This window comes from Primulina eburnea, chromosome 1 (assembly GCF_022965805.1).
Source record: "Primulina eburnea isolate SZY01 chromosome 1, ASM2296580v1, whole genome shotgun sequence".
NCBI lineage: Eukaryota > Viridiplantae > Streptophyta > Magnoliopsida > Lamiales > Gesneriaceae > Primulina > Primulina eburnea.
In genome coordinates this window covers 54,345,531-54,417,619 of record NC_133101.1, presented here as the reverse complement: position 1 = coordinate 54,417,619, position 72,089 = coordinate 54,345,531, and the positions used below count along the sequence as shown (strand labels likewise).

Sequence of the window (72,089 nt, the reverse complement as noted above, 5' to 3'; positions counted from 1 at the left end):
TTGACATGATAGTTCATGGATTCTAATTTAAATGATGTTGATCATCAACATAAAAGAATGAATAAGAATCTCAATTGTGTTTTTATTTATGTGCCCTTAATATTTCTAATTTTCCGAAATTGTCATTAGCTCTTGATCTTCCATCCTTTGGTTTTCCCTATTTTAATTTTTAATAATTAATTAAGTATATTTATTAATATTAATTGTTTGTTTTTATATTTATTTTGTATATGTTAATCATTAATTGATTCTTTATCATATGCATGATGATCGATTGACACAGCGCATGAACCATTATTCATTATCATTAAATTACATTATTAAATAAAATTCAATCCAATTAATTATAAATATTATTTAACCCATAAGTGTTCTATGCAATTGCCATCTTTTGTGGCTTCTTTCTTTTCCTTTGTCGAATAAATAATGAATATAATTCTTTAGTTCAAATGAGAGATAGGAGATCGTCGACGGGATCTTCCAAGAGGTTTTGTGAAATCCTGTTAAGATATGTATTATATTTATGTTTCTTAGTTTTCCAAATTATATTTGCTTGCGATTATTATGTTTCATTTTTTTTTTTTGCATGTCTTATGTCATCATTATGGAGTTGAATATAGTTTTCTTGAACCTATACTTTAGCATAAACATTCTATTAAAAGATACATGAGAATTTAACCAACTATTCGATGATTTTTTTTTATCTCTAGTTACTTGAAACAATTTCAATTTCAATTTTATTGATTTTTCTCATCATTGAGTTCAATGCCTTTGCTAACAATGTGAAGGTTACAGTATCATTATAAAATTTTTCTTCTCTATGCTATTATGATTCTGTAGGACCGAGCGCTTGCCGCTTTACCAAAAGCTATAGCTGGTGGTAATGGTGCAACTCAAGCACCACGATTCGATCGCTCTACCAAGCAATTACTACAAGAAATTTTACATTTCGCGACGTTGACCAACGTAGTAAAATGTAATGAAAACACGTCGAAGAATATTTGGCGACGCCAAAACTCGTCGCTGAGTTACGTCACAAAAAGTTCGTAGGCAAATGTCAATCGGGACTTTGGCGACGCAGAAAGTAAAACGCCACTAATGGTGTACGCATTTCCCGACACTGATCCTACGCGTCGCCAAAAAGTATTATCATGTGGCGACGCTTTCCTGGCGTCGCGAAATGTATTTTTAAATTCAATTTTCCTATATTATTGTAATTATTTGGCGACGAAAAAAAACTCATCACCAAAGATATTAGACATTTGGCGACGCCTTTAACGTTACCGATTTTTCTATTTTTTATTCATCCTATAAAAACATTGTTAAAATGTGTCATTAATATTATATTTGTCTATTAAATATGAATATCAAATAAAATAATTATATATAAAAAAAATTAATAGATGTGCAATTTACTATTGAACAATCAAATATTTTTAAAAAAGATAAACTGATAGACATGAATTTAATTGTGGCGATGTAAATAAAAATCAGCAGACCAGCAGCACTCTTTAAGAAAACAGTAGACTAACTAGAGATCAGAAGCTACTGGTCTTGCAAAACCAAAGCAGTAGAAAGGATAGAAAAACAGAACCAGTAGAAGATGTTGCCTAACGTGACTACTTTAAATATTACCCTTAAAGCTCCAAGTACTAGTATTAGTTGCAGCATTAAATACGGAGTCATTTAATGCACTTTACCAAGTTTAGTATAAAACAGAACTGATTGTTTTATAGCTTTTATGCAGGAACCATTTTTGGTAATAAAGCTGATTCTATCAGTTATCTATAGACATCTTCTGATTATGAACGTTGAACTCAGTCGCTTATATATTCGTGGAACAAATCCTTACACGACACAACACTTCGCATAATATCTTTTCAAGGATCAAAGCTTTTACTCAACAGACAACCTCGAAATTCCTTGATCACTTAGAGTTCAACACAAAGAAAAGCAGCACACGCTTCAAAGCAAAATATCTGATCTTTTGAAGATCATCTTGTGCTACTGATTCTTACATTCTTCACAATCTTTTAAAATACATGATTTATCAGAAAGAGATTGTAATCTGAAAAGAGTCTTTTCAGAACTTTGTGTATCACATTATTTGTGAGTTGAGTAACTAAGAGTTTCAGTAGGCTGAGGTGTAAGTCCTTCTGAAGTGGGTGTGTACAAGATTTGTACTGTAATATCCAAAGTCTTTTAGTTATACCTTCTGGAAACAGAAGAAGGGGAGACGTAGAAGATTTCATATTCGAACTTCCATAAACAACTGCTGCCTACTGTTATTATTGTTTTTCTACTACTTCATCAGATTGTTTCCGCACGTATTTTTGTAATCTAGGTGAAGGTATACGCACAAGATAAACTACTATCTCTAACGTGATTTTAGTGCCTCATCGAAGGAGAAAGAAAAACGAGTAGAGTTTATTCACCCCCCTCTAAACTCAACTTCGATCCTCAACAATTGGTATCAGAGCAGATTATTCTTGTTCGTGAAAATCTACAACAGATGGCACACTTTAGCAAGATCTCTATGTTTTCTAAGGAAGATATTGATGATTGGAATATTAGAATGCAAGCTCATCTTGCAGCACAAGATGATGACATGTGGTATGTCATCACAGATGGTCCATTAAAAATATTAAAGCCTAACACAGCTGTTGCTGTTACTGGAGGCGGACCACAGATGGTTGAAAAGTCAAGAAGTGAATGGACCAACGAAGATAAGAAGAAGGCTAACCTTGATAATGTTGCAAAGGATATATTGTATAAAACTTTCGACAAGAACACTTTCAGCAAGACCAAAATGTGTTCTACTGCAAAAGATATTTGGGAAAAGCTCAACCAGATATGTGAAGGAAAGGAGCACACAAAAGAAAACAAACTGTCTGTAGCAATGCAGAAGTTCGAAAATCTAAAAATGAGAGCTGGTGAAACTCTAAATGAGTTCGATGAAAGATTCAGTAGCTTGGTAAATGAGCTAACAGCTCTGGGTAAAGAGCATAGCAACAGAGAAATAGCTCTCGAGGTGATGAGAGCCTTACCCAGAGAATGGGATGTTAAAACAATGGATATGAGAGTGTCCAAAGACTTGAACAAGTTGGAACTGCACGACTTGTTTGCAGACCTGAAAGCTTACGAGTTCGAATTAGAAGTAAGAAGTGGAGAAGAGCCTTCAAGCCTACCTACCAAGGCTCTTGCTGCTACTGCTACTGCTTTTACTGCTACTGCCACCACCTCCTCTACTGCTGCTACAGTTGTACCTCAAGCATTACCTACTGTGATCATTGACAGTACAATGGAGAAGACTGCTGAACAAATCAGTGGTGATGCTATGTCCTTATTTGTAAAGAAATTCTCCAGGTTCATGAAGAAGAACCATCGAACTTATCAGGGTCCCAATCGCAACTTCAAGAAAGATTCACCATCTAGTGATATGGGATGCTTTAACTGTGGAAAAATAGGTCACTTCATTGCTGATTGTCCTAAACCAAAGAAGGATGACCAGAAGAGAAAGGATCACAAGAGGAATGACAAAAAGTCCAGAAGAGATCGAAAAACAATGATTGTTGAAGAAAGCAAATTCAAATGGGTAGACTCCAGTTCTGAGTCATCTGATTCAGAAAGTCATTCCAGTGACAGTGATGCAGAAGAAGTTAAATGTCTCATGGCAGATACTGATTCAACCTCGACATCTGAAGAGGTATTTGATTTTGATTCTAAAGAATTTACACGAACTGATCTGGTTAATGCATTACATGACATGGTAGAAGAGTATTCTAGACTTTCTCAATCATTCAAAGAAGTTAAGATCGAAAATCAGAACTTAAAGGATCAGAACAGTAAGTTAACTTGCTTGCAAGTAGACAGCTGTAATGATTTACAAGTTGAGATGAGTAAATTAAAAACGGAGAATGAAAGAGCAAAAGCAGATTACCAGAAGATGCTTTCTGAAAACCAGAAGTTATCACTACTGGTAAATGCTTGGACAAGTTTTCTATTTCACTAGAAAAGATGCAAGAGTTACAAAAACAATCTGGAGACAGGAGTGGTCTCGGTTTTTGTAATAATGAAGGCACTTCTGAAACGAATACTAAGCCAAAACTGGATATGTGCAAAGGGAAGTATATTCACTTTGTGAAATCTAGTATGGTACAGAAACCAGAAGTACCTACTGTTTCAGTAGAAAGGAATGTAAATCAGATGAACAAAAGAACGCATTATGGTCTGGGTTATGTTAAACCTAAGGAAAAAGTTGACCAGAGTTCTAGAATCATGAGAGGATTCAACTCAGGAAGACAACCTCCTATGAAGGTTAAAAACTACCAATACTATAACTATAAACCTGTTCAGAAGAGATACAGGCTGGAAAACAGAAACAGAAGGGAGGAACAACATTTTAATATGCATACTGTTAGAAGTAACAGACCTTCTATTGCACACACATCTTTGGATACCAGAAGTACAAGGTCACCAAAAATTGTACAAATGTGGGTGCCCAAAGGACTGATAAGGCTTGGACCCAAATAGATTTGGGTACCAGATACTAGAATTTGTGTTTGCAGGAACAGCAGAAGAAAGCAGAAATCAGTAACTCTACATGGTATCTGGACAGTGGATGTTCCAGACACATGACTGGACAGAAAAACCTACTTTCCGAAATAGTAAGTTGCACTGGACCAAAGATAACCTTTGGAGACAACTCAAAAGGTAAAACCATGGGTAAAGGTAAGATTATCCATGGTAACATAACTATTAATGATGTGTTATTAGTTGACAATCTTTGTTACAATCTAATCAGCATTAGTCAACTATGTGATAATGGTTATTCTGTAGCTTTTCAGAAGCATTCATGTATAGTCAGAGATTCTGCTGAAACTACTGTGTTAACTGGAAAGAGAGAAGGCAACACTTACAGAGTCTCTTGGAACTCAAATCAAGTCAATACTCCTACATGCTTAGTTGCCTCTCTTAGCAATAAACACTGGCTATGGCACAAGAAACTGGATCATCTGAATTTCAAGTCAATCAATTATCTCAAAAAGCAGAATATAGTTGATGGATTACCTGATATTAATTTTGTTAAAAATCATGTTTGTTCTGCTTGTCAGCTTGGGAAACATATAAGATCTAGCTTCTAGAACAAAGATAGCAAATCAATTTCAAGATGTCTGGAATTACTGCATATGGATCTATTTGGTCCAATCCTTATCATGAGCTTAGGGGGAATGAAATATACTCTTGTTGTTATTGATAATTTTTCTAGATTCACTTGGGTAATATTTCTCGCAGGAAAAGATCAAACCAGTAGCCTCCTGATCAAGCTTCTGAAAAGGATTCAAAATGATAAATCTACTTGCATCATTAAAGTCAGAAGTGATCGGGGTACTGAGTTCACTAACAAGTATCTTGAGTTATATTTGGATGAACATGGGATTCATCATGAATATTCAGCTGCCAGAACTCCTCAACAACACGGAGTAGCTGAGAGGAGAAATAGAACTCTAAAAGAAGCAGCTAGAACAATGCAAGCAGATGCAGACATTTCTCAGCGCTTCTGGGCTGAGGCTATTAACACTGTTTGTTACACGCAAAACAGATCTATGGTCAACAAAAGGCACAATCAGACCCCTTATGAAATATGGAAAGGGAAAAAGCCTAACGTATCTTATTTTCATGTGTTTGGTTGCAAATGTTTTGTACTAAATAATGGCAAAAATCATTTAACTGCATTTGACTCAAAATCAGATGCTGGACTATTTCTTGGTTACTCTGCTGTAAGCAAAGCCTTCAGAATTTTCAACAATAGAACTCTTAATGTTGAGAGTCGATTCATGTTGTTTTCGATGAAGACAGCAGTGCTCCTGAAATATCTAACATGTCTGATTTAAGCAACGGGCTAGACAGGATTCACTTGGAACTGGACAGTGAAGATGATGTAGAAGCAAACATCAAGGATCTTCAAAATCCAGAACCAGACATTACGATAGTGGAACCAGAAGTACAGATATTGGATATACCAATATCAGCAGAAGACACTCAAGAACCTACTACTGGTTCCGTCGAAAACAATCTCAACATATCAAATCGGGAAGATATCCTTTTAAATCCTTTTATCTGGAGAAAATCTCATCCTCCATCATTGGTTATTGGTAATCCAGCAGCGCCTTTGAGAACCAGAAGGCAAATGATTAATGAATACATGCATGCTGCTTTTATCTCTCAGGATGAACCAAAGAAAATTCTATGCAAGAAGAACTAAATCAATTCAAACGTAACGAAGTTTGGTTTTATAGTATCTAGACCATCTCACCAAGCTGTCATTGGAACTCGGTGGGTATTCTGTCATGTCCCGAGACCGGGGTTAGTCGACACCGGCGTTATTCAACAATCACATAATTGCTCAACAACAAGCCTCGTAGTACAGTATAAACCGAAACCAGTTTATATCATAAATACCATAAAAATGGAATCTTCTTTACAATAGTACCTCTGAAAACGATAAAAATCTGCGGAAGCATTTATATCTTGGATTAGAAACTCATAATAACATACTCTTAATTAAAATTCTTCAGGCGTCCTCTATCAGTCCAAAAACTGATGTCCGATTCTTCTTTCTCTATTTCTTCTTCTGATTTATCTGGGGAGGGTAGAGTAAAGGGTGAGTATTTTGAGAAATACTCAGCAAGTGGGGGGCCGTATCGAGCACAATATAACAACATGAATAAAATTTCCAAATCACATGACTTGCATAACATCCTTCATAACACATGCATAACATTGACCAGAACTGAGAGTCATCTACTTTCTATGGTTTACTGATATCAGTCCCTAATTTTTACTCCTCTAAGGGGGCGAGGCCGTATAGCGGTTATATCCCCCACCGCGTAAGGGTACGTCATGGTTGGGATTCCCACCCATATCCAGTCGACTCCTCACAGTGCTCAAAACCGTATGACAAACACAAGAATGGAGTAGAAGAAGAATTGTACTCGACTATTTTAAAAAACAACATATGCATAAATTCAAAATTTCAACTTTAAAACAAGCCCACTTACCTTAGACTGGAAGAAAACGTGAAGAACTCGGAAAACATAGAAGAATCATGCAACCGACACGTCGAAAACGCAGCAGCACATCTATCGAAAAAATCAGCCACCTTGTAAAATTCTTTGCGCCTAATTGAACCGTTGGATCGGGCTTAAACTTTAACAGTACGTTCATAAATACGCCAAATAAATTATGAACGGTGGAGATCGGGTTTGGATGGGTTTTTAACCTGTTTATGGACTAAAACCGTAGGTATGCTGAATTTCCGCCTAAAATCTGAGCAGTTTTCTTGCAAAGGCTATAAACAAAAAACTAACCGTTGGATTTTGCTGAAATTTGGATATGTTATCCAAAACATATGAAAGCATATTCTGAACGGCGGAGATCGGATTCCGGAACCCGTGCAAGAGAAACGAATTTATGAACGTTGGACAGAATTTTGATTACACGTGCAGAATTTTTTTGAAGAACAAAATTTCGAAAATTCAGCAGCAGGTGGAGACCAATTTTCGAAATTTACAGTGTTTATAATGGTGTAAATGTTGAATGGTATAGGGAGGTATTTATAGGGGTGAGGTAAAAATCCTACTATAATTCGATTGATATTCTTTCCAAAATTTGGAGATGCTCCTTCCATAAATTCGAGATAATAATTCCATAAACATTGATATGCTTCCTTGTTGAGAAAAGCTGTCTTGTATGTAATATTTCCTTCCAATTTGATTGATATCCAGCCTTATTTCGAAATTAATACATGATTTGTACTGAAATTGAATTTCATATATTTATTGACTTGAAATTTCCAATACCATGTATTATTTAATATTTCGAATTTATTATAACTCGAAAATAAATTCTTATACATGTCTATATTTCAAAATTGCACTCCCAAATTTGGGGTTCTCACATCCCTCCCTCCTTATTGGAAGTTTCGTCCTCGAAACTTGAGTCGGCTTGACCTTCAAAAAGGTAGGGATATTACTTGCGCATTTTATCTTCAAACTCTCAAGTAGTTTTCTCGTTCTGTTTGTTTTGACCATTGCACCTTGACGCAAGGAATGATACGTCGTCTCAATACTTGGTTCTTGGTGTCCACAATAAGAATACAGACATCTTCATATTTCAGCTCTTCCCCCATGTTACATTTGATCATGAACGGTTCAATTTTCATAACATGGCCTGGGTTTGAGGTGTATTTCCTTAGTTTAGACTTCTGGAATACATTTTGAATTCTAGATATATCTGGTGGCAATGCTATTCTGTAATCTAATGTGCCAATCTCTCCAGAATTTCGAATAGTCCTATGTAACGAGGTTTCACTTTTTCAGCTTTACTGAATCTGATGATTCTTTTAATTAGTGAGACCCTTATATAAGCTTTTTCCCTCAATGTGAATTACATTGGTCTCTTTTTAAGATCAGACTGACTCTTTTGTTGGTCTTATGCAGCCTTGAGTCTGTCTCTGGTGATGGCCACTTTTCCATTGTTTCTTGGATTAGTTCTATTCCGGTTATGAATGTCTTCTCTATTTTGTCCTAGTACAGTGGTGATCGATACTTTCATCCGTAAAAGGCTTCAAATGGAGTCATTCCAATATTGTTGTGATAACTGATATTGTAAGCGAACTCTATCAGTGGTAAATGTTTAATTCAATTACTACTGAATTCTATTGCACATGCCCACATTCTCTAGTGTTTGAATCATTCTCTCTGTTTTGCCATCAGTTTGAGGGTGATGAGCCGTACTAAGAGTAACTGTTGTTCTCATGGCTTCTTGAAAGCTCTACCACAAACGTGACATAGATCTTGGATCTCTATCCGACATTATGATTGTAGGCACTTTATGTAGCCCTATAATGTTATCCATGTATAGAGTAGCCAACTTGTGAATATTATAATTCCTTCGGACGAGTAGAGAGTACGCAAATTTTATGAGTCTATCTACGATTATATGTACCATGTCGTGACTCTGTATTGACTTTGACAATTCTACAAAGAAATCCATGGAAATATGTTCTCATTTCCATTCTAGGATTTTAACGGTTGCAGTAGTTCTTCCAGTCGTTGATGCTCGACTTTCACTGGTTGGCATACTTATCGTTTAGATATAAACTTGGCGACATCTATTTCCTTCTGCTTCGCCAGAAACTTTCTTTCAAGTCCCTATACATCTTTGTACTGCTTGGATGGATTGGGAATGTTGACTTATGAGCCTCTTACATCACTTCTTATCGAAGATTGTTGATTTCTGGCACACATAATCGTCCTCTCATCCCAAGGATTCTGTCTGGGTCAAGATGAAAATCTGACAACTTTATTTCCATGACTTGTTCTTTGAACTTCTCTAGTGTCGTGTCTCTACTCTATTTTAACTTGACTGCTTTCTGAAGGCATGGTTGCACGGAGAGTGATGCTAGGGTTATCTTACCCATGTTTTCCAACTTAAAGCATCGACAACCTTATTTGTCTTGCTGGGGTGATAGCTTATTGTCAAGTCATAATCCTTGAGTAACTCTATCCACCTTCTTTGCCTCATTTTAAAATTCTTTTTTTTGCATGAACAAATACTCGAAGCTTGGTGGTCTGTGAATAATTCACACTTGGTATCGTAAAGATAGCGTCTCCAAATTTTTAAAGCAAAGATCACTGCTGCCAACTCGAGATCGTGAGTAGCGTAGGTTTGCTCATGCGGCTTCAGTTGACTCGCCTGTCTCGCATGAGTACGCATCTGATATCTCCTTTGATGCTTTACTATAAATGGTAAAATCCTTGTCTTCAGTAGATAATACCAACATTGGTGTAGATGCTAGCTGCTCCTTTAATGTTTGAAAGCTCTTTCATATCTTTCTCTTTAGTTGAACATAGTTCTTTTGTACGAGTCTCATCAGTGATACGACTATTGAAAAGAAGCACTCGATGAATTTCTGCTAATAGCATGGTAATCCAAAGAAGCTTCTAAATTCAGTTGCATTCTTATGTTTCGGCTAATCTAGAATTGTCTCTACTTTATTTGGGTCCACTGATATTCCTGATTTCGATCTTACATTACCTTATTCCGAATGCTGGCATTGGGGTGTCTTCTGTTCTGACCTTTAGCTAATGATAGCATGTCCTCAGGTCAAGCTTGGAGAAGATTGTAGCTCCTTTAGGTTGATCGAAAAGACCGCCTATTATTGGAAGAATATATTTATTCTTGATTGTGATCTTATAGAGTTTTCTATAATCTATACACAATCTCATGCTTTCATCTTTCTTTCTTACAAATAATATTGTAGCTCCCCAAAGGGATGTACTTGTCCTTATCTGTTTTTGCGTCTAACAACCCTTAGAGTTGTTCTTTTACCTCCTTGATTTCACTTGGAGCCATTCGGTGTAGTGCATTGAAGATTGATGCATCATCAAGTACCAAATTTATCTCGAAATCTACTTCACAGTTTGGGACTATTCCAATAAGCTTTTCTGGAAAAACGTCCGAATTTTTATTTTTTATTATTGGAATATCTTCCAAATTCAGCCCATCTACTTCTTGCACTTTGTTCACCATTGCTAGGTAAATTTCTTCGCCCGATATTATGGCTTTCTAAGTCTGGGAAACAGAAAAATGTGTATTTCTGTTCCTTGGCATCGCCATGGTACCTGATTCCTTCTTGGTGTGGGGTTCAGAGTTTGAAATTCTTACTCTGACCATCTACCATCGCACGGCTCTTAGCTAATCAGTTCATCCCTAGGATGACGTCGAGATCTACCGAAGTGAGTTGAATCAATTTGGCACTGAATATATGCGAATTGATACTAATTTTATCTTATCTTGAAATTATCCCGATTACTATGTCAAAACTTAAAACCCATATAGAATATTGAAACTTAACTCAATATCGATCTATAGCTTAAATCCTCAAAATTATAACCTAATCGTTACCTCAAATAAATTTTTTTTAACTAAATCTTACTTTCATCAAGATCATGAGCCTTTTACAGTCTAATACAAAGGAGTTCATTGAATGTCAATCTCTTTGAATCATTCTTAGTTACCATAAAAGTCAAAACTTATCGTACAATACTTTCTTTGATACCCATCAATATCTCATAACTTATTTTATTTACATAAGGTTGTAGCCTACTTGTTATCCCAAAATATTATAAATTCCTTAACCTGATGATATTGTCTCACAAGATATTCCAAGGTCCTAAATATTTAAAGTTAGCACTTAACATTCTTAATAACCCAAACTTAATGCTCGCACAGTAAACTGTTAACACAAAATAAACTTCTCTATTGGAATACCCAAAACTTATAATATAATTCTTATATCAACTTTTTTTATATTAGTTTTCGTAAATAACCTATCATCCTCGAGAAAAATTTTTCTTCTTAATTCAAAAGCTTAAGTCAACTTATCTCTGATAGGTATATTCCTAACAATATAGACAAATACTAATTGTCTCCATAATACAATTCCATAAGAATTCTACAAGTAATCCCAAAAACGCGTTGAACGTGGATTTTCCAGAATTTTTCCAAAAATAGAAATTTTGGACATTGACCTATGGATAGAAAGAATACATCGAGAGGATTCCAGAACAGTTGACAGAATTAAATTCTGAGTTTCCTACGAAAAGTTATGAGTTCTACGAAACTTTCCTAAAATAGCAAAAACGCGATTTCGGAGGTTTGAATGAAGGAATTTGGTGTTTTCGGACCACGCCTCACAACAAAGTTATAATATTACTCGTTGGTCGTTCCAAAGGGGACTGCATCAGCCTTTTGCCATAATTTGACAAATTTTTCTTCCCGACTGGATTATGAACCTGGCGGCTCTGATACCACTTAAATGTCACGCCCCGAGACCGGGGTTAGTCGACACCGGCATTATTCAACAATCACATAATTGCTAAACAACAAGGCTCGTAGTACAGTATAAAACAAAACCAGTTTATATCATAAATACCATAAAAATGGAATCTTCTTTACAATAGTACCTCTGAAAACGATAAAAATCTGCGGAAGTGTTGATATCTTGGATTAGAAACTCATAATAACATACTCTTAATTAAAATTCTTCAGGCGTCCTCTATCAGTCCAAAAACTGATATCCGATTCTTCTTTCTCTATTTCTTCTTCTGATTTATCTGGGTAGGGTAGAGTAAAGGGTGAGTATTTTGAGAAATACTCAGCAAGTGGGGGGTCGTATCGAGCACAATATAACAACATGCATAAAATTTCCAAATCACATGACTTGCATAACATCCTTCATAACACATGCATAACATTGACCAGCACTGAGAGTCATCTACATTCTATGGTTTACTGATATCAGTCCCTAATTTTTACTCCTCTAAGGGGGCGAGGCCGTATAGCGGATATATCCCCCACCGCATAAGGGTACGTCATGGTTGGGATTCCCACCCATTTCCAGTCGACTCCTCACAGTGCTCAAAACCGTATGACAAACACAAGAATGGAGTAGAAGAAGAATTGTACTCGACTATTTTAAAAAACAACATATGCATAAATTCAAAATTTCAACTTTAAAACAAGCCCACTTAGCTTAGACTAGAAGAAAACGTGAAGAACTCGGAAAACATAGAAGAATCATGCAACCGACACGTCGAAAACGCAGCAGCACATCTACCGAAAAAATCAGCCACCTTGTAAAATTCTTTGCGCCTAATTGAACCGTTGGATCGGGCTTAAACTTTAACAGTACGTTCATAAATACGCCAAATAAATTATGAACGGTGGAGATCGGGTTTGGATGGGTTTTTAACCTGTTTATGGACAAAAACCGTAGGTATGCTGAATTCCCGCCTAAAATCTGAGCAGTTTTCTTGCAAAGACTATAAACGAAAAACTAACCGTTGGATTTTGCTAAAATTTGGATATGTTATCCAAAACATATGAAAGCATATTCTGAACGGCGGAGATCGGATTCCGGCACCCGTGCAAGAGAAACGAATTTATGAACGTTGGACAGAATTTTGATTACACGTGCAGAATTTTTTTGAAGAACAAAATTTCGAAAATTTAGCAGCAGGTGGAGACCAATTTTCGAAATTTACAGTGTTTATAATGGTGTAAATGTTAAATGGTATAGGGCGGTATTTATAGGGATGAGGTAAAAATCCTACTATAATTATTCTTTCCAAAATTTGGAGATGCTCCTTCCATAAATTCGAGATAATCATTCCATAAACATTGATATGCTTCCTTGTTGAGAAAAGCTGTCTTGTATGTAATATTTCCTTCCAATTTGATTGATATCCAGTCTTATTTCGAAATTAATACATGATTTGTACTGAAATTGAATTTCATGTATTTATTGACTTGAAATTTCCAATACCATTTATTATTTAATATTTCGAATTTATTATAACTCGAAAATAAATTCTTATACATGTCTATATTTCAAAATTGCACTCTCAAAATTTGGGGTTCTCACATATTCAGAAACAAACTCAATGAAGAAGGCACAGTGATCAGAAACAAAGCAAGATTGGTAGCTCAAGGTTTCAGACAAGAAGAAGGAATAGACTTTGATGAGACCTACGCACCAGTAGCAAGGCTCGAAGCAATCAGAATATTTTTAGCCTTTGTTGCTTTCAAGAATTTCAAAGTATATCAAATGGATGTGAAAAGTGCTTTTCTGAATGGTCTTTTACAAGAAGAAGTCTACGTCGAACAACCTTCAGGTTTTATCGATCATTTCTCACCTCATCATGTATTTAAATTACACAAGGCATTATATGGTCTAAAACAGGCACCTAGAGCATGGTATGACACCTTATCGCAATTTCTCATCGAACATGACTTTACAATAGGAGCAGTAGACAAAACTTTGTTTACTTTAGTCAAGAATAAGCATATACTTCTAGTGCAGATTTATGTTGATGATATTATTTTTGGGACAACTAACCCCAAATTGTGTGCAAAGTTTGGAAAATTGATGCAGGATAAATTCGAAATGAGTATGATGGGAGAATTAGCATTCTTCTTAGGATTACAGATTAAACAACTGGATACTGGAATTTTTATAAATCAAGCCAAGTACACCAAGGAGCTTCTGAAAAAGTTCGGTATGGAAACATGCTCTGCTCCTTCTACTCCAATGAGCTCATCTATTAAACTTGATAAAGATGAAAGTGGAATTCCAGTATAGGTAACCCAGTATAACGGTCTTATTGGTTCATTATTATATCTAACTGCCAGTAGGCCAGATATCATGTTTGCTATTTGTATTTGTGCTAGATTTCAATCTAACCCCAAACAATCTCATTATATTGCTGCTAAACATATTTTGAAGTACTTAAAAGGAACTCAAAATGTCGGCTTATGGTATCCCAATGATTCGTCGTTAAATCTTATTGGATATTCAGATGCTGATTACGCAGGTTGCAAACTAGACAGAAAAAGCACAAGTGGTTTTTGTCAATTTCTTGGTGATAGGCTGATATCCTGGTTTAGCAAGAAGCAGACTTCTATAGCCACATCTACTGCAGAAGCAGAATATCTGGCTGCTGGAAGCTGCTGCTCTCAAATATTATGGATTCATCAACAGTTAAAAGAATATGGAATTCAAGCCTCCGAATCAACTATTTTCTGTGACAATACCAGTGCCATTGCAATCACACAAAATCCAGTACTTCATTCTAGAACGAAGCACATAGACATCAGACATCACTTCATCTGAGATCATGTGCAGAAAAAGAACATTCGTCTGGAATATGTTTCTATTGAACAACAAACAGCAGATATCTTCACAAAACCTTTGCCAGAAAATAAGTTTTCTTATTTTCGAAATTCACTTGGTTTGATAGATTTAACTGGATTATTTATCATCATCTGTTATCTTGGCTTAGCTTTTCCTCTATGGTTATTTAGTTATTTATCGTATTTAACTAACAGTAAGTTATTTGCAGAAAAGCAGAAGGGAAAGTCAAGTACGTAAACGGAAACTTTATTAGATACCATTCCAGTACATTACATGATGCAGAAGTAAAAAAAAAACAGTAGATTTACAAATGCTCTTTAACCAGAAGTGTTACATTAAGCTTTTGTCTTCAGTAATATGAGCACCCTGCAGTTTGTTTGCAAAGTACTTCAGCAAGAATAAAGATTCCAGCAAGCTTGAGTCTAAAAAGAATCTAGCAAGCTTGGGTCTTGTCAGCACTAATGTATTATTAGATGCCTTACAGGGCATGATAGATGATATCAGCTTTATCGATCAACCAGCACTCTCTTATTGAATTAGCATGCTTCTGGAAGGGATCGATGCTACATATCAATATCAATGGAAGCAACAAATCTTTTTGATTGTTGATATTACACCTCCAGGAATTTGTTGATCATTACGTAAAGAATGATTTCCCCAAACTTCCTTCTGAACATTTCTTTGGCTCCTGGATCAGACTCTAACTCTCTTTTAACTTGAGCTTTCATTTTAGATTATGTATGTTTAACTTCGTTCAAGTTGTGCAGGCATTTATAGAAGAAACAAATACTTTTGCGACTGTTCATTTTCGACGATTCAGATTGCGATATTGTCAAGAGTCACTTGTCGCTTTAATGACCACTTATTAGTTGCGTTTACTGAGGGGGAACAGTATCTTAGTCAGACTAAGATTTTTACACCTTTTTCAGAAAACAGATAGAATATTTGTCTTTTCGATAAAACAACGAGTCTGTTGGTCTTATCCAAGTGCTCAAACATTTCAGCACCCTAAAACTTCCAGCAGACGTTGTCATAAAACGACAAATCCTCTTCTGATTATTCTTAGTAACCGTCTGGACAGCCCGCCTATTTCAAAATTTTCAAATCATTCGTGTCTCTGACAATTTCTGCAAATCTTTTCAAAACGCTCAAACATAAACATACTGACACGTGTCTTTATGTTTACTTGACGGCTGTATATTTATTTTAAATCTCATCTTTTCATCTTTACTGTTTCATAACTGTTGTTATTCAGCTACTGCTTTCTCTTCATCATCTCTATCTACTGCAAATTTCATCTGACCATCTCCTCGTACAGAAATGGCTGGAGCATACACTCTTAATGCATATTAATTCAACTTTGCTTCAGTTCTCAATGTCAAAGATGAGAACCTTGTTAATGTTTCAAGCCCTTGAGAAATCAGGTCTTCGAAAGTTCTTGGAAGCACCAGCTGTGATATACAAAAATGCTCTTCTGGATTTCTACGCTAAGGCAACTGCGCATGAAGGAAATATCGTTCACTATCAAGGAAATGCATCCATATCCATTGATGCCGCACTATTGGGAGCAACTTTCCTCCTTCCACTTTCAGGTATTTCTGAACTATCTGATATTTCCAAGCTTGAAATGTCTATTGCTCTCAGCACCTTCTCAGCCACTGGAGAAGAATTGTCTCCTTCTTGCCACAAAAAGTTACTCAAAATGGAATATCAAATTCTGGCTGATATTGTGGTAAAAGCTATATTAGTCAAAGCTGGCACGTTCGACAAGTTAACAAAGGAGAAAGTTCAAGTGATGGGTGCCATCACTAAGGGAACTAAAGTGGATTGGAGTCATTTCATATTCAGAATAATGAAAGACGTGGTCACCAAGAAAAGTTCTGGATTCGCTGTTCAAATCAGCACAATGCTCAAGGATGCTGGTTTCGCTTCTACAAGTGAACAAGATGTTGTTTCAGTAACAATGATTGATGCTGAGAATGTACTCGCTTTAAGGCCCAAGTCAACCGTGGCTGAATTCGTTGCCTTGAAAAAGGAGATTGGAGAAACTATTTCTGAGGCTCAGAAACCCCAACAAAAAATTAAGAGGAAAAGAGTGATCATCAATACTGATTCTGATAAAACAGTATCAGAAGAGTCTGCTGCTGATGTTCAACCATCTTTACCAACTCCAATCAAAAAGAAAGCACGGACTGTTATCAAACTCAAGAAGACAACAGCAGTCTCTGCAATTGAGAAAGTGCCAATCAGACAAGTGTTTCCAGAAGTGGTTCCATCTGCACGATCCGCTGCTCTTACTTCAGTGCAAGTTGCTGCCTCTGTTACAGCACCATCTTCTGCTTCTACTTTCAGACCAACGTCTGGAATAGTGATTCGAGAATCAACAAGCGGGTCTTCTGCATTTCGACCCATTTTGCCTATCTCATCAACTGACAAAGGCAAAGGAAAGATGATTGAAGAACCACCAGTTTTTGGACTCAAAACAACTGTGACCACAGGTGTTGATCTTCATTTGGCAGAAATCGAAAGCTCTGCAAATGATGACATGTATTTCTTTGACGAGTGGCACAAGGTCCGAATTTTTCATTCTTTTGCTTACTTCAAGACAAAAGGAGCCTACGGGAAAATAATGAACGCTGAGAAGAGGGTATTTCAGCTTGCCAAAACAGAAAATGTAATCGAGGCCCTGCGAAGAAGAAGTTACATCCTCGATCAGCTGAAATGTCAGAAGCTGGAATCGGTTCTGAAAGTTCTTGAATCAAATTTTGATCCTGCTATTCCTACTGCCGTCCAGGATCAAAACGTCATTTTGATTCTCACTGACAGATTGAAACAAATGAGTGAACAACTTCTTGCTCAAGAAAAGGGCTTTGGCAAGCCAATTGAATATCTAGTCGGCCTTGTTCCAGACTTTCACCAGATTCAGACAGTTGAGGAACGGACTACAGCCTCACCAAAGGCTCCTGCTCTCAGTACTCCTGCTTCTCCAACAAGGCCTATTCCGTCATCATCTCTTTTGTCTGTACATGAACTGGCTTCAGTTGAGGAAGTCATTGAGTCGATTGTTTCCACGTCCCCTACTACTCAGGCCGCAGTACTAGTTACTTCATTGCCACCATCACCCTCTCCAACCGCAGAACAACATATGGAAAAATCAGATGATATATCTCTTTTGCCAAATCTAGAGATATTTTCTGCTGATCATCAAGCAGAAATGAAAGCTCTTTTGGATCAACCATCTGAACCCATAACTGCAGAACCATCAGATTCACCTGTTGCCATTGTACCACCAGAAGAGAACTTGGTCTCCACCATGGCTGCTCCTGATGAAGAAATCGTTCCTGCCGTAGTTGCTGCTGAACCAACTGTCTCTGCCATTCCAGAAGAAAGCTCTGCTGATCCTGGTCTTTCCACTGCTGTGATAGACACCAATCCGATCTCTACTGCACTGATTATCACTGATCCTGTTCAAACTCTCACCAACACTCGCACTGCTGAAGTGAGGGAACGCATGCTTGCGCGAACCCCCTCCCCTGAATCAGATTCATTCAACATGGAGTTCCAGTTGATGTTCTACAAAGGGAACTCAATAACTTGTCTGATATAGTCAAACGGATGTCATGTGAGAACATATCAGAATTTACTGGTGCTCAATCCTTCAGAGATCGGATGGGCAAATACATATATAACACGGCGGAAACCATGGACAAGATGTATGCTGAAATCGTTGTTTTCAGACAAGCCATCACGAGAAATAACAGTCACATCGCGCTTGCTCAAGATGATATACTCAAACGACTCAACGAGCATGATAATCTCATTCGATCATTTTCCACCTCCATGGAAGTTTTGGATGCCAAGATTGATTCTCAAAATCAATCTCTCACTACTCTGAATGATCGCATCTCTACTCAAACTCCGTATCTGGAGATGCTAACCAATGGCATTCAGAATCTGTCTGGAAGAATGGATGACCTCTTGGCTCATGTAATTGCCGCTGATGCCAAAAAGGGGGAAGAAAGAAGAGATCCATCAGAAGCTCTAAGGCAATCAGAGGCTGAACCTTCAGATAGAAGATTTCAGGATCCTCAACATGAAGAAATCATTTACAGGGACATTGGAACTGATTGATTATTTACTCTAAGGCAATCAGAGGCTGAACCTTCAGATAGAAGATTTCAGGATCCTCAAGATGAAGAAATCATTTACAGGGACATTGGAACTGATTGATTATTTACTTTGTTACTTTATTAACTTTATCCTTTTGACACATGATTATCTGTTATTTAACGCTTTCCTACTGTTTAGGTTTTGGCATCACCACAAAGGGGGAAATTGATAGACATGAATTTAATTGTGGCGATGTAAATAAAAATCAGCAGACCGGCAGCACTCTTTAAAAAAACAGTAGACTAACTAGAGATCAGAAGCTATTGGTCTTGCAAAACCAAAGCAGTAGAAAGGATAAAAAAACAAAACCAGTAGAAGATGTTGCCTAACGTGACTACTTTAAATGTTACCGTTAAAACTCCAAGTACTAGTATTAATTGCAGCATTAAATACTATACAGAGTCATTTAATGCACTTTACCAAGTTTAGTATAAAACAGAACTGATTGTTTTATAGCTTTTATGCAAGAACCATTTTTGGTAACAAAGCTGATTCTATCAGTCATCTGAAGACATCTTCTGATTATGAACGTTGAACTCAGTCGCTTATATATTCGTGGAACAAATCCTTACACGACACAACACTTCGCATAATATCTTTTCAAGGATCAAAGCTTTTACTCAACAGACAACCTCAAAATTCCTTGATCACTTAGAGTTCAACACAAAGAAAAGTAGCACACGCTTCATAGCAAAATATCTGATCTTTTGAAGATCATCTTGTGCTACTGATTCTTACATTCTTCACAATCTTTTAAAATACATAATTTATCAGAAAGAGATTGTAATCTGAAAAGAGTTTTTTCAGAACTTTGTGTATCACATTATTTGTGAGTTGAGTAACTAAGAGTTTCAGTAGGCTAAGGTGTAAGTCCTTCTGAAGTGGGTGTGTACAAGAGTTGTACTGTAATATCCAAAGTCTTTTAGTTATACCTTCTGAAAACAAAAGAAGGGGAGACGTAGAAGATTTCATCTTCGAACTTCCATAAACAACTGCTGCCTACTGTTATTATTGTTTTTCTACTACTTCATCAGATTGTTTCCGCACGTATTTTTGTAATCTAGGTGAAGGTATACGCACAAGATAAACTACTATCTCTAACAAGATTTTAGTGCCTCATCAAAGGAGAAAGAAAAACGAGTAGAGTTTATTCACCCCCCCTCTAAACTCAACTTCGATCCTCAACATAAAAAAACTAATCTAATAATGTCCAAAAACAAACTAACTCAAATACTAATTAGATAATGTTGCAAAATTAAAAAACTCCATAGTCGTTGTTGCAAAATAAATAAAAAAAATCTACATAGTCATTGTTGGAGGCGAGGGAAGTGATGGAGGAGATCAAGTGGAAGAGCCTGTCAATGGAGGCTGAAAAGAGAAACCAGGAATGACCTGTTGCAAGTGTTGCAATAATGCATCAAATTTTTGTTGTTGCTCACCTATAGTCTGTTGTTGCTCATCGATCATTTGTTGTAGAGCCATAATTTTTACACCATCATCATTATACTTTGAGCTGATGTTTGTGGCCCTAGAACCACCCACTATAGATAGTTTAGGTACTGGACCTAAACCCTTGACGTAGCGAGAGCGTGAGCCTAAGACTTGCGTCATGATATTGACATCTTTGGGCTTATTCACATTATCCATAGTAGAGACAGACACTTCACCCTCTGGCTGAGTCGATCAAACTTTCACTATTTCAGCCTTAAAATAAATTAAATTATTAGTATTTAAAAAAATCATTGTTACTAAAAATATAATGGAAAAAAAGAAAATATGCTCTAAAACTAAATAATAAAGCATTTAATGGATTTCAATCCATTATTTTCTCTGATCCAAGCAAAGAAGCTTGACCATGCCAAAAAATTCAAAAGAATAAAATAAACAAACTAATCGAAGGAATGACACTCAAAAACACCAATAACAAAATCCAGAAAACATATACACCAATGAACATAAGAAAACCAAGACACGTATACATCGAGAGGGAAAAATTGGTATGTCACAAACAAAATAATTAATATTCATGGCTCTCCTAAAAAAATAGTAAAAGATACTTACATACTTTTGTGATGCCCAATCATTCTTCCATTTCCCTCCTTTGTGAAACAATTTCTCAAAGGTGTCGATCACACTCGGAAGCTATCCCGTCACAGGATCGGCCTTAAAAAATAAAACAGTTATTATCATATAAAATGTAAAAATAAATATTGTTTTATAATAAAACTTACAGCAGCGTGATAATGTTGAACCAAAGTCTTCGATCTATGAGCGCCTTCAAGTGGTCTACAAAACCGATTATTTGTATTCTTCTCGGATTTTTCCTACAAAATAAAAAATAAATTAGTGAAAGTAATAATAAAATATTTATCAACTAATCTAATTATTACTAACCATTTGTTTCTTCTTTCCAAAATAATCACAAAGAAAATCCTAATCATCTTGGCTTACTCCCTTATATGGCTTTCTCTTTGGTGCATCTTTATTTTGCAACCCGTCGAGTTGCTTCCAGTGCCTCCTCATCTTACATCTTCGTTCTCGAATTGCTCTCATGGCGAGCCGCTCTACCTCTGCCTTCACCACACTCGTCTTTGAATATGTAAATTTGTTTTTCAAAAAAAAAAAACCAAGTCATTAATACATAAATTCTTATTATTATATCATTAAAATAACATAATGTAAATTTCCAAACTTACATCAAGACGATCAAAGATGAGTTGTTTTTCAACCAAAGTGACATCATCCCAAGCTGTAATACGAGTAGATATTGTATCTCGGACTATTTGAGCTATCAAATTATTAAACCATTTTCTAGTTTCTCCAACACTACCCCCTGTATACTCTTCAAACTCAACCTCTAATTTATCATTTTTTCGCTTTCTCAATGCTTTTTCAAGAACTTTACTACAAGATTGTCGTCTCCATGTTGTCTGTCTGCCTCCTCCATCCCCTCCCGATCAACCCTCTCCAGTACCAGAACCACTAGCATTCAAACTAGACATCCTGTAAAAAAATATATTAAAAAAATTAATAATACGAATAATTTAATAACATCTAAAATCATTGAACAAATGAACAATAATATAGAGTATATATAAACCGAAAGTAATATGAAAAATATAATTCTTACTTTGTCTGAAGTAGTGTCATTATTTTCATTTTCAATACCATCATCCTCGTCAATTTCAACAGTACCGTTATCTTGTTCTTCATATTCTTCTAATGTGTCGTCTTCAAAATCGTCATCACTCACTACAAAATCACCTAAATTGTGCAACAAATGATCGATATTCATAACCTCGGTTGGTTCAACATCATCATGATGGAAGCTGGTATTCTCTAACTCTGGTAATTCTACCAAAAATTGCAATGATTGTGAATTCAATTCCTACACTACTTGAGAATCAAAACTAGTTGTGTCAACATCATTTTCAACTTCAACATTTGGATAGTCCCATAGATTACGTGGTGTATAAGACTGCACCAATTTTCACATTGGGCCATTCTTGATATCATTCAAGTAATATACTAACTTCTCCTGCGATGCAAGTATAAATGGATCATTCTTGTACCATTCTGCCCCAGTATAGATGCTCGTGAATATATTGTCTACTTGAATTCTTCTCTTCCTAGTATCAGTGTCAAACCATTTGCACTTAAATATCAACACATTGCAATCTTTTAAATAATACAACTCTATAACTTCTTGAAGAACGCCATAAAAGTTTTGCCCCTCTACTTCTGGTACAAGAATACCGCTATTTTGTGTGGTTCGTCTCACATCTCGTTGTTCCACAAGAGACTTAACACCATTGATAATAGCACCAGAGTACGAGTACACAGTGAAATTGGATCTATTAGCTAATGCATATAATTCATCTGTGGCAACATATGATCCAGCTTCTCGCATTTCATTAACCTAAAAAATGTTAGAGAAGTATGATAAAAATATATTATTTGATATGAAATAACTCAATTCAAATGCAACTTAATATTATTTAGAATTGAACAATTTTTTTTATTAACTTGAACATGTTATTTTACTTACCTTATCTCTAAACCACATTGGAAACTCAATTTCTTGTTGTTGTTCAACATTCTGCACTCCTCTAGTTATTAGATCATTTCGATGCTCCCTACATGATATTTAAAATATTATTATTAGTTGGGTAATATTTAAAATAATAATATTAACTAACAAAATGCATTTAAATAAAATCAATAACTGAAAAAGTTATAGATGACTTACTCAAGGTATTTCTCAATTTCTTGGCAATTATTTAAAACACACCACTCTGCCTTACTTCGTAACGAAGGCTCAAGAACTTTGACCTCTTTCTTGCCTAAAGGTCGACCAACATGCTTGAATATGGAAAGAACTCGAGACGGGCATGTGTTCACCCTTTCATATTTCTTTCTGGTTGGTTATATCGGGTTTCAATATCTTGAAAATACATAGAGCAAAAGGTTAAAGCCTCATTAACAATATAAGCTTCAGCAATCGACCCCTCTGGACGTGCTCTATTGTTAACATATTGCTTGTAAATACCCATAGCTCTCTCAATACAATACATCTATCTAAAATACACATGACCACCCATTATTGCCTCTTGTGGTAAATGAAGTATCAAGTGGACCATAATATCAAAAAAAGCTGGAGGGAATATTCTTTCCAACTTGCACAAAATAAGAACAACATTTGTCTGCAACAACTTAAGATCACTGACGTTCAAAGTCTTGTCACATATTTGCTGGAAGAAAGTACACAACTCAATGATAGTTTCACGAACTTCTTTTTTCCAGCATGACCTGATTCCTGTTGGCAATAAATGCTGGAGCAAAACATGACAGTCATGAGACTTAAGTCCCAATATTTTACCAGTGACCTCATTGACGTTTTTTGATAACTTGGCGGCAAAACCATCCGGAAACTTCACCGATTTGATAAATTGACAAAATAAGTGTCTCTCTTCAACACTGAATGAATATGTTGCTGGTGGCTTCTTCCATTTATTTCCATCTTTGTAGAGATGCAACTCTTTCCTAATCCCCATGTCTTGAAGATCTAGTCTTGCTTTTTCTGTGTCTTTTGATTTTCCTTCTATGTTCAACAAGGTTCCGAGAACATTATCACATACATTCTTCTCAATGTGCATTACATCCAAGTTATGTCGAAGTGGTAAGTATTTCCAGTATTCAAGCTGGAAAAATATACTTTTTTTCGACCAATTAAGCTCAATAATCGAACGCTTACACTTTATACCTCCATACTGCTTATGCTTTCCAGAAAGACCAACATGCACATGTTCTAATTGAGCTAAAATATCTGTAGCGGTTAATTCTTTAGGTGGAGATCTTGTTTCCACATTACCATCAAATTGTTTGCTTCGCCTCATTGGATCATTTAAAGGAAGAAAACGTCTATGCCCAACGTATGCTATCTTACTTTTTATGCATTTGGAAGGAGTTTCTTCGTTACAAGTTGGACATGCTTTATACCCTTTTGTACTCCATCCAGACATTAAAGCATATGCAGGGTAATCATTGATGGTCCACAAAACTGCTGCACGCATCAAGAAAATATCATTACTCGATGCATCTCGAGTATTCACGCCTTCCCACAATTTTTTAAATTCTTCAATTAGTGGCTGAAGGAACACATCCATGTCTTTTCCAGGAGATGTCGGTCCAGGTATTAATAAATTCAACATCATATTTTCAGACTTCATACACTTCCAAGGTGGTGTGTTATATGGAACAACCATAACAGGCCACATAGTATAAGTCGTGCTCATGCTACCAAATGGATTAAAACCGTGTGTTGCCAAACCAAGACGCACATTTCTAGGATCCATAGCAAATGCTGGAAATTTCACATCAAACATCTTCCAAGCAGAACCATCAGCGGGGTGCCTTAAAACACCATCATCTTTTAGCCGCTCAGCATCATGCCATCTCATATCTCTTGTTGTGTGCTTAGAACTATACAAACGCTTTAATCTAGGAGTTAGGGGAAAGTATCGCATCACATTTTTTGCTATTTTTTTCCTTTCGTATTTTTGTCAACCCATCTACTCACTCCACATACTGGACAATTTTGAAGCCCAACATTCTCTTTCCAGAAAAGAACACAATCATGTTCGCATACATGAATTGACTCGTACCCCAATCCCAGTTCACTTAGCTTTCTCTTTGCCTCATAGTGTGAGCCAGGTAATAATGCTTGAGGAAATGCCTGCTTCAACAACTTAAGTAACATATCAAAAGATTTGTTACTCCATTTGTTCAGTACCTTCACATGCATTAATTTTACCAAGAAATTAAGCTCCGAGAAATTTACACATCCCGAATATAATTCTTTCTCAATTTCCTTGAACATATCATCGAAATTATCAGTTCGCAAACCTTGATGTCGAATAGGCTCACTGGATTCTCCTATCTCTACTGGTCTAGTCAAATCAGCCAGAACGTCTATCATTTTATCTTGATCATCACTATCAGATAAAACTTCATGCTCTGTCGGTGGATGTTCATACTGCTCACCATCGTAGTCCCACACTTGTATGATTGTTGTATCCCATATTTTATTAGGTGTATCTCTACTAAGCGCAACGGCTGATACAGATGATTCAAACAAGTGTTACATGGGCATATTATTTCCCCATCTTCATTGATGTACTTGATAGCTCGTGTTACAAATGTTCGAACACCATTTTTATATTCGAGAGAGATTCTATTCGTCACACTCATCCAACTTTTGTCAATCGTCATTCTGAAAAACTAGAGTCAACAAATATATACATTAAGTTTCATTCAATGACATGAACATCAACAAGATTCCATACATTACTGTCTATCTCATTATTACTAAATAAAGAACAAATTATTAACTTCTAACAAATGATCCACGAACATTTTCAAAAAACTACTAAAAAATTTATCGACAAACCAAATAAAACAATGGAAAAAGATGTTGTAGTCATGTCTTACACACATGAGACATACATTGTAGTTCAATATATAATACAAAGGCCACATAGAAATTAAGAAACAAAATGTCGTTAATTGAAATTCTTGAACAATGACAATTAGGAACAACAAATTAAGATTTGAATGTTCTTTTGCTACCATTATGTGAAAATGATTTTATTTCTCAGCAAGTATTTTCACCAATAGTTGAAATATTAATTCTTTGTGAAAGGAATATTTTATTCCTTTATTATTTTGTTAAATTGATAATATCAATTTAAGATTTTGCCTTTCTAGACTAAAAAGATTTTATTTGATTTATTTCTAGATTATCAAATCTTGCTTGATTTATTTCTAAATGATAATATATTGGTTTACTAATTTCTATATGATAAGATCTTGATTGATATATGTATAGATATTATATGATTTTTTTTAATATGATTTTTATCTCCAAGATATTTTATCTTTGTTTAAAAGAGTTTTATATCTAATGAAATCTTGTTTCCATATTTTTTAGGACTCTTTTATGGAAGTGTTTCTAGGTCAAGCATTGGATATATATACATAGAGGATGGACGGCCGCAGTAGAGTTTTGAGGAGAGAGTTGGAGAGCTGAAGCTTTTCGTGTGAGTCCTTTGCTGTGACTCTTTCATGAGGTCGGCAGAAGAACGCATACATAGAAGAAAAATACAAAAGCCGAACCTATATTTTGTTGAGGCGTTTTTGTGTGATTGTGTGATCACTTTGTTGTGGAGAGGATCTGCTGGAGGTTTTTCGGGAGTGCACATACAGAGTTCAGATTGTGCAAAGTTTGTGTGATTGATTCACTGTTATACCGTGTTGCCGATTGGTGTTGCCAACACTCAACAACAACACTGACGCAGAGTGTTGATCGAAGAGTGTCGTCGTTTGGTTTTAAGCAACACGCTTTTTATTTTATGCATCTAGTTTTTATTGGTTTGTTTTGATGCATTTTTAATTCCTTGGAGTGTCAAGGAATTTGGTTTTGTTTTCTCAATAGTATTGTTGTTTTTTGTGTAAACGATTTACATAATTTTTCTAGTGAATGTTTTTGCCATGAGGCACCGCACAAGTATTCGTACTTGTGCATAATTTAAATCTGGTGTTAATTTATTAAAGTTATATTTGTGTGTTAAATAATTAATTTCCGCTGTCGTGTTGTGTACAGTGTTGACAACACCGGACACAACACTAACTTCTGATACACACATTATAATGTTTTAATATTTTAATTTCCTGTACAACAATTCCTTACAAGTGGTATCAGAGCCAACGCTTGATACACTAAGTGATTGATTCTGGTTTATTGTTGTTTTTTTTACAGGAAATTTAACAGAATCCCAATGGACGTACTATCCACGAAAATTGTTGTTTTGAAGGAAAAATGCTGGCTGCAAGTCAACCCGCACGGTGTTGCCTCTGGTGTTGCAACACCGGGCCGCAACACCACTTCAAAATCCTTGTGTCTCAATGCTAAATCTCACGGTGACTCAGGTAATCATGAAATCCAGGATAATGATTCTGATGAACTCACATTTGAATGTGTGCAGGCTATGTATGAGGAGCTATACGAAGATTGGATCAAACGAAATAAAATAAATTTGATCCTCACCAAGGAGAATACTGATCTGAAAGAATCTGTGTCTCGACTCGAAGTCTTATTGAATAAAAGAGATCTTGAATTGTGCAAAGTCAAGGATGAGCTTGAGAATGCCTCAAAGACTATTGGAAAATTCAACTCAAGTTCGTCAAAACTTGACTCAATGCTAACAATGGGAAAGGATGGCAGAACTGGTCTTGGATATGTTGAAAGCGCATATGAACATGGTGAATCTTCCAACTCCGGATCAAAATCAACTGTGTTTGTAAAGGGAATTAAAGACAATTTTGTCCCTTTAATGGTGAACCCTCCTATGGAGAATCTGCCAATCTCAAATCTAGCATTGGAACAAAGGCCGAAACAAAATAGAGCTTCTTCCTCTCCTTTGAAAGTTGATCCTCCGGTGAAGATATCACAAATCAAGAATCCAGTGTCAACGTCCAAACCAAAGCAAAGAAAGAGACATTTTATCTGCCACTACTGCTATAAGCCTGGGCACATCAGACCCTTCTGCTACAAACTAAGAGACGACTACCTGAATTGGAAATCAAATCAGGTGTTGCCCACCGTGTTGTCCAACACCAGGCGCAACACCACAGTCAAGAAATCTTCCACAAGGAAAGTTTGGGTACCTAAAACTGTTATTCGATGCAATATCATTTATACTTCTTTAAAAACTGACATTGCAGGTGCATGGTACTTCGACAGTGGGTGCTCACGCCACATTACCGGATCTAAAGAACACCTCACGGATTATGTTGAAATAAAAAGTAGGAGTGTAACCTATGGTGGTGGTTCCAAAGGAAGAATTGTAGGCAAAGGAACCCTGAACATTGATGGGCTTCCTGAACTTCACAATGTTCTACATGTTGAAGGACTTAACTCAAACTTAATAAGCATAAGTCAACTTTGTGATGATGATTTACATGTTAAGTTCAATAAAATTAATTGTGAAGTTTTTAATGATGCCAATGTTTGTGTAATGTCAGGTACTCGTTCTGCTGAAAATTGCTATCAATTGGGAGAAGGTGATGATTGCCGAAGTGCCAAGGTGAGTGATTTAGACATATGTCATCAAAAACTGGGACACGTGAGTATCAATACCTTGAAGAATCTGCGTAAGTTTGATGCTGTGAGAGGTATGCCCAATTTAAATTTAGGTGTTGTGTATGTCTGTGGTCCATGCCAGAAAAGTAAACAAACCCGTGTTGCGCACCCGGTGTTGCAACATTTTGGGACAACACAGTGCCTTGAACTTTTGCATATGGATATACTGGGTCCAATGGATGTTGAGAGTTTGGGTGGTAAGAAATATTCGTTTGTTTGTGTTGATGATTTTTCTCATTTTACTTGGGTAAGTTTTCTTAGAGAAAAATCAGATACATTTGATGCTTTTAAGAAGTTGCATGCTAGGATAAAAAATCTGTATGATATGAGGGTGGTTAAAATAAGAACCGATCATGGTGAGGAGTTTGAAAATTCTCATTTTATTTCTTTGTGCCATAAGAAAGGTATCACTCATGATTATTCATCTCCGAAGACCCCTCAAAAAATCGGCATAGCTGAAAGGAAAAATCGAACCCTCCTAGAAATGGCTCGGGTCATACTTAGTTCTAAGAATGTGTCAAAATATTTTTGGGCCGAAGCTTTAAATACGGCATGTCACATTTCCAACCATGTTTATTTAAGGAGTGGTTCTACAATGACCTCATATGAGATTATAATAGGAAGAAAACCAAACCTTAACTATTTTCATATTTTTGGATGTGTAGGTTATGTGTTGAATGATAGAGATCATCTAGCTAAATTTGATTCAAAAAGTGATAAATGTCTTTTTCTTGGATACTCTACAAATGGTCGTGCTTATCGTGTATTTAATCTGAGAACTATGACTACAATGGAATCAATTAACGTTGTGTTTGATGATCTTGCAGATCTGACAGTTAAAACACCGGAGACTGATGTAGAAGAATTGCTGGATATAAGTGAGGCACTGACCAGAAACAGTGTTGAGTCTGGTGTTGAGACCAGTGAGGCAACACCAAGCACAACACCGCCTCTGAACCGAACAGAAACTGTGGATAATGATAACAATGATAATGATGATGTGGTGATTAATTGTGAAAGAGAAATTCCCAGCAAGATTCAGAAGAATCATCCATCATCACAAATCATTGGTGAATTACATGATGGTGTGCAAACAAGAAACAAAGAAAATGTGGACTACCGCAAAATGATTGGTTTAATATGCATGAGCTCCACGTTTTCCCAGGTAAGTCACTCGTGTTTTGTGTCTCAAATTGAACCCAACAATAATAATGATGGTACATTGTGTCAACTCAAGTGTTATAGACATTTCTAAGAATCCTATTCAACACACTCGAACAAAACACATAGATATAAGACGTCACTTTATTCGATATTTGGTTGAAAAAGGCATAATTCGACTGGAATTTGTTAGAACTGAGAATCAACTGAATGATATATTCACGAAACCTTTGGATTTTGAGAGATTTTCCAATCTTCGGAAATCTCTCAGCATGTGTGTACTTTAAACATTTGTTCAGTGTTGTCCATGGTGTTGCCAACACCAGAGACAACATCCGTTTGTGCATGACTATTTTTAGGATGTTAGGCATACTGTATAATCATCCTATTTATTTGTGTAATGACTGAACAGTGAAGGCAAATTTCTGAAAGGTACCCTCTGAGTGTTCATACTTCCAATCGTATGTTGAGAAATAGTTTTTGCTCAAATCCAAGGCATTGAGTAGTTGAGGACATTCATGAAAATCGCGATCTTGTCTAAAGTGAAAAGATGACTTGGAAAATGTGAGCAAAAGGAGAAAAATAGAAAAGAGGTAAATAAAAAAATTGTTTAGAAGAAAATGGAAAAAGCTACCTAGAGGAGTCCATTGAAGACCGTTCTTCTAGTGTGGGAGCTACCACTTCTAAGTAAAAAGTAATGGAAAAAGCTACCTAGGGGAGTCCTTTGAAGACCGTTCTTCTAGTGTGGGAGCTACCATTTCTGATTCAAAAGAATTTTATGGAAGTTTGAATAAAACTCAGTGGTGTTGCCTGGAGGTGTTGCCAACAACAAGTTCAGACACAACACAATGTATACACTGTCTGACATTTCGATATCTCATCATATTGGAGGCATATTTAGGACATGCATATTGATTTTTGTTTCGTGAATTCATCGTGTTCAGTGACATATCAGTATTGACTCATGACGGTTGATGAAAACCTTGATTACCTAAATTTTGAATTTATTTGACTACTTGTGTCAGTGGGTTATAAGCGACGTGGGTTTTCACAGGATATTCTTTTGAAATCGTCGTAACACGAGTTTGAATCAATTTTTCTATTTGTTTTTGGGATAGAACCGTAATTAGTGTTTTGGGTAAATTTCGAACATATTACCTTCACCGTGCAAATTCTCTGGAGCTGAAGGATTGAATCGATTTTCTTTTCTAAGAGTAAATATGTTTTGTTGTTGTTAAATGCCTGATAATTACTCTTGCTTGTTCTCATTTACCCTCACAATCTTTCTTACTCTCGTGATTTCTTTGTGGTTTTTTTTCTGTGCTTAACTCCTGATATATCTTTATAATTTTCTCTCACGTTCTACACATAGCTGAGTATAATCTGCTTTTGGAAGTTGGCTTACATTCTGGCCAAAAAGGGGGAGTATGAGGACCAAAAATGCAAAACAATGATGCTGAAGCATCTGGAGTTGCTGAGATTGAATGAAAACTTATTCTCTGTCTTTAATGTTGTTTTTGGGTTGCTCTTATTCTTTATGTTTTCAGGTGTTTTAATGATGGTGTTGACAACACTGTCAACAACATCAGTGCTCTTACATGTTCAATTCAGGGGGAAACGAACCTTGACTCAGGGGGAGAAGGCAGGGGGAGCTTAATGACGGTGATGCTTACCAAGATTATCATTTTTGAATGTTTTGTCCAGAAAGGCAAAAAGGGGGAGATTGAAAGGAATATTTTATTCCTTTATTATTTTGTTAAATTGATAATATCAATTTAAGATTTTGCCTTTCTAGACTAAAAAGATTTTATTTGATTTATTTCTAGATTATCAAATCTTGCTTGATTTATTTCTAAATGATAATATATTGGTTTACTAATTTCTATATGATAAGATCTTGATTGATATATGTATAGATATTATATGATTTGTTTTAATATGATTTTTATCTCCAAGATATTTTATCTTTGTTTAAAAGAGTTTTATATCTAATGAAATCTTGTTTCCATATTTTTTAGGACTCTTTTATGGAAGTGTTTCTAGGTCAAGCATTGGATATATATACATAGAGGATGGACGGCCGCAGTAGAGTTTTGAGGAGAGAGTTGGAGAGCTGAAGCTTTTCGTGTGAGTCCTTTGCTGTGACTCTTTCGTGAGATCGGCAGAAGAACGCATACATAGAAGAAAAATACAAAAGCCGAACCTATATTTTGTTGAGGCGTTTTTGTGTGATTGTGTGATCACTTTGTTGTGGAGAGGATCTGCTGGAGGTTTTTCGGGAGTGCACATACAGAGTTCAGATTGTGCAAAGTTTGTGTGATTGATTCACTGTTATACCGTGTTGCCGATTGGTGTTGCCAACACTCAAGAACAACACTGACGCAGAGTGTTGATCGAAGAGTGTCGTCGTTTGGTTTTAAGCAACACGCTTTTTATTTTATGCATCTAGTTTTTATTGGTTTGTTTTGATGCATTTTTAATTCCTTGGAGTGTCAAGGAATTTGGTTTTGTTTTCTCACTAGTATTGTTGTTTTTGGTGTAAACGATTTACATAATTTTTCTAGTGAATTTTTTTGCCATGAGGCACCGCACAAGTATTCGTACTTGTGCATAATTTAAATCTAGTGTTAATTTATTAAAGTTATAATTGTGTGTTAAATAATTAATTTCCGCTGTCGTGTTGTGTACAGTGTTGACAATACCGGACACAACACTAACTTCTGATACACACATTATAATGTTTTAATATTTTAATTTCCTGTACAACAATTCCTTACACTTTGCGTCTGAGATTTCATTTTTTTCTTTGCTACAAGTATGCTTCCGTGGTCTGTGTCCATTGAGACTGTGTTTCTTCATGTCTATATTTACCAAATGAGTTTCTAATGTGCTAGTATCTGTCATTAGCTTTCAAGGAAGATATGTGTTGGCATTGAACATGTATTTGACTGATAACTATTCTGTTTTTTCATTTATAAGCTTAAAAGGCAACGGGAAAAAGTTAATTGCTCGAGCTATTTTATTCTCGAAAGAATATCACCTATTCTCGAAAGAATATCACCAACGAAAAGATTTTCCCTTGTTTTGGCATGCTCACATTTCTTGGGTTAGAGTTACACTATATGGACCGATAATCATCCTTCCGAAACGAGGCGTTTCGTATCCATTCCCCATCTTTACAAAGAAGGCCCAATATTCTTAGGTAAAACGGTTTAATATTTGAAATAGAAAGTGCGTAATTATATACTCAATCGAAATGTTTAAAAATTGACCATCAAAGATTGGGTAACTAAAATTATGCAGCTTTCTTCACCTCAACAGATTCGATGTCGATGAAATCCGGCCCTGCCTCTTCTGATTAACAACAGCTCTCTGAAAATCTTTCACTTGAAGCCACTTCCCCATAGAAGAAAAGAACGATCACGATGATTGAGGATTCTATGAGGCGGGAGAGATTTGGGGATAGAAGAGAAGAATGATCACGCTGATTTGAGGATTCTATGAGGCGGTATAGATTTGGAGATTCTATAAGGCGGGGAAAATTGGGGGAGAAATAGTGGGAGAATGAATACTTATAATAAATAATACAAACATAATAAAAAAATTATAATTTTGTATATAAATAAATAAATATATATATAATACATATAAAAAATAAGTTATAAAATAATAACTTTTGCGAAACAAAAACTGAATATGAGTCAAAATAATAATGAAATAAAAGTTTTTATAATCGTGGAAAGTTTTTCATTATAAATTTAATATATTATTTTTTCAGTTAATTTTTTATAAAACATTTAAATATAAGATCGAAATGAATTAAATAAATATTAATCAACTAAAAATTAACAAACATATATTTGATTCACTAAAAATTATCTTATAAAATATATATGATCTATATAAAAAAATTATTAAATTAATTAAATTTTGGATATTTTCTGCATGTTCGGTTTTGACACATAATCTGAAATCTAATAATATAAATTTCATTTTTAGCATTTGTATCCAAAATAATAAAAAAAAAAAAACTCGGTTGTCGGTTAGATTCAATTCCGTTACTAATTTTTTCGATTTGAATTTCTGATTTCCGATTTTAACAAAAGTTTGAACACTCATGAGACACACTTAAAACTTAATGGAATAATGGAAAATATATTAAGTTTAGATGTTAATATGAGATGTGTAATGAAATGAATCGAGCTATACAATGAAAAATTAATGGCTCGAATTCAGATTGTAATACATATAATCAGGCTCGAGCTCGATTCAAAGTTGAAAAATGTAAAATATTTTGCTCTCGAGCTATTCGAATCATTAAATGCTTGAAATTTATTTATTTAATATATATTAATAAGATATCAAAGCTCGCGATCGGCTCAAGAACTATATATAGACCCAAATAATTTGAGCTTAAGTTAAGTTGAATTCAAATTAAATATTTTCTGAGTCGGTCCAAAAAGCTCATGAATAGGCTCAATTCGTTTACATTCGTTGATATTGAAAAATAAAAGCTATTCGGTGACGCACAAAGGCCAATGATTCTCGTTGCGAAAGGACTCTCCACGCTTTAGCGACGTTGAGTATAGGATGCGTCGTTAAATGTACCAATGAAATAACTTTTCCATCAAAAAAATTCGGCAACGCTTGCTACGCATCGTGAAAAGATTAACTAATTTTGCGACGCTCTAGGATTATCTTTCTTCGACGCTTTAACTGAGTCATGTCGCCAAAGGACCTAGAATGTTGGTGGGAAAATTTCCCGCCACGTATCAGCGACGTTCAGTGTGTTCTATGTCGTCAACTGCTTACATTTCGTGACGCGTTAGCTTTGTTTCGTCGCCAAATAACCCAAAATAAATGGGGGAAAATGAACGCACATGATTCGCTATTTCAGCGACGCTGAGCACTTTATGTGTCGCCAAATGACGCCATAAGACTACGTTCAATGTTCGGTGCGTCGCTATAGGTCATATTTCGACAATTATTGCGCACAACAATCTTCCTCTCAATAATTACACTCCTTGCAATCAATGGGAATCGAACCGTTATGTTTAGAATTTGGTTGTGGTTAGGGAAAAAACAAAGACATAGTACATTCATGTGAGCATCGATGCATCATAGTATGTATGAATAATATGCAACTATTTTTGTCAACTTTGGGTCTTCCATATAGTTGACAATCTTTGTAACATTTGTTATACTTTTTTTCTTAATTTGGTGTAATGTTGCAGCTGAATTTCAATATAATTGATAGTTTGATGAACCTCATCAATTAGCATCTATTTTTATTTGTAGGTATTGTGATGCTAAAATATTTGAATACGAAACTCAAACATTATGTCTTGACAATAGTAAAACTAAGTTTGCCGAAGCAGCAATGTTGCATGAGTTACTAAATATGTTCACATGAAATTCTTTGATGACTATTTAATTTAGGAGGAAATACGAATATATAATAGTATTTTCCAAAGATCTTGCTTCTTTTTCTCATGGTATTTATATTTTGAATTCTTGGTCAAGTATTTCATACACTTCCTCTTTTGTTGCCAAGTAAACAAGGCCTAATTCATTTCGAGTTATACTTTTGGGATAATTAGGTGTGTGATTTGCATATGGGTGACTAATGGTTGAAAACATATTTACAAAATTTGGATAATATTTAAATGCGTTTAAATATCATTAGGTTTATGAGTATTTATCAGTTAAAATAAAGCAAAACATAATAGAAAAAAAGCAATACGACAATAAATTATATATATTCACTCATCTGTCACACTTTTGAATGCACTTCTATTGTGATTTTGACATAATGACAATTTTCTCAAGTCAGAAAGTATGTTTTTTCATTCAAACACAAATCATAAGGAAAAATAATATAATAGAATAACAGGATAATGGATTTTTGCAATACCTAAATCACTATTTATTTAAATGGAACACTGACGAACAATTATTAAATTATTTAACAAAAATTATAATATTAATGTTAAAATAAAACAACTAAAATTGTTATTAAACTCAATATCAATTATTCTTATACTAATTTTTTTACATTTTAACGATTTTGTTTATCTTTCTCTATTTTTTTCAAAATTACATATTTTAAATAGTTATTTATATCAGAATCTATCTTTTGTAAATTAATATTGATGCCCCATATTTTCATGTGAAATAAAAATTTTCAAATAATATGAGTTAAATAAATGTATAACTTAGTCAAAAAATAAATAGATATGTGTAATAAAACACAAATTTATAAAATATAAAACGCTAAATAATAAAAAAGAATAAAAAAATCATACATGAAAGTTTTACTCTCTAAATATGCTAATAAATTATTCGTGTAATTCATATTTATTATAAAGATAATATCATACATTAAATTCAAAAGTAGAAAGTCTCATTAATTTTTTTCGTCAATAATAAATCAAATTTCTTTGCAAACAAACATTAGAAAATTTACAAAAGAGTACCTAAAATTCACTTGTTCTCAATGTCAGATTCGTTACAAAGACACGATAAGAAATATGACATTTGTTGACATATTTTTAAAGACACACTTGTGTACTACTATAAGATATGTCGACTTATTGAGACATTAGTTTAAAAACACAATTGTTAAAAATTAAAAATTAAATAAATATTATATTATGGTATTTTTTTTCAACATGTGTCGTCAATTTAACCAAAAAATTAAATAGGGTGCTTCCAATTTCTAATCTCAATCGTAAAACCATTTTTTGAGCAAGTCCAACCTGACTGCCACCACCCCGACCTATGTCTTAATATTTTCAGAAAAATTTAATTTAATAGAAATGCTATCATTAGGTGTAAATTGAATGAGTTATTTTATAATGACCGGATCGATATTAATTATAAAATAACATAAATAACATAGAAAACGCACATAAATTGAGTAATTTACTTTGTAATGATTTGATCTATATTATAAAATGACACAATAACCTAGAAGCACATAAAATGCTTGAAAAATCCATAAAACAAAACAAATATATAAAATAAAGAAAACATATAAGAAAATTCGAAATTCAACACTCATATATGTATATGAATTCAAATACATATATTTCAAATGTGTTCAAATATATTTTTGTTATTTTAAAGAAGCAAAACCATGAAACTCAAATCAACTCTTTGCATGTTTATATTGTGTTTCATGTTATTAGGATGTATTTCAAATTCATCCAATAATGATGTATTTGAAACTCATTATACTTTATGTTGGGTGTAATAATTGTTCTTGCTTGGTAGAGCGATCGAACCGTGATGCTTGAGTTGTTGTGCGGTTTAAAAGATTTGAGTTGCACCATTACCACTAGCTATAGCTTTTGGTAAAGCGGTAATCACTCGGTCCTGCAATTGTTATTAGAGCCAAGGTCACGGATTCGATTCTCATTGATTGCAAGGAGTGCAATTATTGGGAGAGAGATTGTTGGGTGCAATAATTGTCCTTGCTTGGTAGAGCGATCGAACCGTGGTGCTTGAGTTGCTGTGCGGTTTAAAAGATTTGAGTTGCACCATTACCACTAGCTATAGCTTTTGGTAAAGCAGTAAACACTCGGTCCTACAATTGGTATCAGAGCCAATGTCACGGATTCGATTCCCATTGATTGCAAGGAGTGCAATTATTGGGAGAGAGATTGTTGGGTGCAATAATTGTCCTTGCTTGGTAGAGCGATCGAACCGTGGTGCTTGAGTTGATGTGCGGTTTAAAAGATTTGAGTTGCACCATTACCACTAGCTATAGCTTTTGGTAAAGCGGTAAGCACTCGGTCCTACACTTTATGTAATAATGTGTAAAAAAGTAAGATATGAATTTAAAATTTGATATATTATTTTATTATTAACAATAAATCTATACCTGAAATATATGTATTTCATATCCATATCCGCAAATGCGACCTAAAGATAATGTCTTGGATATAGGGATGTAATCGAGTCGAGCCGAGCCGAACTCTTGAATGTTTGAGCTTGGTTCGTTTATAATCGAGCCGAGCTCGAGCTTTATTTAACGAATATATACATACCTCACGAGCTTATTCAAGCTTTTATCGAGCCTAAACAAGCTTAATAAATACGAATTATATATTTAAATTTTCATTAAATTAATTGAAAAGTAAATTATATATTTAAAAGAAAAATATATTATTCTTATTAAAATTTGTAAATTTATTATAATAAATAAATTTAATAGATTTTTTTATATATTTCATAAATGCAAAATCAATAAATCAAATATCAAAATTATTATTTTTTCATCTAAAAGATTACTCATGAACTTACCAACGAACATGTTTACGAGCTAACGAGCCAAATACTGTAAAGCTTGAGTTTGGTTTGTTTATCTTAACGAGTCTCGTTAAACGAGCTCAAAAGAGTTTTTATCGAATCGAGCTTCGAATAGCTCACAAATGGTTTGGTTCGTTTACATCCCTACCTGGATATAATATTCGTTTAGGTACTTGGTTGTTCTTGGTGTGTGTTTTTATTATGGATTTGTGTGTGGAAATATTGGACTAAAAGTAGGGGTAAATTTATACTAAGATATTACGTGTAGTTTAAAAGGTGATTAATCTGTTGCTTTGATGTTAGTATCTATATTATTCTATACTATATTATTAAGTGTGAAGACATGATAATAACTATCTAAAGAAGACACCAACTTTTTTTTCCCAATTTTACCCTTATATGATACTAATATTACAATTTTGTTTTTTGTTTATTTTAAATTTCAACACACACTTTTATTTTTATTTTTTTTATTTCAACCATTCAAATATCAATTTAGTCCCTTCATAATTTGCTAAATTTCACTTTAGTCCATCAATAATGATAAAAAAGATTGTACACACATGCATCGCATATACAGAGTAATTAGTTGTATTTATGATTTACACAATTTTATGTGCTATGACCATTATATTTATGTGTGATCATATATTGATGTTTTGTTGGTAATTATTATAATTTTGTTTTATTTATGTGTACGTCTATTTATTTAAGATTGTCGTTTGGTTGCATTTATAAAGAAATAATTACCTCGAGCACTTGCAGTTCAAGATCATAAGTTAATGATAAGTTTTTTTAAAAAAAAGTTTTTTTCCCTCCTGAAATCCAAATAAAAGAGCCAAATATTTAATAAAAAAATCACAAGTGAATTTTTTAAAATTCATGACTAGGATAAACACAAGTTTTTCTTTTCATTTTCATGGATGTATGTGCTATGGTAATTCTATTTTTCCAATAGTATGTCTCATGTGAGACCGTCTCACGAATCTTAATCTGTGAGACGGGTCAACCCTACCTATATTCATAATAAAAAGTAATATTCTTAGCATAAAAAGTAATACTTTTTCATGGATTACCCAAATAAAGATCCGTCTCACAAAATACGATCCGTGAGACCGTCTCACACAAGTTTTTGTCTTTTTCCAATGGACACATAATAAATATTCAAATTTTGATTTTAATTGGAAATAAATAATTCTGCATATGCTTATATAATTTTTCCCTAAACTGATTACTATTATAATTGGAAGTTTTAATATATGTTTTAATTTTTCGAAATCCTTGAGATTTATAATTAATAATAATAAGAATAATAATTATTTTTTAAGAGTAGAAGAATAATTGATATTTATACTGTGACATTCGAATTTCTATTTGGGAACATAATCATACAGTTATTTTGATTCTTCTTTCATTAATTAAGAATAAAACTTAGTATCAGTGACATATTAAGCTTTTATATTTTATTTTCAATATTATGCATTTAAGTGAGGTTATGTTTCATCCTTGGCAAAAACTTGTGTGAGACAGTCTCACGGCTCGTATTTGTGAGACAAATCTATTATTTGGGACATCCATAAAAAAATATTACTTTTTATGCTAAGAGAATTTCTTTGTATTATGAATATGGGTAAGGTTGACCCGTCTCACAGATTAAGATCTGTGAGACGGTCTCACATGAGACTCACTCTTCATCCTTAGATTTTGTGTATGTAGACCATAGAAGATGAAAAAGCTCGGTTTTATTAATCCGATTGATTGATTTATTTTTTACATTTATGAATGCTATACAAGCATTGAGTGATTCTATGAGAGGAAATATTTTTCTATTTTTCTATTTTTAAATTTTTATGTTAAAAGTATTAGGCTTTATTTTGCTCCACGATTTCCCTCCTTCACGCATCGCGGCCCCTTCCTTTCACGAGCCACCTTCGACTTTCCTTTCACGAGCCACCTTCGACTAGCCCCCTAGTTAGACCAACTCCAGCCCCTTAGACACCCTCATAGGATCCTACGCATCAACTCCCGTGCATAGCCCCCCATGCGTTGTCTTTCCCCCTTTCTTTATCCAAAACCGTGCGCGCTAGGCCCAATGCTTCCCTATCATTCTATCCTTGTCTCCAGCCAGACTAGGACTCTCTACGACCATGACTCGACCCAACACAGGGCCTTGATCACGGCTAGACTGCCTGCACATAGCCTCCCCTCACAAGTGCCAAAATTGAATTCTTACATGCAATAAATCTTAACTGAGCCTTGACGCTTTCTCCTCTCGTTCCAGCCCTTTTCTAACCTACATAGGACTCATTTTAGGACTTCTAAACATCATTTCCCTTCTCTTTAATGGCAGGAGTCCCTAGGAATCATAACGCGACTCAAACATGCATTAAAACTTCAAAACTTCAATAAAACTTGATCAATCGCGTTTCTTCCTTCAAAAGATCATAAACATGCATAATATGGTTTGAATGATGCAAAAATAAAGGTTTAGAATGTGTTTTTGTGTTTAAAACACTCAAAATACGAATATCGATGCGGTAGAACATCGGTGAAGAAAGGTTGGCGATTTCTACCATTTTTTCTCAACAAAACCCACCTTAGGATGCAAAGGAGTCGGGTGATCGTTGTTGGAAGGAAGAACGAGGAAGAAAATCGAAGAACGAAGGAGAAAAGAATTCGAAACTTCCCTTGCAAGACTCCTAGTTCGGCCGTTGTTCCTTTCTCACGTAAATTGTATGTGTGTGTTTCAGTGTGTGTTTAGGGTTTTGGGATTAATTATATATAAAAAACAAAAAAACTTTCTAAAGACTTAATTAATTGGCTTGATTAATCTTGATTTTTAATTAATTAATTAGATCCATTAAGATTAATAAAATTATTAGGTTTCACACTAAATGATTTAGAAATACTCATTTCCAAAAATCTTTTATAAATTACATAAATTTTTTGCTCATATTAATTAATTTAAACCCGACCTTAAATGCTAAAATTCTTAAATTATTTAAAAATAAATGTTTTCCTAACTAAAAATAAAAATTTATCATTTAAATATTTAACACCTTAATAGTCTCTGGTTCCCCGTCCCCGGCCAACTATCGATATTCGCTGAAAGTTTTTAAATTTTGAAATTTGGCAAAATTACATAATTAACCAATCAAAATATATCATTCATTCATCCAAAATCATTTATTTAAAGTAATTTAGCAACTTAATAATTTTCATTTACGCGACCAAATTTTTGGACGTTACAATACCCAATACACGTCATTTGATAATATTATGTCAAAGTTGTCTATTATTAGGCAGTACCAGATACGATGAATTAAGTATATAATTTGACATATTTTATACCCAATTTGTTCTGTTCGCTTCTCATTTCCTCGTGAAAATTTGTCACAAGACATTGACACAACTAATCATGTAAAATTCTGTTTTATTTAAATAGTATTTAATATGATTAATTGACTACCACATGTAGATTTTACCCAATTTTCTGATTTTTGATACTAATTTCTTGAAGAAAAATTTGACTAATTCATTAGAATAGCTAAATCACCATTTGACGCAGATAATTGATGAAAATCGACATAAAAAATAGGTCTGCTAAACCAGTAAACAAAAGAATAAAAAATATGATAAATCACAAATAAATAATTGAGATAAAACATCAACCAATAATCAGGATGTAGGACCGAGTACTTACCGCTTTACCAAAAGCTATACCTAGTAGTAATTGTGTAACTCAAATCTTTAAAGTCGCACAGCAGCTCAAGCACCACGGTTCGATCGCTCTACCAAACAGGGACAATTATTGCACCCAACACATTATATATTGAATAAAAAAATCAATTATTTCAGAGCAACATTACAATAAACAAAGTGTTTCACACCAATAAACTCTATAAATCGTGTAGACTGATCTTAGTGAACTTTCAAGATAGAAAAGAAGTGTGATTTTTTTGGTTAATAATAGTTTTTTTCCCTTAAAATTGAACCAAAGAGTAGAAAGAAACGTTAATGGAGAAGAAGATAGAGACATGTATATTTCATATGAGTAAGTAAAGATATATGTGTAACACAACACGTTAATGGAGAAGAAGATAGAGACATGTACATTTCGTGCGAGTAAGCAAAGATATATGTGTAAAATTGTTGTGTTACAGAGTTAAAACAAATAAAATTTGTTTGTCAAGGATTGCAGTATAAAAAAATTCATACGAGAACTAATTCCTAATAAAACAAGCTTCGGAGAGATTTTATTCCAATTAACTTGTACATTAGTATATCTCACATATAAAAGTTCATTAAATATTTGATTTACATTATTGATAATAGTACATTGTATGCGTTAAATTGATGTAAAGAAAACAATTCAAGATGGCATTAACTTGATACAAAATAATTATCTCTATCAAACATAACTTACATGAAATAAATCGTCATCAAATGCTATGTCAGGAGAAGTGGTCATCTTCAACACGTTTTAATTCCAAAAATTTCCAACCAAATCTCAACGGATTTCTGCGATTCTTGATTCTACTCACACCTACATTAGTGTAGTATCCGACAAGATGTTGAAATCCACATATCGTTACCGACATTTTCAACTAGTGTCGAAAAACCACGACATGCTCTGTGAAAAACGTTGTACCGACCACTCCCGCTTCCACGCGTGATATCTCACAAACCACTAGCCTTTAAAATCTAACCAAAAATTCGTTAGAAAGCTTATGAAATTCTCTTGAAGTAGGAAAAAATCTCACCTCAATCTGTCAAACCTAGCTCTACTTATTTACACATCAATCAAGACTAAAAACACACTCTCATCCCCCTAAACAACATCCTATGCTCAACATCCCAATCCAGTCCTCCCCATCAACATTGGCCACCGTAGATTAAATTCAATCCCACGGTCCAAATTTAAAAATTTTCGTAGGCGTGAATCCGCGTCAATCTCTATTAACCAATCAGCTTTCGTCTTTAACAACCGAAACCTCATTATTTAAATCCTCAAAATTGTCTGCAATGGACTCACAGCTAGCAGAGAAGTGATTCTGTCAATTCCAAATCCATTTTCTGATCGATTCAAATTCCCAATCGGTGCAGGAATTCTGAATGGCCTCCCCCGAAGAACCAGTCTTCCCGGTCGAAGCCGAGCCGGTGGCCGAGTCAAACGTCGTAACCGAGCCTACGAATGAGAAAGATCCTCCACCCGCAAGCTCCAAAATTAAGAAGGCTGCGGCCAAAGAGTCGAAGAAGAAGGTAGCGGCACCCAGAAAGCGAAGTTCCCCCACTCACCCGCCGTACTTCGAGGTATCGAGTGGTTTTTTTACGGATCTTGTTGGATTTAGTAATGAATTGGGATCTAATTATCTTTGTGCATGCAGATGATTAAAGATGCGATCGTGACTTTGAAGGAAAGGACTGGATCGAGTCAGCCTGCGATTGTGAAGTTTATTGAGGCGAAACAGAAGAATCTGCCGCCTAATTTCAGGAAGCTATTGCTTATTCAATTGAAAAAGCTTGTGGAGAATGGTAAGCTTGTGAAAGTCAAGGGCTCTTTTAAGCTGCCACCGGTTCGTTCGCCAAAACCGGCTCAGGAGAAGCCGTCCGCTGCTTCCAAGCCTAAGCCTAAGCCTAAGCCTAAGGCCGCCGCCCCAAAGAAAAAACAGGTCGCGGTTTCCAAAGCAAAACCGGCTAAAGCTACTCCTGCGAAGCCAAAGGCCACCGTCGCATCGAAACCCAAGCCAGCAACGAAACCCAAGCCAGCAACGAAGGCAAAGCCGGTGGCAAAGGCTAAACCTGCCGCGAAGCCGAAGGCGGCTGCTACTGCGAAGAAGACGGCAACCAAGAGAAAGGCACCGGAAAAGCCGAAGACTGAAATAAAACCTCCATCCAAGGTTGCGAAGAGAACTACCAGGTCGAGTCCGGGAAAGAAGACCACTACAGTGACGGCGGCTGTGAAGAAATCTCCGGCTGAAAAGAAGGCGACTCCGGTGAAGAAGGCTCCGGTGAAGAAGGCTCCAGCGAGAAGCGCGAAGACGAAAACGGTGAAATCACCAGCGAAGAAAACTGCGGCGAAGAGGGGCAAGAAGTGATGATAGGGTACTTCGAGGAAGTATGCCTGTTTGTAAGGATAGGATTGTAGATTTTATTTGTTATAAAATGGTTTCCCTGCATACAAAATGTGGTTGACACATGTTTTAACTTTGCCATTATAGCCTTTGTCTTCCATTTCTGTTGAAAAATTTATCCATGGCTTGTTCCATTCTCTCCTTTCTTTTAGCTTCTTGTTTAATAATTTGCTGTCTTTCCAGAACATGTTCCATCTTCTGGTAAGGAAGGAAGCTGATTGGTTGATTCTCTAGTTCCGTACGTGACAGAAAATTTGGTGGCTGCTCCTCTTATCCTCTTATGCGGCTAGATGACCAAACATCATATGTAAATATTGTGATAACCAGTTTTGTGTTTTTACGATCAAGTGGCTGATTGGATCAATGAAACAACTGTTTCATTTTTGGTACCTGGAATGTGCAAGAATTTAAACAAAATCGCATTGTTCTTCTCCTACCCAAAAACACCGTCCTCTTGCTACATACATTACGTCTGAGCTCACATTTATGAAAACTTAATGAGTTTGGGAGCTAGAAACCTAGTAGTAAGCTCTAAATTCGATCCATGATTGGATCTTTGCAAGACCGAACACTAGAACAAGTTTAATGTATAGAACATTTCTCAAAAGGTGAAAATAAATGAAGCATGTACATGACATCGAAAACAATTAACCAAGAGATTATCTTTATTGTGGTGACCAAAATGAATGGCATGCAGGTTTCATCTATAGATCGTGTCTTCCGGCCCTCAAACCTGAAGTATCAAAGATCCAGTTTTTGCAGGGATGACCGCTAGCGTTGCAAGTGTGGAAAGGTTCCGACTCAATTTGTCAGATTGATTTTTGTGTGGTCATCCCTTCCAAGAAGCATTGCTCAGTATCTGGTAACTTCAGAACTACCACAAGTTCACGACCAGTAGACAAGATGCATTTGGTCGACTCTTGAAATTGATAGCACAATCATATCTGATGCGATCCTGGTGAAATGGGTGAGCCGGGTCGGGAGCTCCACCGGATCTGCTATCAATATAATGATGGGAATAAGAGCAATGAGATATATCTCCGTAATATGGCTTCAGCTGTAACCTGCACACAATGAAAGGAACTCGTGAATGGGCGCCGGAGGGGTGTCCTGCGTGACCACTCCGATGCTTAAGTCAGCAGGGTACTCAAGCAAGAAACCAATGTAGCCAAGTGATGGCTGTGATATTGGTGTGAATGAATGAATGAATGTAAATGTAAAGAGAGAACCCGATATTTATAGTAGAAAAAGTAATGATGACCTCGTTCTCCGTGCTACCTAGCTACTAATTATAGTAGGACGGCTGAGCACACCCTATATTCTGACATGTCAACTCATCGGCACGGTGTCAGAGATGGGACAGTCGCCCACATCCTATTCTGCTAGTATACTCGAGTGCGGTGCTCATATCGAGGTGGCCGGGTAGAATGCCTCCCTGGAGATTTATACAAGAGCCCGGGCCTATGACTGCCCGGAGAGTCGAGCATGGGCTTGCACCTGCCCGGCTCCAGAAGAATCCACCTGCAGACTTACTCGGATTTGGGAATCCATTTGATATTCTGGGTCATCCATGACCCGGGCTCTTACAAGGGTATCATCACACATCCCTTAAATAGTCGGGCTAGAGTCATACTCGCTGTCCCGATCAGTCATGCTTGGATTCCCAAAGAGATAATCGATTTTGTTCTATAAAAGCATCGGGGGCTTCATGTCTCCCAGAAATGAGATGAAATGCCGGAGTCTCGTGTCTCATGGACTTGAGATAAGATGCCGGGGCCTTTTGTCTCTCGGACTTACTGAATAACCAAGGTGCGGAGCCTTGGGCCGGGGAGCAGGTCCCGGGACTTGGAATGGTCGAGGTGCGGAGCCTTGGGCCGGGGAGCAGGTCCCGGGACTTGGAATGGTCGAGGTGCGGAGCCCCGAGCCAGGGTGTAGTGCCCTGGGCTTATCAATAACCAAGGTGCGGAGCCTTGGGCCGGGGAGCAGGTCCCGGGACTTGGAATGGTCGAGGTGCGGAGCCTTGGGCCGGGGAGCAGGTCCCGGGACTTGGAATGGTCGAGGTGCGGAGCCCCGAGCCAGGGTGTAGTGCCCTGGGCTTATCAATAACCAAGGTGCGGAGCCTTGGGCCGGGGAGCAGGTCCCGAGACTTGGGAATGGTCGAGGTGCGGAGCCCCGAGCCAGGTTTGAGAACCCTGGACTTAATAGATAACCAGGGTGCGGAGCCCTGGCCTTCATAAATGGTCGAGGTACGGAGTCCCGAGCCAGGTTTGAGAACCCTGGGCTTATAAATAACCAAGGTGCGGAGCCTGGGCTTCATGAATGATCGAGGTACGGAGCCTCGAGCCAGGGTACGGATCCCTGGACTTAATAGATAACCAGGGTGCGGAGCCCTGACCTTCATAAATGGTCGAGGTACGGAGCCCCGAGCCAGGTTTGAGAAACCTGGGCTTATAAATAACCAAGGCGCGGAGCCTTGGCTTCATGAATGGTCGGGGTACGGAGCCCCGAGCCAGGGTGTAGTGCCCTGGGCTTATCAATAACCAAGGTGCGGAGCCTTGGGCCGGGGAGCAGGTCCCGGGACTTGGAATGGTCGAGGTGCGGAGCCCCGAGCCAGGGTGTAGTGCCCTGGGCTTATCAATAACCAAGGTGCGGAGCCTTGGGCCGGGGAGCAGGTCCCGGGACTTGGAATGGCCGAGGTGCGGAGCCCCGAGCCAGGGTGTAGTGCCCTGGGCTTATCAATAACCAAGGTGCGGAGCCTTGGGCCGGGGAGCAGGTCCCGGGACTTGGAATGGTCGAGGTGCGGAGCCCCGAGCCAGGGTGTAGTGCCCTGGGCTTATCAATAACCAAGGTGCGGAGCCTTGGGCCGGGGAGCAGGTCCCGGGACTTGGAATGGTCGAGGTGCGGAGCTCCGAGCCAGGGTGTAGTGCCCTGGGCTTATTAATAACCAAGGTGCGGAGCCTTGGGCCGGGGAGCAGGTCCCGGGACTTGGAATGGTCGAGGTGCGGAGCCCCGAGCCAGGGTGTAGTGCCCTGGGCTTATCAATAACCAAGGTGCGGAGCCTTGGGCCGGGGAGCAGGTCCCGGGACTTGGAATGGTCGAGGTGCGGAGCCCCGAGCCAGGGTGTAGTGCCCTGGGCTTATCAATAACCAAGGTGCGGAGCCTTGGCCTTCATAAATGGTCGAGGTACGGAGCTCCGAGCCAGGGTTCGGATCCCTGGACTTAATAGATAACCAGGGTGCGGAGCCCTGGCCTTCATAAATGGTCGAGGTACGGAGCCCCGAGCCAGGGTGTAGTGCCCTGGGCTTATCAATAACCAAGGTGCGGAGCCTTGGCCTTCATAAATGGTCGAGGTACGGAGCCCCGAGCTAGGTTTGAGAACCCTGTGCTTATAAATAACCAAGGCGCGGAGCCTGGGCCTTCATGAATGGTCGGGGTACGGAGCCCCGAGCCATGGTACGGATCCCTGGACTTAATAGATAACCAGGGTGCGGAGCCCTGGCCTTCATCAATGGTCGAGGTACGAAGCCCCGAGCCAGGTTTGAGAACCCTGGGCTTATAAATAACCAAGGCGCGGAGCCTGGGCCTTCATGAATGGTCGGGGTACGGAGCCCCGAGCCAGGGTACGGATCCCTGGACTTAATAGATAACCAGGGTGCGGAGCCCTGGCCTTCATCAATGGTCGAGGTACGAAGTCCCGAGCCAGGTTTGAGAACCCTGGGCTTATAAATAACCAAGGCGCGGAGCCTGGGCCTTCATGAATGGTCGGGGTACGGAGCCCCGAGCCAGGGTACGGATCCCTGGACTTAATAGATAACCAGGGTGCGGAGCCCTGGCCTTCATCAATGGTCGAGGTACGAAGCCCCGAGCCAGGTTTGAGAACCCTGGGCTTATAAATAACCAAGGCGCGGAGCCTGGGCCTTCATGAATGGTCGAGGTACGGAGCCCCGAGCCAGGTTTGAGAACCCTGGGCTTATAAATAACCAAGGCGCGGAGCCTGGGCCTTCATGAATGGTCGGGGTACGGAGCCCCGAGCCAGGGTACGGATCCCTGGACTTAATAGATAACCAGGGTGCGGAGCCCTGGCCTTCATAAATGGTCGAGGTACGGAGCCCCGAGCCAGGGTACGGATCCCTGGACTTAATAGATAACCAGGGTGCGGAGCCCTGGCCTTCATCAATGGTCGAGGTACGGAGCCCCGAGCCAGGGTACGGATCCCTGGACTTAATAGATAACCAGGGTGCGGAGCCCTGGCCTTCATCAATGTTCGAGGTACGGAGCCCCGAGCCAGGGTACGGATCCCTGGACTTAATAGATAACCAGGGTGCGGAGCCCTGGCCTTCATCAATGGTCGAGGTACGGAGCCCCGAGCCAGGTTTGAGAACCCTGGGATTATAAATAACCAAGGCGCGGAGCCTGGGCCTTCATGAATGGTCGGGGTACGGAGCCCCGAGCCAGGGTACGGATCCCTGGACTTAATAGATAACCAGGGTGCGGAGCCCTGGCCTTCATCAATGGTCGAGGTACGGAGCCCCGAGCCAGGTTTGAGAACCCTGGGCTTATAAATAACCAAGGCGCGGAGCCTGGGCCTTCATGAATGGTCGGGGTACGGAGCCCCGAGCCAGGGTACGGATCCCTGGTATATATCTCCGTAATATGGCTTCAGCTGTAACCTGCACACAATGAAAGGAACTCGTGAATGGGCGCCGGAGGGGTGTCCGGCGTGACCACTCCGATGCTTAAGTCAGCAGGGTACTCAAGCAAGAAACCAATGTAGCCAAGTGATGGCTGTGATATTGGTGTGAATGAATGAATGAATGTAAATGTAAAGAGAGAACCTGATATTTATAGTAGAAAAAGTAATGATGACCTCGTTCTCCGTGCTACCTAGCTACTAATTATAGTAGGACGGCTGAGCACACCCTATATTCTGACATGTCAACTCATCGGCACGGTGTCAGAGATGGGACAGTCGCCCACATCCTATTCTGCTAGTATACTCGAGTGCGGTGCTCATATCGAGGTGGCCGGGTAGAATGCCTCCCTGGAGATTTATACAAGAGCCCGGGCCTATGACTGCCCGGAGAGTCGAGCATGGGCTTGCACCTGCCCGGCTCCAGAAGAATCCACCTGCAGACTTACTCGGATTTGGGAATCCATTTGATATTCCGGGTCATCCATGACCCGGGCTCTTACAAGGGTATCATCAATATCTTTGTGTGCTAATTTTATTTACCCTGTAGTAGTAACTAATAACCTCTTATGTTAACTCATTAAATTTTTTGACACCGACTTGTCTAGTTTTCTTTTCATTTTTGATACTTGTCTTATACACAACCGGTTTTCGGAAATATATCAAATCATGTTGAAGCATATGTGCTCTATCCAATTGAAGGAAGAAACACGTTTCGCCTGATCATGAGGGAGAATCAGAGGTGTTACACCTTTCTTTTCTAAGTGAAACACGGAACATCTATCGAAGGAAGTTTATCACAATGTAGAAAGTTGGTGAATTATTGAGAACTGGAAACTCTCCAATGTCTTGGTGGAAGTCTTATTATATACATATGTTTATGTTATTTTCGTGTATATGCAGTGAATCAGCTTCCTTGGAGATGAATGGTCTACTCATCAAGTCAAGTTCAAAGCTCTCTCGAGCCTTCCGTAAGGTGGGGCAGGCTTAAAAGACCCAATTCATAGCATAGGAATAAATGTATGAGAAGGGGAGACATCGAGTCACCAAGCCTTCAGACAAGAGATTCGAGCGGACTCGACATTTCTTCCTAGAGGGGTAGTAAGATGTAGTCGTTAGTTTATTTATAAGCTTTTGATATCTACATTAATTCTACAGGAGTTTTAAATTTTCTTTTATTTCCACCATCTGGTTCCGTAATTTCAGCATATAAGAAAAACTCATATAATATGATTAAGCCATCTCTAATCTTGCACCAAAATGGTGTAAACGAGGAAGAAATTGCGCCCCTTTCCTCTGCGCCAAAAAAAATAAAAAAAAATAAAACTTTCTGCGCCAAATTGGCGTAGGGCCTTCCTCTGCGCTATGTGTGGTCGAGCAATCTTTTTGGTCGACCACGTTTTTTGGTCGACCATGTGTTGTCGACCAACTTTTTTGGTTTGGTCGACCAACTTTTGTTGTCGACCACATGGTTTTTGGCCGACAACAATATTTTTACTAACATATTTATTTTTTCCTAATTTTACTAACGTATTTTTTATTTGTCACGGGTCTATTTATCGAGAAAACTAGGGAGAGATGCAATTTTTTGATGCAAATTGACAATTCAATCAAGATATAAAGAGATTGTTGAGAAGATTCATCGATATTTGAACAATGATGAGAGAACCCATTTTGTCGAGTAGTCGTCTTTTGGTAATTTGGTTAGGTATCATAGAGATTTTAACATTTCCAGTGAAATTCTATGGTATTTAATGAGTAATCAGATAGTTGATAGTAGTAGTGATGATTTGTGGATGATGGTGCGTAAAACACCGGTTAGATTTTCTTTGTTAGAGTATTGTTTAATAACGGGTCTCGATTGCACTATAGAGCCCAAAGATTTATCAGATAGAGGTATATTTGGCACCACACACTTTCCCGGTAAGTCTGAGATTGTTTTGAGTGACTTGGAGGGAAAGATTTTTGTCCAAGAGCAGAATGAGACTGGTATAGACGTGGAGAAGATAAAGATGGCTAGTCTATACTTCTCTTGTGCCGTATTCAGTGAGGTGACTAGGAAAAAGACGACGAAGATCGACCCTAAATACTTCAGGTTTGTAGATGACTTGGATATGTTCAACCATTATCCCTGGGGTAGAGTAGCCTATCGGGATGCGGTCCGATGTTTGAAGAAGGACCTTTTAGGGTGGTCTAATTACCTCACCGAGGCACAGGGTCGGAAAGAAGTTGACGGCAGCTTCCTTGTCGGTGGTTTTGTTATGTCTCTGCAGGTATATTATTTTTGAATGTTAAAGTGGATTTGTTATCTTTATTTATACTAGTAACCACTGTTTTCCAAACCGGACCGGACCGGCCGGTCGGACCGGTTCAACCGCGAAACGGCCTCCAGAACGGTCCGGAGATAAGGAAAAAACCGGAAAACCGGTTTAACCGGAAAAAACCTGTTAAAACCCGGTTAAACCGGAAAAAACCGGAAAAACCGGAAACCGGAAACCGGTTAAAACCCAGAAAAACCGGAAAAACCGGAAAAGTGGTGTTTATTTGGATATTTGTTGTAATTTTCATCTTAAAAATTTAGTAAAAACTATAAAAACATAAATAATCAATATTTTACTATTTTATTTATTATATAAAATAAATAAAATATTAATTTTATTGATCCGGTTCGACCGTTCGGTGGAACCGGTTGAACCGGTTGAACCATTTTTTCAGGCTTGACCGGTTCGATTAACGGTCCGGTTATAAAAACACTGCTAGTAACATTGTTTGAAATTTATGTTATAAATCATCGCTTATGAATGTTATCCGAGCGTGACACAAAAGTTTGCAAGGAGAGAGATGTGGAGGATTTGACGTTGCCCAGGATGTTTCAATGGGTGACTAACATGTGGCCGTCAAACCGTGCCCCAACTGGTGTTGATATCACTGCAGCCTTTGGTGATTGCGCTATAGATGTAACAAATATGAATTGATTTGATATAATAACTGTGGACATTAATTTTAATTAATCTGTTCTGTTGTTAATTATATGCAGGATTGTTTTGGATTTTTGACTCCTACTCCTCAGGAGCTAGTTTCACCGTATTATACGACCGAGCTTTTTGTGGATTCTGCGCCTGATGCGGTCATCACTCGGGTACTCGAGCTCTGGAGGCAAGGTCAAACAGTCATATGTAGCGAGCAGCCTTTGGAGTCTCCCTCAGTCCAGCACACGCCTTCTGCACATTCTAATCCGATGTTTCCGACACCGTTTATGGTGATATCAGTAGATCATTCCAGCACAAGCCTTCTGCACATGCATCTCCGGACGTTCCCGGCACCCGTTCTGGTGATCTCAATAGATCCAGCTCTAGCACCAGTTCTCCTATGCGTACGGGTCCTAGAGTCCACTTTGGACTCAATCATTCTCGGCACCCATCACACTTGGAGCATCGTTTCGAGAGGCGGTTGACTGCCTTGGAGGATTCCGTTACATCTATGCATGTTAAGATGTCAGCAGGATTTATTGAGACCAGGGCGTGTATCAGGAATATAAATCTGGCTTTAGATGACTTGAAATCGAGTTTTAATCTTGGTCTCGATGAGTTGAGATCGAGTTTGACTGAACAGATTAGAGATGGTTTTGCTGAGATTATGTCTAACATGCCAGTGCATCAGGACAAAGAATATAGCATAGGCTATAGCAGAGGGCGGAAGAGGAAATCATCCGAGACAGATTTTGGTGAGTTAATGTATTAATTATATTTATGTTTATGTAATAGAAAGATTTAGTAGAATTGTCATTATTATTTTAATTTGTTTAATGTACGCTATTAGATGTGGATGATAATCTGGCTAGGGAAATTGGCAGTAGTAGTCAAACACAATATATATTTGAGCATAACTTTCCAGTCATTACAGATGAGTCCTCAGAAGGTGAATTAATGCACTTTTTTGATTTTATATTTATGTGTAGTATATTAAACAATAAACTTTTTGTTTTTAGATATTCAAGTGACTCCTGATGCGCGTAAGTCAGGTGGCGAGGCGACTACGTCGAGAGGTTATTACACTACACCTTGTCTATTCATATTTGCATTAAAGTTGTTATTAGTTTAATTTGTTTAATGTACGCTGTTAGGTGTGGATGATAATCTGGCTAGGGAAATTGGCAGTAGTAGCCAAACCCAACAGATATTTGAGCCTAACCTTCCAGTCATTACAAAGGAGTCCTCAGGTAATGCACTTTTTTGATTTTATATTTATGTATAGTATATTAAACAATATACTTTTTGTTTTTAGATATTCAAGTGACTCCGGATACGCGTATGTCAGGTTGCGAGGCGACCACGTCGAGAGGTTTTTATACTACACCTTGTCTATTCATATTTTCATTAAAGTTGTTATAATTGATCAATTTACGCAGCGAACCGTCAGTTTGGGGAAATTGTAGATGACGGTGTGAGGCCGCTTGCGGAGACCGTGACACTGAAGGTAAACAACTTGCTGATGCGAGTTAGGGCATCGATGCTCGACCGTTCGCCAAGTAGGATTCGTTCTACGGGCTCATGGCGATCGCAAACTCGCGTGTCACTATCTCTGTAAGCATTTACAAATCGTTTAAATTTGTAGAGAACTTATTTTAAAACATTGAAAACCTTTCTGTTGAATTCAGCACATCGGCGAAGCTCTCCGTGGATTGCTTGAGATGTAGATCCGACATCCTGAAGTGATGTCGCCAGACATGTCGTTGATGGACATACATTTCTACACTTCGATGTCAGTATTGGCTGAAGATAAAGATAACGTTTTCATCACAAATCTGGTGAGGATGGTGAGTATAGTGAAAGGTAGTGATCCAGAATGGCCGTGTCTCTCGTGGGAAAAGGCACGAATAATTCTCATCTCTGTCAACAGAGATAGGCGCCGATTTTTGCTAAAACTCATTTTAGGGGTGAATAAGTGCATTATATATGACTTACAGCGAAGGCACGATCCCAAATTCAAAGATTTGAATGAGGAAATAGAGCCTATACTTGTAAATGCTTCTCGTCTGCTATCCATTGTTGGGAACAACCCATACCCCGAGAGGCCATGAAATATAAAGCTACATGATGAATTCCGTGCCAATATTACACAGTATATTGTCAACTTTCTATTTAAATTATAATAACTTCATTATTTTTTTTTAATTGTACAGTAAATAATAACTTCTCATTTTCTTTTCTTTTTTTACAGTGAAGGTTCCAGAGCATTTGTGTTAGCTGTTGCTGGATATGCTTTGTCTAGGAAGAGTGAGCAATTAGTACTAGCTTTAGATGATAGAATAATATCCGAGTTTAGATATTTTTTAGCTTGTAATATGTTCCTTAATGATTGGTCATTGTTGTGATATATCGAACAATTTTATGTAATTATTGGATAGACATTGTTTGTTATGTAATTCCCTAGTAGATTTTTGGTCGACCACTGTCCTTTTTGGTCGACCACTGTGCTTTAGGGTTTAGGGTTTCTGGGTCGATTCACAATTACGTTATATGTTTTAACATGTGAATACATAATCATAATCTCACAACTATGTTACATTTTAAAAAATATGAATCGTAATTTCACGATTATGTTATATGTTATAATTGACATGTGTCATGATATCACAACTATGTTACATTTTTAAAAAATTGAATCGTAATTTCACAATTATGTTATATTTTTTAAATTTACATACGAATCACATAATCACAATCTCACTATTTTGTTATTTTTTTAAAAATATGATTATGTTATATGTTTTAATTTATATATGAATCAAATAATCACAATGTCACTATTTTGTTACATTTTAAAAAATATGAATCATAATTTCATGATCATGTTATATGTTATAATTGACATGTGTCATGATCTCACAAATATGTTACATTTTAAAAAATATGAATCATAATTTCACGATTATGTTATATGTTATAATAAATATGAATCGTAATTTCACGATTATGTTATATGTTATAATTGACACATGTCACGATCTCACAGTTATGTTACCTTTTAAAAAAAAATGAATCGTAATTTCACAATTATGTTATATTTTTTTAATTCACATATGAATCACATAATCACAATCTAACTATTTTGTTATATTTTAAAAAATATGATTATGTTATATGTTTTAATTTATATATAAATCAAATAATCACAATGTCACTATTTTGTTACATTTTAAAAAATATGAATCGTAATTTCATGATTATGTTATGTGTTATAATTGACATGTGTCATGATCTAACAAATATGTTACATTTTAAAAAATATGAATCGTAATTTCACGATTATGTTATATGTTATAATAAATATGAATCGTAATTTCACGATTATGTTATATATTATAATTGACACGTGTCACGATCTCACAGTTATGTTACATTTTAAAAAAATTGAATCGTAATTTCACAATTATGTTATATTTTTTTAATTTACATATGAATCACAGAATCACAATCTCACTATTTTGTTATATTTTAAAAAAATATGATTATGTTATATGTTTTAATTTATATATGAATCATAGAATCACAATCTCACTATTTTGTTACATTTTAAAAAATATGAATCGTAATTTCACGATTATCTTATATGTTATAATTGACATGTATCATGATCTCACAAATATGTTACATTTTAAAAAATATGAATCGTAATTTCACGATTATGTTATATGTTATAATAAATATGAATCGTAATTTCACGATTATGTTATATGTTATAATTGACATGTGTCACGATCTCACACTTATGTAACATTTAAAAAAAATGAATCGTAATTTCACAATTATGTTACATGTTTTAATTTCATATGAATCACAAAATCACAATCTCATTTTATGTTTTAAAAAATATGATTATGTTATATGTTTTAATTTATATATGAATCACAGAATCACAATCTATTTTGTTACATTTTAAAAAATATGAATCGTAATTTCACGATTATGTTGTATGTTATAATTGACAAGTGTCATGATCTCACAAATATGTTACATTTTTAAAAAATATGAATCGTAATTTCACGATTATGTTATATGTTATAATAAATATGAATCGTAATTTCACGATTATGTTATATGTTATAATTTACATGTGTCACGATCTCACAATTATGTTAGATTTAAAAAAAAAATTGAATCGTAATTTCACAATTATGTTATATGTTTTAATTACATATGAATCACAGAATCACAATCTCACTATTTTGTTACATTTTAAAAAATATGATTATGTTATATGTTTTAATTTATATATGAATCACAGAATCACAATCTATTTTGTTACATTTTAAAAAATATGAATCGTAATTTCACGATTATGTTGTATGTTATAATTGACAAGTGTCATGATCTCACAAATATGTTACATTTTAAAAAATATGAATCGTAATTTCACGATTATGTTATATGTTATAATAAATATGAATCGTAATTTCACGATTATGTTATATGTTATAATTTACATGTGTCACGATCTCACAATTATGTTAGATTTAAAAAAAAAATTGAATCGTAATTTCACAATTATGTTATATGTTTTAATTCACATATGAATCACATAATCACAATCTAACTATTTTGTTATATTTTAAAAAATATGATTATGTTATATGTTTTAATTTATATATAAATCAAATAATCACAATGTCACTATTTTGTTACATTTTAAAAAATATGAATCGTAATTTCATGATTATGTTATGTGTTATAATTGACATGTGTCATGATCTAACAAATATGTTACATTTTAAAAAATATGAATCGTAATTTCACGATTATGTTATATGTTATAATAAATATGAATCGTAATTTCACGATTATGTTATATATTATAATTGACACGTGTCACGATCTCACAGTTATGTTACATTTTAAAAAAATTGAATCGTAATTTCACAATTATGTTATATTTTTTTAATTTACATATGAATCACAGAATCACAATCTCACTATTTTGTTATATTTTAAAAAATATGATTATGTTATATGTTTTAATTTATATATGAATCATAGAATCACAATCTCACTATTTTGTTACATTTTAAAAATATGAATCGTAATTTCACGATTATCTTATATGTTATAATTGACATGTATCATGATCTCACAAATATGTTACATTTTTAAAAATATGAATCGTAATTTCACGATTATGTTATATGTTATAATAAATATGAATCGTAATTTCACGATTATGTTATATGTTATAATTGACATGTGTCACGATCTCACACTTATGTAACATTTAAAAAAAATGAATCGTAATTTCACAATTATGTTACATGTTTTAATTTCATATGAATCACAAAATCACAATCTCATTTTATGTTTTAAAAAATATGATTATGTTATATGTTTTAATTTATATATGAATCACAGAATCACAATCTATTTTGTTACATTTTAAAAAATATGAATCGTAATTTCACGATTATGTTGTATGTTATAATTGACAAGTGTCATGATCTCACAAATATGTTACATTTTTAAAAAATATGAATCGTAATTTCACGATTATGTTATATGTTATAATAAATATGAATCGTAATTTCACGATTATGTTATATGTTATAATTTACATGTGTCACGATCTCACAATTATGTTAGATTTAAAAAAAAAATTGAATCGTAATTTCACAATTATGTTATATGTTTTAATTACATATGAATCACAGAATCACAATCTCACTATTTTGTTACATTTTAAAAAATATGATTATGTTATATGTTTTAATTTATATATGAATCACAGAATCACAATCTATTTTGTTACATTTTAAAAAATATGAATCGTAATTTCACGATTATGTTGTATGTTATAATTGACAAGTGTCATGATCTCACAAATATGTTACATTTTTAAAAAATATGAATCGTAATTTCACGATTATGTTATATGTTATAATAAATATGAATCGTAATTTCACGATTATGTTATATGTTATAATTTACATGTGTCACGATCTCACAATTATGTTAGATTTAAAAAAAAAATTGAATCGTAATTTCACAATTATGTTATATGTTTTAATTCACATATGAATCACATAATCACAATCTAACTATTTTGTTATATTTTAAAAAATATGATTATGTTATATGTTTTAATTTATATATAAATCAAATAATCACAATGTCACTATTTTGTTACATTTTAAAAAATATGAATCGTAATTTCATGATTATGTTATGTGTTATAATTGACATGTGTCATGATCTAACAAATATGTTACATTTTAAAAAATATGAATCGTAATTTCACGATTATGTTATATGTTATAATAAATATGAATCGTAATTTCACGATTATGTTATATATTATAATTGACACGTGTCACGATCTCACAGTTATGTTACATTTTAAAAAAATTGAATCGTAATTTCACAATTATGTTATATTTTTTTAATTTACATATGAATCACAGAATCACAATCTCACTATTTTGTTATATTTTAAAAAATATGATTATGTTATATGTTTTAATTTATATATGAATCATAGAATCACAATCTCACTATTTTGTTACATTTTAAAAAATATGAATCGTAATTTCACGATTATCTTATATGTTATAATTGACATGTATCATGATCTCACAAATATGTTACATTTTAAAAAATATGAATCGTAATTTCACGATTATGTTATATGTTATAATAAATATGAATCGTAATTTCACGATTATGTTATATGTTATAATTGACATGTGTCACGATCTCACACTTATGTAACATTTAAAAAAAATGAATCGTAATTTCACAATTATGTTACATGTTTTAATTTCATATGAATCACAAAATCACAATCTCATTTTATGTTTTAAAAAATATGATTATGTTATATGTTTTAATTTATATATGAATCACAGAATCACAATCTATTTTGTTACATTTTAAAAAATATGAATCGTAATTTCACGATTATGTTGTATGTTATAATTGACAAGTGTCATGATCTCACAAATATGTTACATTTTTAAAAAATATGAATCGTAATTTCACGATTATGTTATATGTTATAATAAATATGAATCGTAATTTCACGATTATGTTATATGTTATAATTTACATGTGTCACGATCTCACAATTATGTTAGATTTAAAAAAAAATTGAATCGTAATTTCACAATTATGTTATATGTTTTAATTACATATGAATCACAGAATCACAATCTCACTATTTTGTTACATTTTAAAAAATATGATTATGTTATATGTTTTAATTTATATATGAATCACAGAATCACAATCTATTTTGTTACATTTTAAAAAATATGAATCGTAATTTCACGATTATGTTGTATGTTATAATTGACAAGTGTCATGATCTCACAAATATGTTACATTTTTAAAAAATATGAATCGTAATTTCACGATTATGTTATATGTTATAATAAATATGAATCGTAATTTCACGATTATGTTATATGTTATAATTTACATGTGTCACGATCTCACAATTATGTTAGATTTAAAAAAAAAATTGAATCGTAATTTCACAATTATGTTATATGTTTTAATTACATATGAATCACAGAATCACAATCTCACTATTTTGTTACATTTTAAAAAATATGATTATGTTATATCTTTTAATTTAGATATGAATCACAGAATCACAATCTCACTATTTTGTTATATTTTAAAAAATATGAATCGTAATTTCACAATTATGTTATATGTTATAATTGACATGTGTCACGATCTCACAACTATGTTACATTTTAAAAAATATGAATCGTAATTTCACGATTATGTTATATGTTATAATTGACATGTGTCACGATCTCACAACTATGTTACATTTAAAAAAGTATGAATCGTAATTTCACGATTATGTTATATATTTTAATTTACATATGAATCACAGAATCACAATTTCACTATTTTTTTACATTTTAAAAAATATGATTATGTTATATGTTTTAATTTACATATGAATAACATAATCACAATCTCACCATTTTGTTATATTTAAAAAAAAATGATTATGTTATATGTTTTAACATATGAATCACAGAATCACAGTCTCACAATTATGTTACATTTTAAAAATATGAATCGTAATTTCACAATTGATGATAATTTCCATCTTGTGCCGATGCCACCACTAAAACACCATTATACTTGTCCTTCAACCACGTACCATCAATTGATACAACTTTCCGCATGCTTCGATATCCTCTTACGCATGCACCAAAGGCAAAAAACATATACTTGAATCGATTTTCCTCGTCGACAAATTTGTCTGTTATGCTTCCTCGACATATTTAGTAAAACTCTTCGTAGGATCACCTTTCAACATATTGTCTGCTAGTTCTTTCCTTTTCCAATCCTTGTAGTATGATATATCAGCATTCATACTATTGTGCATCATCGCCATCGCCGCTTTTGGTACAATTGGCACTGGATGACCTTGTAAATTATCCACCAACATATCACGAACAACAGCAGAACTTGCTTCACGGATTCTCTTTCGTCTCCCAGTCAAACCACATGTGTGTGTATTGCAATATGTTCGAACGGAGAATGCACGTGAATCATTCTTAATCTTGGAGGTAAGATTCGCCACTTACAATAAGACACTACACATTTTACGGCGTACACTTTTCGACAACTTTTAACCGTCTCAAATTCAAAACAAGCTTCCAAACTTATTCTAATTAGCTCTTTTTTCGCCGCTTTTCGGTTTGGAAACTCTTGACCAACAAACAAGTTTGAACCATCCGTGAATGAAAATGTGTCATTATATATCCACACCTGCATTTAAATTTGCGTCATTACTTCCAACCACATTTGCATCGACCTCATTTGCGTCATTACGTGCTTCATCATATAACTCGTCTGTGTTACTACGATCAACATGCATGGCATCCACATTATGTGCTTCGTCGAAAAAGTCACTGCTATTATTACGATCCACAGAAACAATATTCAAGTGAAAATAATCATCAAAATGTTTCTGTTCATGGACAAACAAAAACAGTTTTATTGAACTTTTGTCATATCAAAACCGTCGCCAAATTTAGCGACGGTTTCAAAAACATCGCTATAAACAAAATCGTCGCAATTTTTAAATAGAAAAACTGTCGCTGTCAATAGCAACGGTTTTCAGCAAAACCATCGCATTTTTTAAATTAGCGACGGTTTAAAAAACAACAGTCGCTAATAAAGACATTTTTCGCTTAACCGTCGCTAAAACGACAGTTTTTGCTTAATTGTCGCTAATTATGATGGATTAATAAAAAACCGTCGCTAATAGCGACGATGTTTGTTTAACGACGGTTTATCAAATACCGTCGCTATTTCACCAAAAACCGTTACAAATTGTATTTAATATCCGCATTTTCGATCCATTTTCCACCAAACCACTTCACAACACTTAAAATTTTCTCTCCTAGATTATTTTAGTCTCGATTTAAGGTATATTTTTTCGCTTCAATTTTTTGTAAATTTTTAAGTGTTAGTTTAGATTATGAATATTGTTAGGATAGTCAGATTGTAAGTTTTTTTTAGATTTATTAAATTATTAGAAGTAATTTTTTTTTATTTTACTGAAAAAATTAGCGACGAATAGGGGTCAGCAAGGTTTCGGTTAAACCGAATTAACCGACCAAATCGAGCCAATTTGGAAATTCGGTTCGATTATTTCGGAAATTCGATTTTCAAATTAAAAAAAATCGGTTATATCGGTTAATTCGGTTCGGTTACGGTTTTCAAAATTTTGAAATCGGTTAACCGAATTAACAGATATAATAAATAATATTATTTAATAAATTTTTTTATTTATCAATTTTTATAGATATTTTAATTTTTAAATTTAAAATCGATATAATATGTATTAATTGTGTTCAAATAAAACTTATATATTTGTGATGTGTGTGATTTTATGTTTTTATGCATTTGTGTAAAGTGTAGTGTTAAAAAAAATTATATATATAATTAAAGTTAAATCACAATTTTTTTAAACTAATCGGTTAATTCAGTCACCGATTTTAATTCGGTTCAGTTTTCATCGGTTACGAAAATTAATTCGATCGGTTCGGTTATGACTAAATATTTTTGTTCGGTTCGGTTATTGCTAATTCGGTTCAGTCGGCAATCGAATTAACCGAATGCTCACCCCTAGTGACGAACATCATGATAAACCGTTGCTACTATATAAACTCGTCGCTAATTTTGGCGACGGTTTATTATACTGTTGCTAATTAGCGACATGTTTTTTTTATGTCCATCGCTAATTTTAGCGACGGTTGGTAAAATCTGTCGCTAATGCACTAATCCGTCGCAAATGATAGAAAAGACAATGGTTTTTGTCCATTGTCGTTGACCGCACTTTCAACAACACCCTTAGTTAGAACAGTTTTAAATGGCCTACGACAAAGGACAAAATTCGTTTTCGTTTTGCATTTTGGTAGTAGTGCATGCCTTCCCAAAGAGGCCCTTGCAAGAATTTTACCGCAACCACTGCTGTTGTCGGAGATGTCAACTCTGTCTAGTTCGGACTAGTGTTTTTTCGGGATGAAATTTATCAGTTATCCCCTCACGTTATCAACGCATACTACCGGACTCCTTCTGTTGATGACACTACAAGAAAAATGATTTTTCGCAGCACATCATCAACAGCGTGCATTAAAAGCACGCTGCGAATATTACTTTTAACGGCGTGCACCCATATGTGCGATGTTAATATTGTTGCACTTGGCAGAAATAACGGCGTGCAGTAAAAGCACGATGCTAATAGTAATATCTGTAGCATACATTTATGTGTGCTGTTAATAAATTATATAAAAGACAACGTGCAGTTATATGTGAGCTCTTAATAACCTATGCAATTGTCGCAGCGCAAAATAAAGGCACGCCATAAATAGTATTATTAACAGCGTGCTTGTTTATCTGCGCTGTTAATAGTAAATCATTTTAAAAAAAAAATCGTGTCTGGACATTAACGGCGTACATTAATTGCATGACATAAGTATTATTATTCACGACATGCATATTAGCACGCTGCGAAAATATGGTGCTATTTATTTAGAAAAAAATTTAAATTAGCGACGGTTTTTTAAAAAAAATAAATTAGATGCGGTTTTTTTAAAACCGTCGCTAATTATTGCGGCTTTTTAATAAAATCGTCGTTAAATTTATATCGGTGATGGTTTTATAACGAAGATTTTAGTACAACTGTCGCTAATATTGTAGTGATGGTCTTTGAAAACCGTTGCCAATAAATACAGTTTAATAAACAACCGTCGCTATTAGCGATTGTTTTCTAAAATTCTGTCGCTAATAGCAACGGTTATACTGAAATTGTCGCAAATTATCTATAAATATCCGTATTTTCGGTCCATTTTCCTCCACACCACTTCACAACACTTAAATGTTTTTTCTCTTAGACTGTTTTGGTTTCGATTTAGGGTACGTTTTTTTGTTTCGATTATTGGTTAATTTTTAAGAGTTAGTTGAGATCCTGAGTTGTAAGTTTTCTTTAAATTTTATTAAATTATAAAAAATTTCTTTTATTTTAACAAAAAAATTAGCGACGGATTTTGATAAATTAGCGATGGATTTCGTCTACCGTCGCTCATTTAGCGACATCGCTTTCTCCTCCACCACAAGACCACATGGTTATCTTCTGGTGTCTCCTTCTGTTTTGCAGGCTCAAATAGATTTTGGATTGAAGAAAATCCAGAATGCTAAGGATTTGATTGCACACCACGAAAACCCAATTGCCGAGTAATGGTTGCTTCTGGATGTGGCAGTCCATTCTAGACATAAAGGAGGGATAACAAAAACAACAGATGCTGATGAAGATAAAACTGATGATGCAGAAACTGCAGCAGAGGATACCGATGAGATCGATGGCTTAATTGGTGGTTTTTTGGGTTGTCATTTTTTTGTTTCTTTCTCTGGTTGTTTAGATCGATGGTGTATTAATGTGCAGGTTGTGTTCTAGGTGTTATAAAACTCTTTTTATATTCTGTGTTTTGCACTGTGTTTTGCGCTCATATTGACAACACTGCCAGCAACACATATCTCACAAACTATGCTAACTTTTTTAATTCAGCAGAAGAATTTAAAATGGGATACTCTTTTATTCAGGAGGTGATACTCTTTTGCTCATGGGGAGATAGGCTGAATGTAAATATTTTATTCCTAATTAATCTTTGTCTTTTATATAATTTGAAATATAAGTGTTTTGCAAAAAGGGGGAGGAAATATTTTATTTTGTCATTTATTTTTTGTTCGTTTATGATAAAAAAAACATCCTTTCAAGGAAGATGCTGACTCTATCATGGATGATGAACTTCCTTTGTCCATCCAACTTGAAGTCTTGTACATCAAGTAAAAGCACTTTGTTCAAAGAAGTCAAATATGATCTAGTGTAAGGCCAGAACTTAAACATGTACTTTCATTTCAAGATGAATTCAAATCTCTCTACCTCCTTCTCACAAATTTAAAGCCAGTTATGTTGATTCCACTGCAAACCTTCTATAATCCCATTCCTCCTTGACCGGGGAATTCAGAGCAAGTCATCAGGATTTATCTGCCAAGATGGAAAATATTCAAATCTCCGAATTTTTTCAGTTTTTTAAAAATATGATGCCAAAAAAGATTAAAGAAGAGAGAGCTTGAATGCAAGAGAGAATCCTGTTGATTTTGAAACCAGAGATATCTATCCCCCTCGAATGAAATATGTGTCAATCTTTACTGTTTTGCTAAAAATTGATTGATTCTATAAAAGATAGATTATTTAATCTTTTTTGAATTCTGACATAACCAAAAAAGAGAAATTGTCGGAAAATTTCAGTTTTGATGATGAGATGCAAATCTATAAAATACCTTAAGCGATAAAATTCAACAAACATCATAATCCAGCATATCCTAATTTTCAGAGGATTTCATCTAGACAAAACATGTTTTCTAATATTAATTAAGGGTATCTTCGTCGAAAAAAGTCTTTAATATCAGTATACCCCACTAAATCTTAGTGTTATAAGAACTCTAGCTAGGGCCATTCTTAATTTGTTCAAACCCAACAATCAACTGATCTTGAGTTCAGACAATGTTTTGGAGAGTAAAGACAAATTTAATATGGATGTTTTATATCAGTGTGCCAAGGATTAAATGACACGTACTATTTTTGGCAAAAGAGAAAAAACGTGTGGCATCTAGTACTACTTGGGATAAGGACTATGTACGATTGAATAATAATCATTCAAATTGAACGTTGCAAATCATCTATAAAAGGTCGATTCAAGACTCATAAGCTACTCTACAAACTGCAATTATTCATCTTTGATATGAGATTTACAAGTCTTCGTGTTTTACATTTTTGCACACCAAACTATTCTCTACTGACTTTGGTCTATTGATTTTACTAAGAATTTTGGTTCACTATGTTTTGTTGGACTATTTTTGCACTTTACTTTTTTACAATTTGTCTAATATATTCAGAAGATTGATATTTTCTCTTCACTGCTGACAACATTGAGAGTCCCATAATTTTTAAGAATAAAATTTTTCAGGTATTTATTCGCCGCTTTTCTAAACACCGTTGTCGATTCTAACACACCAAGTTTTTTAGTAAGAAAACACTTACAGCCATGGAGTGGAGCCATATTTACCCACTTCATAACATCACATGGTAGCTCAATATTTATTGAGTTATGATTGGTCGTTCGTATATAATATTGTTCGGTGCACTTGATTAAGGTGGGATGAGACATAATTTTTTCCATGAAAATTTCATGTTTGTCTCATTTTTTAGTTATATCAATTTCACCAGTTGGTTCGTAATGACACTATACTTAGGTCGCGTTAGATGAATAATATATTGTTTTTGTATGTTTAACTCTCAAGGGCATTTAAGATACATTTATGTATTGTTTGGTGTTATGGATGAGATGAGTAAGATGTGAGAAATTTAAGTTAAAGATATCTTTAGTTGAATTGTGTAACAATTGAACCATTTATAAATTACAATAATTCATGTACTAATCTATCAATTCATCACTTATGCATCTCTTCTATAATATTAAATAATATAGAGTATTATATAGTTTATGTTAGGCGACAAATGCATTTTAGAGTTTGAAGGAATGGTGATAAACACTTGACCAAACTTGTTTTTTCTTGATATTTAGTTGAATTATAACATCTTCAAATAATTACCTCAATCGTGCTGAGTGTAACCAACTAGCAATATTAATAGTGTGCAGAAGAAAGCTTGTTTAACTAGTTGAAAAAGGTATAATGGTTGCAAATATCAGCTAGGCTTAGAAAAAGTAAAATCAGATGAATGAAAAAGACAGGCGCGTTTGTTTATAGAAGTTCAAAGGTGTTGTAATCTTTTTATGTTTCTTTTTCTTATGTTACCAGAAAGATATCACTAGAAGACTTTCATCCGTGCAAGCAATTTGCAAAAACTCACTTCAGGATGTCTTACCAATAGCCTACTGAAATTCCTAGCTAAACACAACCTTAATCAACATGTGGAAAAAGACTATCTCTCACAGTTACAATAATTTTATAATGAATAAACTTAGCACAAATTAATCCTCAAATGATCGAATATAAATTAGAAAAGTATAACTAACTCGAGTTTGCTTATATCTTGGGACAAGGGATAATCAACAAGACTCTCAAAATTTCCTTTTTAACCAGATATATCATAAAATAGCGAGGGTGTAGAGAATTTTCGAATGCAGATCCTTAAATAGACGAATTGCTACGTTAAAAAATAAACGGCTCTTTTTGGATAGTATAGAGTCTTTTGCCAAACATAATAGTTGTTGCCACATGTCTCTGACAATTTTCCAAAATAGTACAGTTGGTGAATGCACAGAGACTCTAACATATAACGACACTGTGCCATGTATTTTTTGCCAAAAAACATTCTTCAACTTCTGAGTCTAACTAAGAATAGATCTTCAACTATTTAAGAAAACTTCAGTTTTTAACTTTAAGAATAGATATTCAACAATTTAAGAAAACTTCAGTTTTTAACTTTAAGTCTTGCTGACTTGTAGATTTGGTGGGGTATATTTTGATAATATCATAATTTGAGTTATTACTCTTTGATGTGATCTCGCTGAAATAGATGAGTCGGGTAAGGAGCTCCAACGGATCAAAGCAATAATTCTTAGTGTTTGAGAATTTGAGTGAAATTAGTGGCTGCAATAACACCTGCAAACAATGAAAAGAACTCGTGAATGGGCGCCGGAAGGGTGTCCGGCGTAGCCACTCCGATGCTAAATTCAGCAGGTTTTCAGATGAACACAAGCAATATTTGAGAGAAAATATGTAAATGTTTGAGAGTTCAAAGATTTCATAATCATTAAATGAGAAGTATACCTGCTATTTATAGTAGAAAATGAGGTAGGTATCTCGATTCCAGTTGTGAGAACCCAAATTTAATTATTCAGTATTTGGCAAGAATTAGAAATAATTATTTTAAAGTGCTAAATTAAAATAATTAAGCCAAATAATTATACTTGTGTGTTAAAAATATGCATTAGAAAATATCGGAATTATAGACAATATTAAAATACAGACCGGTGCTTAATAGCACACGAGAGTTGTAAATATTTGGACCGGGTCACATTCTAGCAATTGGGCTAAATCATTTAAATACATGTATATATGTGTATATGTGTTATAGGAAGCCCATTTTCCGAAGCCTAACCCATTTCCTCTCAACCTTCTAGTTTCTTCCCTTGGCATCTAATTTGTTTTCTTTTCCAGCCTTCATTCTTGCGTAATTTGTGTAATTTAGGGCTTGATGATCTCATTTCCAACTCTTTTTCAGTTCAAAGGAAGCTTTTGAAGGTAATCCTTAAGCCTAGGTTTTAAAAGTTTGTCCATGGAAGAAGTTGGTTTCTGTTTTTCGAGTTGCAGGTTTTTGGGTTTCTGTTTTTTGGGTTTTTGGTATGTTGTGCACTAAGATTCTTGACTTGTGGTTCATATAGCACTTATAGCTCTATGTCTAAGCTTTTTGTAGCCGCTGACGAAATGGAATTCCAATTAAAAACGGATTTGATATGATTTTTTTTACTAAACTGTGTCAAAATGGAAGTATGTGTTGGAGCCGTGCAGAGTAGCTTCTGTAATTCGAGTTTATGACATTTATGCTCTCGGATTTTGGACTTGTAATTCAAATAAGAGTTGTATAGCTATGCGTTGTCTTCGTATTGATATAAGATTCGTTAAATTCTATTAAGAATTGAGGTCGTTATGTTGATTTTCCGAAACTGCTCAGTACAGACTTCTGTCCGTGAAGTGTGCATGTAGTAGCGCCTTCTTGTTAATTCTGGGTTTTATCTGCTAGGATTCTGGAAATGGTTTCTTCTAGGAAAACTTATATATTTGAGTTATCTTTCATCTCCAATTGGCGGATATCGATTTGAGTCAACGATGAGTTAGATATGAATTTTATACTCATAAGTGTCTAAACTAAATCTGTAACAGACCTTGCATCTCATGGTTGCTGGTTTTGGGAGTTTTTCAGTGTCGAGATGATTGAATTTCATTTTGATGTCTTCTGATGAAATATGGTATTTTGAGTTAGGATTCCAGCCATGTATGATAAGTATGTTTTGGTTAAGTTTTGGTTGAGTTATGGCCTTACAACCGAGCTTAGGTCCAAGCTGGAATTAGTAAATTGTTTTTGGCAAAGAGTTGAATATTTATTTGATGGTAATTAATTATTTGCCATAGGTTTTAGTAGCCAGGAAGCACCGAGGAGTTTATAAACTATTGTGGTAATTTAATTTGAAGGTTAAGGTACGGATTGATCGATTCTTTACAACGTCTATAACGACGTGTAATTAAATTGATGTGATTTTATGAAAACTATGTGTTTATGTTCTCTTTGTGCTGTTTGGGTGTATTTTAGGATTATTCCTCATTTTTTAAAAATAAAGGTGATTTTTAAATATATTGGAATAATCTGTGAATTTATATGCATTGTTGAGCACGCATTCATATCGAGCCATGACTCCGTTGTTTTCGAGATCTCTGTTTACTATTGGATGAGTTATTTAGACATCAGAGCCAAGGGCGTTTAAGCGTCACACCTCTGAGGACTAGCGGAAGGGCCGAGAAGTTCTGCAGACTGACACCCCTGACGCAGATGTGCAGGACCGATGGCGTATTTGACACGTCACACCCATGGCACATGTGGCCACAGTTGTTGCTATCGTTTCTTTGGATCCAGTTTGATACCCGAGATTATTGGTACCCTACATTCATTGCATTGCATTGCATTGATTTTATTACAAGTCATTTATTTATGCTGTAATTTATTTGATTTTCGTACTGGGGTTTGACCCCTGTCCCTCGGGGCTGCTATGGTTTGTTTTGTGATTCCATAGCAGGTTATACAGATGGTTCTGATGCAGCTGGTGGAGCGTCTGCCAGTGGATCCAAGTGAGTCGGTTTGAGTTGGGAGTCCCTAGATATTTATACTATTTATATTGAGTCATTTGCCGAGGAGATGCCTCGTGTATTTGTATGGTTGTATTTTGAGTGTTGAATCCTATTTGGTGTGATCGAGCCTGGCCGGCTCTGTGTGCGATTGATATTCTATTTGTTTTATTGGACTCTATTTTGGAGTATAAATGTTTTGTTGTGTTGTTTTGAAATTTTTGGTATATCCTATTTACGGGGAGGTCATGTCGAAATTTCTGTAGACCCAAAATGGAAAATTTTTACTCGTTTTTGTTGTTTACGCTAATAAATCCTGTTGTTTGATAATTAAAAATTAATCAGGAGCACGGGCCCTCACAGTTGGTATCAGAGCGTAACTGGGGTATGCTCGAATTAGAGTCTAGGACACTCGAGTTTAGACACAAATAAATTAATTGCGTATTTGATTTACTACTTGCTCTTTATTTGATTTGCATGCTATGATAATTTAACTTAGCTAAGATAGAGCTAGTAGTGAAGTAAGTTTGACGTTTCTTTTATTTTTACCTAGTGGACTAAGCTCTAATTTTCCTTGAACCCTTCATTGCTTACTATTATTTTTCTGCTGGTGTATAATCCTTGTGTCTTGTAGAATGGCACCAGGAGGAAGAGGCAGAAACAAAAAAGAAGTTATCCAAGAGTCCGAAGCTCAGAACATAGGTAATACTGAGGGTATTAGCAAAGGTAGACGTGGTCGCTCTAGAGGAAGGGCAAATCAAAATGTGAATATAGAGATAGAGGTGGAGAAGGAACCACCAATTCGTCCAGAAAGGCATGTTGCAAGAAATGTGGAAGTTGATCGTGAAGTTCAGCAGCTGGCCCAAAGAATGAGAGAAATGGAGTTAGTAATTGCTAAATTCCAAGATATGCGTCCTCCAAAATTCTTTGGAAATGAATGTGGAGAAAAGGCAACAGCGTGGCTGAAGAGTATGAATTATTTATTTAATTTGGTGGAGTACACTCCAGAGCTGATACTCAAGTTGGATGTTTACCAACTAAAGGATGAGTACAACTGTGGTGGGAAGCCACAGAGGAAGCAATCTGAGAATCTGGTCAGATAATTTCATGGGAGGTATTCCGCACTCATTTTATTCAAGAATACTCGCATCCATCTTATTATTCTGCTAAGGAAGCTGAGTTCAATCAGTTGGTTCAGGGAAATATGTCAGTGGGAGAGTATGCCTCTCAATTTTCTGCTCTTCTAGCTTACGTACCTCATGTATCTAATAGGGATCGATCCAAGCTGTCGCGTTTTATGCAAGGACTGAACCGGACGATACATTCTATGGTTATGACTGGAGCACCAACTACCTATGCTGAAGCAGTAGAGAAGGCAAACAATATTGAGGCTAGTTTGCTTTGGGGAGGATCACAACAAGTTCCATCTTTTACTTCCCAAGGGTCAGGGAGTAGCATTCAGATGCCAATGGGCATACCTTTTTATCAGCCTCCACAGTCAAACCAGCCGTCGAAGCAACAGAAATTCAGGGCTAGAGGAAAGCAATTTAAGAAGAAGTCTTACAGTAGTTCATCTAGTTCAGACAGTTCTCGTGACAGAAGATCTAGTGGTTATGTTCGAGATTCTTGTGGGAAATTTGGAGGTAGGCATCCTACTACCCAGTGCACAGGAGTTCAGGGAGACTGCCATACATGTGGATTACCAGGGACATTATGAGAGAGTTTGTCCTAATGCGGGAAGACAACAGTATCAACCCTCGCAGTTTAGCCAGTTTCTGCGAGCCCCAGTGCCTAGACCATCTACGCCACAGCCTAGCTACCAACAACCAAGAGGATCTGCTCAGCAGTACTTTCCAGGACCTCAGCAGGCTAGGGTACATGCGTTGACACAAGGACCAGGCTCATGAGACGCCCGGAGGGGTCATTGCAGGTATATGCTTTATCTTTTATCATCCTGCACGTGTATTGATAGACACGGGAGCATCTCATTCATTCTTTTCTGCTGCATTTATCGATGAGCATGAGATAGCTACTACCTTGTTGATGGATACGGTGTCTGTGTATACCCTTTCTTGTGTGTATTTGATGTCTCGTGAGATAGTTCTGAACTGTGTGATTAGATTTGATGATAACCTTATGATAACTAATCTAATCAAATTGTTTATGTCTGACTTCGACTGTATTTTGGGAATGGATACTTTGACGAATTATCGAGCCACCATTGATTGTTTCCATGGAGTTGTGAGATTTAGACCTTATTATGTCCATAAGTGGAACTTTTATGGTAATGATTCTCAGTCACGCATTCCATTAGTGTCAGCAATAGAAATGTTTAGACTACTATAGGCAGGGAATGAAGGATTCGTGATTTATTCAGTTGATGTCACACAGGAAGAAATGTTGAAAGTTTCAGATATTCATGTGGTAATGGATTTTCCTGATGTATTTCCTGATGAAATTCTTGGCTTTCTGTTTCAAAGGGAAATAGATTTCAGCATTGAGTTAATGTCAGGGACGAGCCCTATTTCTAGAGCACCGTATCGTTTGGCTCCAGCAGTGTTGAAAGAACTCAAGGAACAAATACGAAACTTACTGGAGAAAGGTTATATTAGACCAAGTATGTCACCTTGGGGAGCTCCGGTATTGTTTGTAAAGAAGAAAGACGGGTCGATGAGGATGTGTATTGATTATCCGCAGTTGAATAAAGCTACAG

At 35.5% G+C, this 72,089-nt stretch overlaps 4 protein-coding genes across 15 annotated transcripts; 3 read left to right on the top strand and 1 right to left on the bottom strand.

The window, feature by feature from the left end:
* Positions 1–20,217: 20,217 nt before the first annotated feature.
* On the bottom strand, positions 20,218–33,324 carry LOC140831490 (uncharacterized). 8 transcript variants are annotated; one of them, XR_012117882.1, is made up of 8 exons: positions 33,106–33,324; positions 23,181–25,711; positions 22,980–23,067; positions 22,062–22,850; positions 21,326–21,934; positions 21,163–21,255; positions 20,993–21,094; positions 20,218–20,635 (listed from the first exon to the last, which is right to left on the bottom strand). XR_012117882.1 is itself a non-coding variant. In XM_073195252.1 (2 exons), the coding sequence occupies exon 2, from the start codon at positions 24,955–24,957 to the stop codon at positions 23,506–23,508; it is 1,452 nt and encodes a 483-aa protein (XP_073051353.1). In that variant the 5' UTR covers positions 24,958–25,711; positions 33,106–33,324; the 3' UTR covers positions 23,074–23,505. The 8 variants fall into 8 exon arrangements, 1 of the variants encoding a protein (XP_073051353.1); XR_012117883.1 differs by having other exon boundaries at positions 21,383–21,934; XR_012117884.1 differs by lacking the exon at positions 23,181–25,711.
* Positions 28,398–29,916, top strand: LOC140812626 (uncharacterized). Its single transcript, XM_073170947.1, has 2 exons — positions 28,398–28,663; positions 29,459–29,916. The coding sequence occupies exons 1-2, from the start codon at positions 28,507–28,509 to the stop codon at positions 29,884–29,886; spliced, it is 585 nt and encodes a 194-aa protein (XP_073027048.1). The 5' UTR covers positions 28,398–28,506; the 3' UTR covers positions 29,887–29,916.
* A 9,801-nt stretch (positions 33,325–43,125) lies between the features above and the next one.
* LOC140831485 (uncharacterized) lies at positions 43,126–44,376 on the top strand. The gene is made up of 2 exons (XM_073195241.1): positions 43,126–43,418; positions 43,493–44,376. The coding sequence occupies exons 1-2, from the start codon at positions 43,221–43,223 to the stop codon at positions 44,201–44,203; spliced, it is 909 nt and encodes a 302-aa protein (XP_073051342.1). The 5' UTR covers positions 43,126–43,220; the 3' UTR covers positions 44,204–44,376.
* A 7,348-nt stretch (positions 44,377–51,724) lies between these two features.
* On the top strand, positions 51,725–54,307 carry LOC140812594 (uncharacterized). Of its 5 annotated transcripts, none has more exons than XM_073170921.1 (8): positions 51,725–51,886; positions 51,967–52,653; positions 52,749–52,847; positions 52,918–52,974; positions 53,053–53,270; positions 53,349–53,512; positions 53,587–54,050; positions 54,150–54,307. In XM_073170921.1, exons 2-5 carry the CDS (start codon positions 52,299–52,301, stop codon positions 53,163–53,165), a joined length of 624 nt encoding a protein of 207 aa, XP_073027022.1. In that variant the 5' UTR covers positions 51,725–51,886; positions 51,967–52,298; the 3' UTR covers positions 53,166–53,270; positions 53,349–53,512; positions 53,587–54,050; positions 54,150–54,307. The 5 variants fall into 5 exon arrangements, with proteins under 5 accessions (XP_073027022.1, XP_073027015.1, XP_073027029.1 ...); XM_073170914.1 differs by having other exon boundaries at positions 53,338–53,512; XM_073170928.1 differs by having other exon boundaries at positions 53,053–53,512; positions 53,587–53,745; positions 53,896–54,050.
* Positions 54,308–72,089: the final 17,782 nt, after the last annotated feature.

Coding starts and splice junctions, on each gene's coding strand:
- LOC140831490 (XM_073195252.1), bottom strand. CDS start 24,957: ATGCGATACTTTCCCCTAACTCCTAGATTAAAGCGTTTGTATAGTTCT.
- LOC140812626 (XM_073170947.1), top strand. CDS start 28,507: ATGTCAGGTACTCGTTCTGCTGAAAATTGCTATCAATTGGGAGAAGGT. Junction 28,664..29,458: donor TAAGTTTGATGCTGTGAGAG/GTATGCCCAATT, acceptor ATGATCTTGCAG/ATCTGACAGTTAAAACACCG.
- LOC140831485 (XM_073195241.1), top strand. CDS start 43,221: ATGGCCTCCCCCGAAGAACCAGTCTTCCCGGTCGAAGCCGAGCCGGTG. Junction 43,419..43,492: donor CTCACCCGCCGTACTTCGAG/GTATCGAGTGGT, acceptor TTGTGCATGCAG/ATGATTAAAGATGCGATCGT.
- LOC140812594 (XM_073170921.1), top strand. CDS start 52,299: ATGCGTACGGGTCCTAGAGTCCACTTTGGACTCAATCATTCTCGGCAC. Junction 52,848..52,917: donor TACAGATGAGTCCTCAGAAG/GTGAATTAATGC, acceptor TTTTGTTTTTAG/ATATTCAAGTGACTCCTGAT. Junction 52,975..53,052: donor CGAGGCGACTACGTCGAGAG/GTTATTACACTA, acceptor GTACGCTGTTAG/GTGTGGATGATAATCTGGCT.